Below are 72,089 nucleotides of genomic sequence, written 5' to 3'. Positions count from 1 at the left end.
TCTTTTCTCGTTTGTTTTCGTCCGTAGTCGGACCCTGCTCTTCTTCATGTTATTCTGTGTTGTACTGATGTGACTCTGATGTAGCTTGTGGTGAGTGTAAGCCAATTATATATATATATATATATATCTCTTCTTTTCAGTACATGTACTTGTAACGATATCCATTCTTGCGAAATGACGAGATGCTCTTCTATCCCTGATGAGGCCCTCGTGCCAAATTGAGGATAGGATCGCATCTTGGGCGTGACAAGGGGCATCCACCGTGGCAACTGACATAATCATATAGCTAACAGTGCTATAATACTTAACTGTGGCACTTAAGACACAGTGTCATAAATGTGGCCTTAGGTGGCGACATGGGGTGCGTACCCTGCAGGCTTCTGCCACCTATGAGCTGGCCATGGCTTGAGGTCTTGACATGCCTCTGGACGGGTATCTACGGGTTGTAACCTCTCTTCGGGCGCGGCACCATGTAGCGAGCGAGAGCCACCTAGCCACCCGGGAGCTCGACACCTCCGCGACAAGTGACTATTGTAGCAATGAGGTGGAGCTATGGCAGGTTGGCTCACACCTGCCGGGGAGGCGCCTCGCTGGGTCTTGGTGAGGATGATTATTTCTTTGCCCCCGGCAGGTGCCAGGGGTTCTTGGCACGTCTTGGGCTATTGGTGTTGGTGGTTGCTCTTGAGAGGTGATGCTCTCAATGCTTGTGCACAAGTCAAGGGCACTGGGTACCCCATTTTAGTGCGCCGACATAAACTCTCACACAAATATAAGTTAAGAACGAGAGTGCAAACATTTCTATAAAACCTATACGCCACCGTCCTCAAAAAAGATATAAGTGAAGTACTAGAGCAACTACTAAGCTCGGAAGATATAAGTGAAGCGCATAGAGTATTCTAATAAATTATGATGAAGATGTGTCTCTCTCAAATAGGTGTGTCTAGCAAACAATGGTTGTGGCAAACTAAAAATAAAACAAAAAGCAAACAAAAGCAAATGACGCTCGAAACAAAACTCATATCATGTAATGGACAAAATATAGCTCCAAGTGACATACCAATGCATTGAGACGAAAGAGGGGATGTCTTCCAGGGCATCCCCAAGCTTAGACACTTGACGATCCCTGGAATATTGCCTTGGGGTGCCATGGGCACTCCCAAGCTTAGCCTCATACCACTCCTTATTCCTTCGTCCATCGTAATAACACTCAAAACTTGAAAACTTCAATCACACAAAACTCAAAAAAAAATCACGAGATCAATTATTATAATAAACATATCAAATACTTTAGGTACTCTTATAAATCGATTCTTATTTTATTATTACATAATGTACTTTATTATAACTTTTCCATGGATGATACTCGTGATTTGCATTGGGTTTTCCGTGAAGAGTAACCGGTTATCGCAGCACAAAATGGGTAAGTATTTTCCTCAGTTATGAAACTAAGGTTTATCGAACCAATAGGAATATCAATCACAACCGTCTTCAGCGGTGCACAAAATAACAAACAACTTGCACCCAATGCTGTCAAGAGGGTTGTCAATCCCCTTGGTCTCGTTATGTGCAAGCGAATGAGGTGTGTAGATAATTATAAAATGCAAAATAAAAAAATAAAAAATGGTAGCAAGGTATTGGAGGTTTTCGCAATATGTTATGAATAGATCAGCGTCCATAGCTTTCCTTAATGGCATCTCTTATGAAAATAGCAAACTGTGGGTAAACAAATTACTATTGGACAATTGATGAAAGAGAAGATGGTTATGCGATTTTCACGGCAATGATCATGTAAATATAGGCTTCACATCCATAAAAAAATAGGCCAACTCCTTCCTGCACCTATTACTATTACTTAACTTCAAGAGCGCTTCTATAGTTGCCTCTCTACGTATTAAGTTCATGAAAATGAAGTAAAACTTGGAGTAAGATGACATGTTGTAGACAAAGTAAACTCACCAATATGAATAAACACCATCGTTTTACCCTTAGTAGAAGCGACACAAAGATAAAACTTGTCCCCTTCTATCACTGGGATATAGAAACTCGCCAGGTTGAACCTACTAGAACGCACCTCTCTCACCGAAGAAATATCATTCTAATTGGCCAATCTATTTCAATAGATCGGAGAGAATAATGAAGCTATCATAATCATGCACATAAGAATCATATTATATATTAGAGGAGACTCAAATATTTATCATGAATAATCTGAACATAAACCCACAATTCATGGGATACCAACAAACGCATCATACAAAAGAGTCACATCATATGGATCAAAACGAAGATGTGATGATCATTGTAATCATGGTTTTCAAATAGCAGATAGCGGGCTGTTAGCGTACTGGGTTCCATGTAGCGGAATGCGGATGGCGGATGATATTGAAGGCACTATGTCCATGCAATAGATTTATAAACACTAGATTCTTGTTTATATCACTAGAACATGAAGAAAAACTAATGACATTTAATTTGAGTGATAGTGATGACCCACAAGTATAGGCGATCAATCGTAGTCCTTTCAATAAATAAGAGTGTCGAACCCAACGAGGAGCAGAAGGCTCTGATAAACGGTTTTCAGCAAGGTAAAAATTGCAAGCACTGAAAGTAGCGGTAACAAGTGATGGTGTAGCGAGGTGAAACGTAGCAAGCAAAGAGTAACAAGTAACAAGTAGTAGCAACGGTGCAGCAAGTGGCCCAATCCTTTTTGCAGCAAGGGACAAGCTTGAACAAAGTCTTATAGGAGGAAAAACGCTCCCGAGGACACACGGGAATTTCTGTCATGCTAGTTTCATCATGTTCATATGATTCACGTTCGTTACTTTGATAGTTTGATATGTGGGTGGACCGGCGCTTGGGTACTGCCCTTACTTGGACAAGCATCCCACTTATGATTAACCCCTATCGCAAGCATCCGCAACTATGAAAGAAGAATTATAACAACGTCTAACCATAGCATTAAACTAGTGGATCCAAATCAGTCCCTTACGAAGCAACGCATAGACTGGGGTTTAAGCTTCTGTCACTCCAGCAACCCATCATCTACTTACTACTCCCTAATGCCTTCCTCTAGGCCCAAATATGGTGAAGTGTTATGTAGTCGACATTCACATAACACCACTAGAGGAAAAACAACATACAGCATATCAAAATACTGAACGAATATCAAATTCACATGACTATTATCAGCATGACTTATACCATGTCCTCAGGAACAAAAGCACCTACTCACAAAGCATAATCATAATCATGATCAGAGGTGTAATGAATAGCATCAAGGATCTGAACATAAACTCTTCCACCAAGTAATCCAACTAGCATCAACTACAAAGACTAATCAACACTACTAGCAACCTTACAAGTACCAATCGGAGTCGTGAGACGGAGATTGGTTACAAGAGATGAACTAGGGATTGGATAGGAGATGGTGTTGATGAAGATGTTGATGAAGATGCCTCCCCTCCGACGAGAGGAGTGTTGGTGATGACGATGGCGACGATTTCCCCCTCCGGGAGGGAAGTTTCCCCGGCAGGATCGTCCTACCGGAGCTGTAGATTGGATCTGCTCAAGTTCCGCCTCGTGGCTGCGGCGAAACCACAAAAAAGCTCCCGGTTGATTTTTTCTGGAACGAAACCCTTCATATAGCAAAAGAGGGGGGCTAATGGGACGTTAGGGAGCCCACAAGCTTGCCGTCCACCACCAGGGGGAAGTCGGTGGCCGGGCTTGTGGCGCCCTGGCAGCCCCCCTCTAGTACTTCTTTTGCCCAGTATTTTTTATATAATCCCAAAAAATTCCACGTAACTTTTCAGGGCATTTGGAGATGTGCAGAATATTGGACTAAGATTTGCTCCTTTTCCAGTCCAGAATTCCAGCTGCCTGAATTCTCCCTCTTCAATTAAACCTTGCAAAATAAGAGAGAAAAGGCATAAATATGGTACCACAAAGTAATATAACAGCCCATAAAGCAATAAATATCAACATGAAAGCATGATGCAAAATGGACGTATCAGATAGCGGTTGCTATTGCGCAAGCACTATTGAAGACGCAATCGCGGACACTATTTTTGCTATTTAAAACTATGATTGTATCAAAGATCAAAGAGAGAGCGATAAACATCTTGGTACTGATATGTTCCCGTAGGTTTGTGGTGAACTACTCACACATCATCATGAGGGCAACAAGGTTGGGGAAGAAGCCCTCCGTGATCGGTCCCCCCTTTGGCAAAGTCCCGGAACAGAGCTCCGGAAGGTCTCCCATCAGAACAGAGACTTCAGGCAGCATAAAAAGTTTGTAGGTACCTCCTTTGAAGGTTTTAGGGTAAGTAAGAATTGATAGGCCATAGAACGGGGTAGGGAGAGTCACGACGTGGCCACAAACCATTAGGTCGCGACCCCCCAGGCCGCGCCCTGATGGCTTGTGGGGGCCTCGTATTCCCTACGGCCTTCTTTCGATTCTCCATGGTCTTGTTTTGGTCCAAAAAAATTCACAAAAATTTTCACGTCAATTGGGCTTCGTTTGGTATTGGAACCTAAAAAGTGGAAAAACATACAGAAAACAACAACTCGCACTGGCAATGGATCAATAGGTTAGTGCTCCAAAATAATATAAATTGGTAGATAAGTGCCTAAAAATTATTCTAAAATATTAAAATAAAAAATTATAGATACGTTCGAGACGTGTCAATGTCTTATACCCTCGATACAATCCATAGCATCGTCAAAACAAGCAAACTATGCAAGCAAAAACATAATCTGTCTAAAAAGGGACGATCTATAAAGACATAGTTGAGTAGCATACTTATGTAACTCTATTTTTTTTAATTAGGACGACCTTAGGAATTTAGGTATAAATACATTGTAGAAAAATCATCTTAAAAATTTGTTCTAGTAAAATCACAGAAATTCTTCACTGGACGTCAAAGTTTCTGCTTTACACCATATCAATTCGAATTATCATGCAAATCATCCCAAAGGATTACTTAACACAAAAAATAATTAAAACATAAACACACAATCATTGCAGTAGAAACAATCATGTTATCACAAACGAACACAAAGTAAAAAACAAAAATAAGGATAACCATTGGGTTGCCTCCCAACAAGCGTTATTGTTTTATGCCCCTAACTAGGCATATTTCATATGATCAAGTGTTGTTATCTTTGACATCCAGCCCCTCAATAACACAACCATGGATAATAGGAACAATAAGGCACTTGAAGATAGGATTCTTTATCAAGTTTACAAAGTTCGGATGCACACTAATCATTTCAAGATCTTTGTTTCTTTTGGTAGGAGGTGTACTAATGCGCTTGGGAATATATATGAACTTGAAAGGCGTGAAAGCGGAACTTACTTTATCAATGACCTCCTCAACTTTATCAATTCTATTCAAACCTTGTTCTACCCTCTCATCAATAACCGTATCTTTTTTCCTTTAAAGTTTTCAAAGTCATTCCTACCCATGACCCAAATTGAGTGGTATGGTTATGAAGTTTTTTTATCTAACTCCTCAATTGGTTCACTAGTAATCATTTTATTTTCAATAGCATCAAGCCTTTGCATGGCATGTTCGAAGGTTAAGATAGTTTCACTAACGATAATAGTTGGTGCTCCAATAAGATCTTCAATGGCATTATAAGCATCCAAAGTGTGACTATGAGATCTATAGAAGAGGTGTCTAGAGGGGGATGAATAGACTACTTGCATAAATTAAAATCCTAGCCTTTTCCCAATTTAAGGTTGACAGATTTTAGTGATTCTAACAAGTCTAGTGCACCCCACACATGCTAGTCAACATATATGTCAGCGGAAAGTAAAGACTTTGCACGTGTAGTAAGGAGTAGAGTTTAGGAAGATCAAATGCGAAGAAGTTGACACAGCGATTTTTGGCATGGTCCCGATAGGTGGCGCTATCGTACGGCCATGTTAGTATGGAGACTTCAACCCACGGAGGCTAACGACTGCGAGAGTCCATGGAGGGCTCCACCTAGAAGGGGTTCACGAAGAAGCGGCCTTGTATATTCCACAAAGGCTTCCGTCCACACCGGATTAGCCTCACTCACGATAGATCTTCATGAAGTAGGCAATCTCCTTGCCTTACAAACAACTTGGTTCAACTCCGCAACACGAAGTAGGAGGCTACCATGTGACACCTAAGTAATCTAGGAGGCACCACCCTTCAAAAGGTAATAGATTTGGTAGAATGATGAATTACTTGCACTTGTGCTTCTAAAGATAGTCTCCCAACACTCAATCACTCTCTCTCTCAGATTTGGCAGAGGTAGGAGAGACTGATCTTCTGGAAAGCAACTTGGGGAGGCTAGAAATCAAGGTTCAAATGATTGGAATGGAATCTATTGCCACATGATTATGTGGCTCTCTCTCAGAAAAATGGATCTGGCAATGAAGTGTGTGTTCTGAGTGCTTCCTCTATGAGTGAGAGGTAGGTGGAGAGGTATATATAGGCAAACTCCAAAATCCAATTATTACACCATTATTGACCAACTCAGTGACCCCGAAGTTACAAAATCGGTGGTACCGACTTGCTCAAAAGGTAGCAACTTTGAATCTCGATGGAACCAATATACACAACTCGGTAGAACCAAAAAGGTGACTAACGGTCAGATGACACAAATCGGTGACACCAATAATCAAACATAGAAATTCTTATTTTGTGTGTCGAGGCTACGGAAAGTAGGTCACCTAAATTCGGTAGCACAGATGCAGTTTCGGTTACACCGAAAAGGTAGGGTTTGGCTGGGATCTATCCAAGTCTAAAATCTATAGGGCCGAGTGATAAATGTTGGTGGCACCAATTTTGGATATTTGGCTTGGGACAGATATATTTTATGGAAGAGTGGTTGAGTATTTTTGGTGGCTAACTCTAAGCACTTCAGCAACCAATTCATCATACCACCTCATCCCCTTTTAATAGTATCAGCTTTCCTATGGACTCAAATGTGATTTCTCACAAAGTGCAAAATGAAGAGTCTTCTTGCTTGAAGCTTTAGCCAATCCTATTCCTTCCTTAATCAAGGGGATTCTCCACTCAGTCCTATAGCCAAAGCTCTCCGTGGACTAAACGTGAAATATACTATGTAAACGTGTTAGTCCAAGAGACAATGTATGTTGTCATGAATTATGAAAACCACCAAGGGGGCATATGTTCTTTTAATCTCCCGCTTTTTGGTAATCGATGACAACTTACAATCAAAACTTCAAATAAAGATAGCCATTAGAATATGACAACTTTGAAAGATACATGACTATTACAAGCTCCCCCTAAATGTGCTTAATCCCATATTAAAGGATAGCTGCTTTGGACTGCATGGGCACAAACATGGTACGAGGACAAGACAAGTCATATAAATCTTGGCTCACTCTTGCAAACAATATGTGCAAGAGACAAGAGATCATCATGAACAATGATATGATGCATATACTTACCTTGAGGTTCTTGAGCATCTAAGCAGTAGAAGTACACTTGGGAAAACAAATGTTTGATAACGCAAGAGTACTCTATTGTAAAGATGCAAAGAGCTTCAAAAGTACCAAGATATTGAAGACATTTTGAAAATAAGATTTGATGATAGATATGTCTCCAACAGAACTTAGAACTTTCTCCCCTAAGGATGAATATGTAAGAATTTCCTCTCCCCCTGAATCATGATATGTAGATATTGGGAGTAGGTAGGACAAGACAAGTTCAATCCATTAGAAATGATATCCGAAGAAATTTTATCTCTCTCCCCCTTATTATGTAAGGTTTTATATATCTCCCTTTAGGTAGATCTCCCCTGAGGTAAACTTTCCTTTAGGAATAGATATCTCGCCCTATTGATATCCCCCCTTTTGTGTAAGCTTATTGGTAATATTTCTCCCCTTTATATACATTCATTGGAAGCTTTGATATATTTCTCCCCCTTTGGCATTAATTGCCAAAAAGGTCAGAGGGTAAGGGCTCATTGAGATAAAGGGATCCTCGATACTTCTCTCTTTGATTAGGGTTCCTTGAATTTAACTTTTCTCCCCTTAGATGGTAGATAAGGTTTCATTGAATGTTCTCCCCCTTCAGTATGAATTAGAGTTCCTTGAACTATCTCCCCCTATGTTTGGGATCCTGGATGTTTCTCCCTCTTATATTGTGGGATAATTGAGGATTTCTCCCCCAAGATAAGTTTTCTCCTCGTCAAAGATAATGCCAATATTGTTTCCCAAAATGTTAAATAAGATCTTAGAAGGAAATGAAACATGGGATCATTGATAATCTTTCTCCCCCAAAGGCAAAACTCCAGAAAATATCAGAAAAACAAAAGCAGTGATAATATCGGAGTCACCGAGGCAAAGTGGTTTGGTAGAACCGAGAATGAAAATCAGGCATTTGGGAGAAATTGGTTGGACCAAGTTTCACACATCGGTGAAACCGAGTTGCAAAGAAAATCAACTCCATAAATGAAAATAGGCAGAAAATTTCCACAAACATTGAGAAACAAATATCCAATGATTTAAAGAAAATAAGAGAAAACAATTTTTATTTATTTTTTATTTTTGAAATATACATACATATAGATGAGAGCTGAATGGTTCCAAGAAAGTATGCAATGAAAATGTGAACCATACATGAATCTCCATCCAAATGTGGGGCGGTGACTAGGTCACCTATATTAGAGTATTTGACTTGAGGAGTCAAGAAAGAATGATTGATCATAGGTCAAACTCATCGTTAAGCACAAAATGGGGTTAGCATTTTTGAATTAAGCTTTTTAATATCTTCATATCACTTGAGTTGCTTTACCTCATGACTTGGTGCAAAGTTGTATCAAGGATATGAGTACACACCTTCGAATGGTGTTGATGATGTGCTATGTAGGTGGACTTGTCGCGGATTCTCAAAGTTGATGAAGATCATCTTGAGTTGGGAGCTATCCTTGTCGTTTTGCTTCACTTTTCACCTACAATGGTTAGTCATGCAAGGAGGAACATAATATATCCAAATGACATGAGTGAATTTCATCATCATATAATTGTCAAGGATATGATTTTTTGTCTTCTTCCTCCATCTCCGAAGAAGGGGTTGTTGATACTTGGCCATGATAAGATTGATTTTATGTGAGTTGATGGCAATATTGTGAAGTGTATTTATTCGAAGTACCTACAAAAGGTTAGATGCAATACAAGGGAGCATAGTTTCCAAGATATAAAATAGTGTCAAATCAATAGCATCAAGGAATAGTCAATCAAGCTCATGCCCTTAGATACACCCGTGTGAGTCTAGCTCAAGTTTGAAGCATCAATTATGTTCAACTCACTCCTCATATCACAGTATACTTTCTCATCAAGTGGTTTGGTAAAGATATTAGCTAATTGTTTGTTAGTACGAACATGCTTAAGATCTATATCTCCTTTACCAACATGATCACGAATGAAATGATGTCGCACTTGAATATGTTTTGTTCGAGAATGTTGCACGAGATTATAGGAAATTTTAATAGAACTTTCATTGTCACATAACCTTGGAACATTTCTAACATGAATGCCATAATCCTTAAGAGTTTAAGTCATCCATAGTAATTGCGCACAACATGATCCAGCGGCTATATATTCAGCTTCGGTAGTAGATAAATATACTGAGTTTTGTTTCTTGGATGACCAAGACACAAGAGATCTTCCGAGAAATTGACATGTACCTGAGGTGGATTTTCTATCAACCTTGTCTCTGGCATAGTCTGACTCGGAATAGCCAACAAGATTGAAGGGAGAAACATTGGGATACCATATGCCAAAGTTTGGTGTATGGTTTAGGTATCTCACGATTCTTTTAACAGTCAATAGATGATACTCTTGAATGCCACTTGGTATCAGGCACACATGCAGACACTCAGCATGATGTGAGGACGGGAGACACATAGATATAGCAATGAACCAATCATTGATTGATAAACTCTTTGATCAACCGGTTTGTCATCCTTAGTGAGCTTAATATGTCCACTAGTAGGCATGGAGGTTCTCATACCTTTGCACTCTTGCATATTGAACTTCCTGATTAAGTCCCTGGTGTACTTCTTGATTCTTTGACTTGCAATCCAAGGAAGAATTTCAGCTCGCACATCATTGACATCTCATATTTCTCTGACATCAACTTTCCAAACTTTTCACTAAAATGTGGGTTAGTAGAACCAAATATAATATCATCCACATATATTTGGCATACAAATAGTTCACCATTAACTCTTTTAGTGAATAAGGTAGCATCAATTTTACCAATTCGAAAACCCTTCTGAATAAGAAACTTCCTTAGACATTTGTACAAGGCTCTAGGGGCTTGTTTAAGACCATATAAAGCTTTATGAAGTTTGTAAACATGATTAGCTTTCTTAGGGTTCACAAATCCGGGAGGTTGTTTCACATAAACCTCCTCCTCTATTTCACCATTTAGAAAAGCACTTTTGATATCCATTTGGTAAAGAGTAATATCGTGGTGATTGGGATAAGCGAGAAGAATGTGAATGGCTTCAAGTCCAGCAACAGGGGCATAAGTCTCACCGTAATTCATACCTATGACTTGCGTGTATCCTTGGGCTATGAGACGCGCCTTGTTGTGTACAACTTGTCCATCTTCATCTTGCTTGTTTCAAAACACCCATATTGTAGAAAATATGTTTTGCTCGCCTTCGGGCTTTTCAACAAATGTCCACACTTAATTTCTCTTAAATATGTGTAGCTCTTTGTGCATGGCATTCACCAAATCTGGGTCTTGAAGGGCTTCTTCTACCTTCAAAGGCTCAATTTTAGAGATGAAATAATAATGCTCACACAAGTTAGCTAAACGAGACTTAGAGTGAATGCTTCTCCCGGTTTGTATGTCATCGAAGATTTGATTCAGCGGATGATCTTTTGTCCACTCTTGCTCAAACTCGTGACAGCTTCTTCTTGTTGGATGATGGAGCTTCTTAATCATCATCATCTTGCATGTTGTCGTTGATGGTGTCAACTCCTTGAGGTGGTGGTGAGGATGGTTGAGGTGGATCATCATGATGTACTTCTTCCTATTTCATCATATCGTGTACCGCTTGTGGACGCCTCCATGTCATTTTGTGGTTTACCTTGACGTGAAGTAGGAGCTTCCACTTGAATTGATGAAGTACTTTCCTTCACATCCATGGGACGAATCTTGCCGATAGGTAGGTCTTGAATGGATTCCGTAGGTTCCTTATTTCCTACATCATTTGGCAATTATTCGGCTTGCGAACCATTAGATTCATCAAACTTCACATCTACGGTCTCTTCAACTTTCCTAGTGAAGTTGTTGTAGACATGGTAAGTGTGAGAATTTGATCCGTAATCAAGTTGGAAACCTTCACGAGATTTAGGACCAAATTTGGCGCGACGATGCTTATCAAGAATGTAGCACTTAGAGGCGAATACTCGAAAGTACCCAACTTGGGGTTTGTTACCGGTGAGTATATCTTATGTTGTTTTACCAAGAAGCTTGTGTAAGTAGAGTCAATTTATCGCATGGAAAGTTGTTTCCATGGCTTCTTCCCAAAAGTGTCTTGGAGTCTTGTATTCGTCAAGCATCGTTCTAGACATCTCTATGAGAGTCCGGTTCTTCCTCTCAACAACTCCATTTTGTTGAGGTGTGTACGTTGCCGAGAACTCATGTGAGATACCTTCTTCGCCAAGGAAAGTATCCACATTTGTGTTATTGAACTCCGTTCTGTTGTCGCTTCGAACTTTCTTGATCTTCACTTCAAACTTATTTTGAGCTTTCCGAGCGAAGTTCTTGAAGATTTGTTGTACCTGCACCTTATCATCAAGAAAGAATACCCACATGAATCTGGAAAAATCATCAACAATGACTAAACCATAAGAATTTCCACGCAGGCTCTTGTAAGTATTGGGACCAAAAAGATCCATGTGAAGCAGCTCAAGTGACCTTCTTGTGGTCATGATGTTGTTCATGGGATGACTTCCACGAACTTGCTTTCTTGCTTGACAAGCACTACAAAGTCTATCTTTGTCAAACATAAAATCTCTAACACCAAGAATATGATCACCTTTTGATAAGCTTGTCAAGGTTATGCATACCTACATGTCCTAACCTTCTATGCCATAACCAACCTTTAGAAGATTTTGCTATAAACAATTACGGGGTTTGGATTTTTTAGTGAAATCGACAATGTATAGATCGCCTCTACGGATGCCAGTAAAGACCATGTTATAATTGTCACTACGAAAGACTTGGAAGTTGATGACCCACAAGTATAGGGCATCAATTGTAGTCCTTTCGATAAGTAAGAGTGTCGAACCAAACGAGGAGCAGAAGACTCTGATAAACGGATTTCAGCAAGGTAATAACTGCAAGCACTGAAAGCAGCGGTAACAAGTGATTGTGTAGCAAGGTGAAACGTAGCAAGCAAAAAGTAACAAGTAACAAGTAGTAGCAATGGTGCAGCAAGTGGCCCAATCCCTTTTGTAGCAAGGGACAAGCCTGAACAAAGTCTTATAGGAGGAAAAACGCTCCCGAGGACACACGGGAATTTCTGTCATGCTAGTTCATCATGTTCATATGATTCACGTTCGTTACTTTGAAAGTTTGATATGTGGGTGGACCGGCGCCTGGGTACTGCCCTTACTTGGACAAGAATCCCACTTATGATCAACCTCTCTCGCAAGCATCCGCAACTACAAAAGAAGAATTAAGACAACGTCTAACCATAGCATTAAACTAGTGGATCCAAATCAGCCCCTCACGAAGCAATGCATAGGCTGGGGTTTAAGCTTCTGTCACTCCAGCAACCCATCATCTACTTACTAGTCCCCAATGCCTTCCTCTAGGCCCAAATATGGTGAAGTGTTATGTAGTCGACGTTCACATAACACCACTAGAGGAAAAGACAACATACAGCATACCAAAATACCGAACGAATATCAAATTCACATGACTATTATCAGCATGACTTATCCCATGTCCTAAGGAACAAAAGTAACTACTCACAAAGCATGATCATAATCATGATCAGAGGTGTAATGAATAGCATTAAGGATCTGAACATAAACTCTTCGACCAAATAATCCAACTAGCATCAACTACAAAGAGTAATCAACACTACTAGCAACCTTACAAGTACCAATCGGAGTTGCGAGACGAAGATTGGTTACACGAGATGAACTAGGGATTGGAGAGGAGATGGTGCAGATGAAGATGTTGATGAAGATGCCTCCCCTCCGACGATAGGAGTGTTGGTGATGATGATGGCGATGATTTCCCCCACCGGGAGGGAAGTTTCCCCGCCAGGATCGTCCTGCCGGAGCTCTAGATTGGATCTGCTCAAGTTCCGCCTCGTGGTGGTGGCGAAACCACGAAAAAGCTCCTGATTGATTTTTTTTTCTGGACAAAAACCCTTCTTATACCAAATGGGGGGAGCTAGTGGGCCGTCAGGGAGCCCACAAGCCCCCACTCCGCCATAAGGGGGGTGGCGGTGGCAGGGCTTGTGGTGCCCTGGCAGCCCCCCTCCGGTACTTCTTTCGCCCAGTATTTTTTATAAAATCCCAAAAAAATCCACGTAACTTTTCAGGGCATTTGGAGATGTGCAGAATAGTGGACTAAGATTTGCTCCTTTTCTAGTCCAGAATTCCAGCTGCCTGAATTCTTCCTCTTCAATTAAACCTTGCAAAATAAGAGAGAAAAGGCATAAATATGGTACCACAAAGTAATATAACAGCCCATAAATCAATAAATATAAACATGAAAGCATGATGCAAAATGGACGTATCAACTACCCAAGCTTAGACCTCGCTTGTCCTCAAGCGAAAACCAAGTTCCATAAACATGTCCACATGTTGAGGGACGAAGGTGACGATAAAACATAATACGGACATGAGGGCATCATGATCACACATAAGACAGCAATACATCATAAAGATTCTTATGGGAAAGTAACAATTCCTTCACAAAGCAAAGCATGAAGCAAAAACCTTACCGAGAAGTAACCAACAACAGTCCAAAGTCATTGAAGCAATTGCAATTTATCACAACATCAGAAAGAGTCATATAAGAGCTTGTGAGGCAAACCCACATACTCAATCATCTCTTTGTTTTCCACATTTGATACAACTGACGTGGTACTCATGGTGTCAAAGATTCAGCTGGACACGGAGGAAGATAGGGGCTTATAGTTTTTGCCTCCCAACGATTTACCTCAAGGGTAAAGTCAACAATAATAAAGCATAAGTACTCAACTCCAAGTTGATATATGAATATAGATCTTTCCCAAGCATGTGACGGTAGCCAAGACAAAGGCAAAAATAGGGAATTGGTGAAGATCACCATGACTCTTACAAGGGTAAAAATTAAAGGTACAAGATAGGCCCTTCGCAGAGGGAAGCAGAGGTTGTCATGCGCTTTTGAGGTTTGAATGCGTGTCCTCTTAGTGTGGAGGAACGTCACTTTATATTGCCTCCTGTGATAAAGAACTTTATTATGCATTCTGTTGCTTTTATGTCTTCCTCATCACAGGTTCGTACAAAGCTTATTTTCCACACACTAATAGATCATACATATTAGAGAGCAATTTTTATTGCTTGCACCGATGACAACTTACTTGAAGGATCTTATTCAATCCATAGGTAGGTATGGTGGACTCTCATGGCAAAACTGGGTTGAAGGTTTATGGATGTACAAGTAGTATCTCTACTTGGTGCGGGAGTTTTGGCTAATATGAGGTGGAAGCAATCGTCACATGCTAAGGGATCTCTAATCATATAACATTGTTTGGAACCAAGCAAACACAATTCATTATGTTGTCTTCCTTGTCCAACATCTACTCCTAAGCATGTAATAGTTTGGTGAGTGCTCACAATTGTAAGAAGTGTCTAAGATGATATATTTATATGTGAACCTCTCTTTCCTTAGTACTTCCTATTAATTGCAACAATGACTGAGGTTTGTGTTGATTTATTCTCAACAAGTTTCAATCATCATACGTGTCATATGTGAAGCTATCACTTTCCATAAGATCGTCTCATGATCTTTCATGATATCGTTCTTTTCATACTATTGATCAGGGCACAAAGCAAAGCCCTTGACTAAGATACTCTTTATTATATAGCTCATAAGCTCGAATACATCGGGGGAGAGACAAAAGCAAAAGACTCAAACTAAACACTAAAGACTTATTTCTCTAAGAGAAGAAATAAAAACTGAAAAGGAAAGAACTAAAACAAAGGTAAAAGCAAAAGATATAAAGGTGATATGATACCAGGGCAACTCCCCCAAGCATGGAAGAAGCCAAGGGGATTGCCCATACCAATGCTTAGTTGTCTTCCTTCGATGGTGATGGTGGTGGACTTGTTGAAGCAGTCTTGAGCTTGTCTAATTTCCACTTGAGCAAAAAAGTTTTGCTCCCTTAGATCGTCATTTTCCTCCTCAAGTTTCAACACTCTATGGCAAAGTTCCTTCTTACTCTCGTGCAAGAAACAACAAGGGATAAACAAGGTCTTAGGCTTCTTCCTATGGTCAGGGAGGTTTGACTTCTTGAACTCCACATGGGTGTTTGTAGGTTGAGGTAGAGGAGCCTCCTCTTCATCGGAACTCGTTTGCTCCTTCCCTTTGGGCTCATAGTCCTCTTCCTCATCAGTGGTCCAGCCATATGGTTCCAAGTCCCCATAGACCTTGGGGTTAGCAAGGTAGTCAGCCACATAGCTCTCCCCCTCTGAATCCTGAGAAGACATCTTGACCTAGATCTGCGGCAGAAACAAGCTCGAAACAAAAATAGAGGAAAACTGCGCGATACGGAGATCAAAACCTTCGGGCGAGTATATATTGATTTTTTCTGGACCAGAAGGAGTGCTCCACAAGAAAACAGAGTCCGGGAGGCACACGAGGTGCCCACAAGCTTGCCCTCCGCCACCAGGGGGTAGGGGCGGTGGCAGGGCTTGTGGCCGCCTCGTGCGCTCTCCGGACTGCTTTTTATTTTTCTAATTTTCCAAAAATTCCAAAACGGTGGAAATTTCCTATTGGAAAAGCATCGGAGTCCAATTGCTTTCCGAAACAGACACTGCTTCGTTTTCAGGGTCTAAAACAGGCTGATAAACATCCCTTATGTACTCCTCTGGAGTTATGACATTGATGATATTGGTCTCAACATTTATGGGAGTACCAGAGATGTAATGCTTGATTCTTTGCCCATTTACTACTCTAGGAAAATTTCCTTCCGTGTTATTGATTTTGATGGCACCGGAACGATATACTTCCTCGATAACATAGGGACCTTACCATTTAGAGAGAAGCTTGCCTGCGAAGAATCTTACATTGAACTCTCGTTTCTGTATTCGTTTGGCAGGACATAATCACCTACATTGAACTCTCGTTTCCGTATTCGTTTGTCGTGCCATCTCTTAACCTTTTCCTTGAACAACTTGGCATTCTCATATGCTTGGGCTCTCCATTCATCTAACGAGCTGATATCAAACAACCGCTTCTCACCGGCATGTTTGAAATCAAAGTTGAGCTCTTTGATTGCCCAATAAGCTTTGTGTTCCAGCTCAAGAGGTAAATGACAGGCCTTACCATAAACCATTTTATACGGTGACATGCCCATGGGAATCTTATAAGCAGTCCTATAAGCCCATAGTGCATCGTCAAGTTTGCTAGACCAATTCTTCCGAGATTTATTGATGGACTTCTGTAGGATCAACTTGATCTCCCTATTACTCAACTCCACTTGACCACTAGACTGAGGATGATAAGGAGATGCAACTCTACTATTGACATCATACTTAGCGAGCATCTTGTGGAAAAAACCATGAATGAAGTGTGAACCGCCGTCAGTCATAAAATATCTAGGGACTCCAAATCTTGGGAAAATGACTTCCTTAAGCATCTTAATAGAGGTGTGGTGATCAGCATTTTTAGTGGGGATAGCTTCTACCCACTTAGTGACGTAATCCACAGCAACTAAGATGTGAGTTTACCCATTGGAACTCGGGAAGGGTCCGATATAATCAAAGCCCCAGACATCAAATGGTTCAATGACAAGTGAATAGTTCATAGGCATTTCCTGGCCCTTACTGATATTCCCTATTCTTTGGCATTCGTCGCAAGACAAGACAAACTTACGGGCATCCTTGAAGAGAGTGGGCCAATAGAACCCTGATTGCAACAACTTATGGGCAGTTCTATCTCCAGCGTGGTGTCCTCCGTAGGCTTCGGAATGACACTTCTGCAGGATTTGTCCATGTTCATGTTCAGGTACGCAACTTCTAATAACACCATCTACTCCCTCCTTATAAAGGTGAGGATCATCCCAAAAGTAGTGTCTAAAATCAAAGAAGAATTTCTTCTTTTGCTGATAGGTGAAACTGGGTGGTATGTATTTGGCTACAATATAGTTTGCATAATCGGCATACCACGGTGCACTATGTGAAGTGCGGATGACATTTAATTGCTCATCAAGAAAGCTGTCATCAATAGGTAGTGGGTCATCAAGGACATTCTCTAGCCTGGACAAGTTATCTACTACAGGGTTATCAGCACCCTTTCGGTCAACGACGTGTAAATCAAATTCCTGTAGCAGGAGAACCCATCTGATCAACCTAGGCTTAGCATCCTTCTTCTCCATAAGGTACTTAATAGCAGCATGATTAGAGTGAATAGTGACTTTGGAGTCAACTATATAAGATCTGAACTTTTCACATGCAAACACGACTGCTAAAAATTCCTTCTCCGTAGTGGCATAGTTTCTTTGGGCACTGTCTAGAGTTTTACTAGCGTAGTGAATAACATTCAACTTCTTGTCAACTCTCTGTCCTAGAATAGCACCAACAACATAATCACTAGCGTCACACATGATTTCAAAGGGCAAGTTCCAGTCAGGTGGTTAAACAATAGGTGCGGTTATCAAAGCCTTCTTAAGTATTTCGAAAGCTTCCTCACAATCCTCATCAAAGACAAAAGGAAGATCCTTCTGCATGACGGTTGGTAAGAGGCCTAGAAATCTTAGAGAAGTCTTTAATGAACCTTCTATAGAAACCAGCATGACCTAGGAAACTTCGTATACCTCTGATACCTGTGGGGCAAGGCATTTTCTCAATTGCATCAACCTTAGCCTTATCAACTTCAATGCCTCTTTCAGAAATTTGGTGTCCTAAGAAGATGCCTTCATTAACCATAAAGTGGCACTTCTCCCAGTTCAAGACGAGATTGGTATCTTCGCATCTCTGTAAGACTCGATCAAGGTTGTTAAGGCAATCATCAAAGGAAAACCCGTAAATGGAGAAGTCATCCATGAAAACCTCTACAATCTTTTCACAAAAGTCAGAGAATATAGCCATCATACATCTTTGGAAAGTGGCAGGTGCATTGCATAAGCCGAAGGGCATACATCTATAAGCAAATGTACCGAAAGGGCAGGTGAAAGTGGTTTTCTCCTAATCAGATTGTGCAACAGGTATTTGCGAGAAACCTGAATAACCGTCTAGAAAGCAGAAGTGTGTGTGTTTTGATAGCCTTTATAGCACTTGGTCGATGAACGGCAAAGGATAATGGTCTTTCCTTGTTGCCTTGTTCAGTTTCCGGAAGTCTATCACCATCCTATAGCCAATAATAATCCTTTGTGGGATTAGTTCATCCTTATCATTAGGAACGACGGTGATACCTCCCTTCTTAGGTACGCAATGTACTGGACTTACCCAATCACTATGAGCAACAGGATAAATGATTCCTACCTCGAGAAGCTTTAATATTTCTTTTCTAACGACCTCTTTCATCTTAGGATTTAATCTCCTTTGATGATAAGAAACTGGTTTAAAGTCAGGATCGGTTTTAATCTTGTGCTGACATAGAGTGGGACTAATACCCTTAAGATCATCAAGAGTATATCCAATAGGAGCACGATGCTTCCTCGGAGTTTTTAGTAACTTCTTCTCTTCGTGCTCTAAGAGGAGAGCACTAATAATAACAGGATATATCTCCTTCTCATCAACATAGGCATACTTAAGAGTATCAGGCAACTGTTTAAGCTCGAACACAGGATCACCCTTTGGTGGGGGAGGATCCCCAAGCAGTTCAACAGGCAGATTATTCTTGAGAACAGGATATTGTTCTAAGACATTTTTATCTATCTCATCTCTCTCCTCCATATGCATATCATTTCCATGCTCAAGCAGATATTGCTCTAAAGGATCCGTAGGAGGTACGGTAATAGAGGCAAGAGCAATGATTTCATCCCTACCAGACGACTCTGTTTCGTGGGGTTGTCTTCCAAACTTGGAGAAGTTAAATTCATGAGACACACCCTCGAAACTAAGAGTGACGGTCTGCTTAGTGCAATCAATGTGAGCATTGACAGTGTTGAGAAAGGGTCTACCAAATATGATGGGACAAAAGCTATCTTGTGCAGTACCAAGGACGAGGAAATCAGTAGGATACTTCGTCTTACCACACAGGACTTCTACGTCTCTCACAATTCCCAGAGGGCAGATAGTGTCTCTATTAGCTAGCGTAATAGTGACATCAATGGGTTCTAACACAGCAGGTGCAATCTCATCTTTGATTTCATCATATAGAGAACGGGGTATTGCACTAACACTAGCTCCCATATCACATAAACCATGGTAACAGTGATCTCCTATCTTGACAGAAACAACGGGCAGGCCAACTACATGTCCGTATTTGTCTTTCGCGTGAGGTTTAGCAATTCTAGCGGAGTCCTCACAGAATTTGATAACATGCCCATCTATGTCTTCGGCTAAGAGATCTTTGATAATAGCAACACTAGGTTCAACTCTAATCTCCTCAGGGGGTGCAAGTGGTCTAATGTAACCCCTACGTATCACAGTTGGAGCTTTACAATAATCCTTTATCCTAGCAGGGTATGGTGGTTTCTTAGTGTAAGCACAAGGAACAACAGGATCACTAAAAGCAATGACTTTCTCCTCAACTAGATTGGTTTTGGCTATGTTGCTTTCTACAGGAGGATGATACTTAAACCACTTCTCTTGGGAAGATCAACATGAGCAGCAAAAGATTCACATAGAGAAGCTACTATCTCAGAGTCAAGTCCATACTTAGCGCTAAAATCTCTAAAAGTGTTTGTCTCAACAAAATATTTAACGCAATCAAACTGGAAATTCATACCTGACTCCTTACCTTCCTCCAGCTCCCAATCTTCAGAGTTGCGTTCGATTCTCTCCAATAAATTCCACTTGTGATCAATATCCTTCTTCATAAAAGAACCGGTACAAGAAGTATCAAGCATGGTACGATCTTCATGAGAAAGCCGAGCATAAAAGTTTTGAGTGATGATTTCTCTCAAGAGCTCATGATTGGGGCATGAATATAGCATTGATTTAAGCCTCTCCCAAGCTTGAGCTATGCTTTCCCTGTCACGAGGCCAAAAGTTATAAATAAAGTTCCGATCACGATGTACTAAATGCATAGGATAGAACTTTTGATGAAATTCCAATTTCAACCGATTGTAGCCCCATGATCCAGTATCATCACATAGCCTATACCATGTCAACGCCTTATCATTCAAAGATAAAGGAAAGACTTTCTTCTTTACCTCATCCTCAGGCAAACCTGAAAGCTTAAATAAACCACAAACTTCATCTACATAGATCAGATGCAAGTCTGGATGTGAAGATCCATCTCATGTGAAAGGATTAGCCAGCAGTTTCTCAAGCATACCCGAAGGAATTTCATAAAAGATATTTTCAGTAGGTACCTCAGGTTGAGGAACAACTCCTCGTGCTTCCGTTCTTGGTAAAGATACCCCGAACAAACTTCTCAAAAGAACAATTTCCATAGTGACAATTGACAATAAATTTCAGCACAGTATAAAAATGTTTCCTTACCAATTTCCACTTACCAAAGGCGCTTCACTCCCCGGCAACGGCGCCAGAAAAGAGTCTTCATGACCCACAAGTATAGGGGATCAATCGTAGTCCTTTCGATAAGTAAGAGTGTCGAACCCAACGAGGAGCAGAAGGCTCTGATAAACGGATTTCAGCAAGGTAATAACTACAAGCACTGAAAGTAGCGGTAACAAGTGATTGTGTAGCGAGGTGAAACGTAGCAAGCAAAAAGTAACAAGTTACAAGTAGTAGCAACGGTGCAGCAAGTGGCCCAATCCCTTTTGTAGCAAGGGACAAGCCTGAACAAAGTCTTATAGGAGGGAAAACGCTCCCGAGGACACACGGGAATTTCTGTCATGCTAGTTTCATCATGTTCATATGATTCACGTTTGTTACTTTGATAGTTTGATATGTGGGTGGACCAGCGCTTGGGTACTGCCCTTACTTGGACAAGAAACCCACTTATGATTAACCTCTCTCGCAAGCATCCGCAACTACAAAAGAAGAATTAAGACAACGTCTAACCATAGCATTAAACTAGTGGATCCAAATCAGCCCCTCACGAAGAACGCATAGACTGGGGTTTAAGCTTCTGTCACTCCAGCAACCCATCATCTACTTACTACTCCCCAATGCCTTCCTCTAGGCCCAAATATGGTGAAGTGTTATGTAGTTGAAGTTCACATAACACCACTAGAGGAAAAGAAAACATACAACATATCAAAATACCGAACGAATATCAAATTCACATGACTATTATCAGCATGACTTATCCCATGTCCTCGGGAACAAAAGTAACTACTCACAAAGCATGATCATAATCATGATCAGAGGTGTAATGAATAGCATCAAGGATCTGAACATAAACTCTTCCACCAAGTAATCCAACTAGCATCAACTACAAAGAGTAGTCAACACTACTAGCAACCTTACAAGTACCAATCGGAGTTGCGAGACAAAGATTGGTTACAAGAGATGAACTTAGGATTGGAGAGGAGATGGTGCTGATGAAGATGTTGATGAAGATGCCCCCCCCTCCGACGAGAGGAGTGTTGGTGATGACGATGGGGACGATTTCCCCCTCCGAGAGGGAAGTTTCCCCGGCAGGATCGTCCTACCGGAGCTCTAGATTGGATCTGCTCAACTTCCGCCTCGTGGCGGCGGCGAAACCACGAAAAAGCTCCCGATTGATTTTTTTCTGGACAAAAACCCTTCATATAGCAAAAGGGGGGAGCTAGTGGGCCGTCAGGGAGCCCACAAGCCCCCACTCAGCCACCAGGGGGTGGCGGTGGCAGAGCTTGTGGCGCCCTGGCAGCCCCCCTCCGGTACCTCTTTCGACCAATATTTTTTATATAATCCCAAATAAATCCACGTAACTATTCCCCATCAAGAATAGGCACTCTATAATTAATTTTCCCCACACTAGGCACATTCATCTTCCTCCAATGGTGTTTAAACCTAGGTTGTGGAGACCTTGCTCTGATACCAATTGAGAGATCGATAGAAGAGGTATCTATAGGGGGGTGAATAAACTACTTGCATAAAAGAAAATCCTAGTCTTTTCCCAATTTAATGGTTGGTAAATTTTAGCGATTCTAACAAGTCTAGTGCACCCCACACATTCTAGTCAACAAATATGGCAGCGAAAAGTAAATACTTTGCACATGTAGTAAGGAGTAGAGTTTAGGAAGATCAAACACAAAGAAGTTGACACGACGATTTTTGGCATGGTTCCGATAGGTGGCACTATCATACGTCCATGTTAGTGGAGACTTCAACCCATGGAGGGTAATGGCTACAGGAGTCGACGGAGGGCTCCACCCACAAGGGGTCCACGAAGAATCGGCCTTGTCTATTCCACCATGACTTCTGTTCATAAAGGACTAGCCTCACTCATGATAGAACTTCACGAAGTAGGCGATCTCCTTGCCCTTACAAACATCTTTGTTCAACTCCACAACACGAAGTAGGAGGCTCCCAAGCGACACCTAACCAATCTAGGAGGCACCACCCTCCAAAAGGTAATAGATGTGGTAGAATGATGAACTCCTTGCTGTTGTGCTTCTAAACATAGTCTCCTCAGCACTCAATCACTCTCTCTCAGATTTGGCAGGGGCAGGAGAGATTGATCTTGCGGAAAGAAACTTGCAGAGGCTATAAATCAAGGTTCAAATGGTTGGAATGGAATCTCTTGATCTCAACACATGAGTAAGTGGCTCTCTCTCACAAAATGGGTCTAGCAATGAAGTGTGTGTTCTAAGTGCTTCGTCTACGAGTGAGAGGTAGGTGGAGGGTTATATGCAGGCAACCTCCAAAATCCAACCGTTACATCATAATTGAGCAACTCAGTGACATCGAAGTTACAAACTCGATGGTATCGACTTACTAAAAAGGTAGCACCTTTGAATCTCGGTGGAACCGATATACACAACTCGGTAGAACTAAAAAGGTGACTAACGGCTAGATGACACAACTTGGTGACACCGATACTCAAACTCGGAAATTCCGATTTTGTGTACCTAAACTCGGTAGCACCGATGCAGTTTCAGTTGCACCGAAAAGGTAGGGTTTGGCTTGGATCTGTCAAGTCTAAAATCAGTAGGCCCGAGTGATAAATGTTGCTGGCACCGATTTTGGATATTTGGTTTGGGATAGATATATTTTGTGTAAGAGTGGTTGAGTATTTTTGGTGGCTAACTCTAAGCACTTGAGCAACCAATTCATCATAACACCTCATCCCCTTTTAATAGTATTGGCTTTCCTATGGACTAAAATGTGATTTCGCACAAAGTGTAAAATGAAGAGTCTTCTTGCTTGAAGCTTTAGCCAATCCTATTCCTTCCTTCACCAAGGGGCTTCTCAACTCAATCCTATAGCCAAAGCTCTCTGTGGACTAAACCTGAAATATACTAGGTAAAACTGTTAGTCCAAGAGATAATGTATGTTGTCATGAATTATCAAAACCACCAAGGGAGCATATGTGCTTTCAGTGACACATTAGGAAGTGATAAAAACAGAATTTTGGATGTGACATGCTATGTATGATGTATTCTTATGAAGGTATGCTCATTGAGAAATGATGAATTAACAGATATTAACACGCCAATATTATAAGTATAAGCAGCAAAACAGTTAATTTTTCAAAGTGTACTATCCTCAAAGATTGTTTCAACCCTTTCCATATTTATTATATTAGCAAGGCATGGCTCCATATTCACCACATAACTACAAATGTCAAGCACCACGGTGCCCAAGTCAAGCAATCGGGTCGTACCTTTTCAATATGCATCAACGTTTTATTCTTCACGCAGTACATGAGCGTGAACAATTGGACATATATCATATAAGTGGAATAGAGTAAGGTGATAGGTTTCAAAGGGGTTGAAAGGTGGAGAAGATAGTCTCGTATTAACTAGGCGTACCAACGGGTTATGGAGATGCCCATTGATACATATTGATACAAGGAGTAAGGATTGCCATGCAAATGATGCACAAGAGCTATAAGTGTATGAAAACTCCACTTAAGCATAGTGGGGTGTGCATCCAACTTGCGTGCTCATGAAGACCTCGGGCATTTGAGGAAGCTCGTTATCGGAATATACAAGCAAATTTACAATTTTTTTCATTCCCACTAGCATAAGAATGATATAACATGAGACTCTCTACTTGATGAACATAGTAACACTTTGAGGCACAAGTGTGGTAAAGGATAGTAGCAAAGTCCCTTCTCTCTTTTTCTCTCATTTTATTATTATGGTGGACTCATTTGGCCTCCCCCATCTTTATTTCCTCACTAGGACAATGCTCTAATAATGATGATCATCACACTTTTGTTTACTTACAACTCGTGGATAACTCGATAGGATGAATGAAGCAACATGACTCCAATGTGAATGGTTCTCGCAATGTACCAGGATGTGCAATGGTCTAGCATGACATGTATTCAGCATATGATATTTGGTGTCTTTGTCACAATGCTATTATGAATGGTGGCTTTGCCACAAATACTATGTCAGTTCTATATGATCATGCAAAGCAATATGATGATGAATGAACTAGTCATGTGAAGTGACGATGGAATTTGCATGGCAATATATCTTGGAATGGATATGAAAATGACATAATAGGTAGGTATGGTGGCTGTTTTGAGGAGGATATAATAAGGCTTATGTGCAACAGAACGTATCATGTCACGGGATTTGGATGCACCAGCGAAAGTTGCACCAATCCATGTGTGAGAATAGGCTATGCGCGGTACTAGAGAGGCTAGCAAATATGAGGAGGTGAGATTGTGTATGTCCATCGTGTCACATTAGTCATAAAGAACACATATACTTATTGCAAAGTTTTATTAGTTTTATCACAGATCAAAGTACTACTCGCATGCCCCGAGGGAGAGGGTTGGTAGGAATTAACCATCACGCGACTCCGACCCGAAACAACACTAGGTTTTCAACGAGGAATAGAAATGCTCACACATCATCACCACACCCTTTTAATTTTTCAGATGTTCAATAAGTTTTAACATCTCTTAATATCAACGCCCCTCTGAATTAATGACTATGCACTCACACCTTGTCGGGGATATACCCCATGGTGTAACCCGACTTGAATTATGACCCGGCTAGGACTCAGAGACTCACTCGCGACTCATTAGTGATCTGGAGTGCGACTCATGGATCACCCGATAGGCGACTCTGACAAAGACAGAGACCCAATGGCCTAGAAGGCGACTCTTGGGAGGGCCGACTCACAGAGAAGGTCCAAGAAGAGGAGATACTCCCTCACAAAAGAAACAAGACCAGGATTAGGATTTTAGAGAGAACTAGTCCTAGTCCTACTCCTAGTAGCACTCTACATGTAAACCTACCCCTTTCCACTTATATAAGGAGGGGTAAGGTGCCCCAAGAGGGACATATTCATAAGGTCAAGTCATTAGAGATAGAGAGATTAGTCACCCTCGAGATTAGAGGTAGCGATTCCGCACCCTTGTAATCGAGATCATCATCTTTAGCAATGAAACACAAGCAGGATGTAGGCTTTTACCACCATCGTAGGGGGCAGACGTGGGTAAACTCGCGCCTATTGATTCCGTCCAACCACTCTCAAGATGCCACATGGCCGCGATGGCTCCACACCTAAGTTCTTTCCCGAGGACATATGCCGTGACAAAACCACGACATTTGACACCCACCATGGGGCTAATAGCACGGTGGTATTGTGTCATTGGAGGGAGCTTTCCAAGGGATCGGGAACTTTGCAATTTTCCAAGTGAAGAAGTGTCGGTACAGAAGAATCTATGTCGACTTTAAATTACTCAGTTAAGAAGTGAAAAGTTATAGGGACAACATGAAGAGGGGCATTGATATGAGCCCTCATGCGGAATCCAATGGTTTTGTCGCGGGGACAAGAATTTTTTCAGGCGGCACCAAAATACTTCAGAATACGTCGGATGAAAACTAAAAGTTCGGCGGTCAGATCGCATTGCTACGGCAAGGATAAATCAACTCCAAAGTAGGAGTAGTTCCACTAGTACAAGAGAGAGTCAAATCAGGAGCAACAAGTACTACTATTAGTCTAGATAACACACAGACACAAGAGGTGGATTAAAACAACGGATGGCAAGAAGCATGGCGCACGGACTCGGTCTACACCGCCGTGATTCACCTCGAGCCTACCTGGCCTCACCTCCACCGCGAGCAGGATTCAACTCGCCCCGCTCGCCAAAACGCTGTTATGGCAGTGGCTCCCTCATGCAGCGCCACACCTCCATCCTGAGACAGTCTTAGAGCATCTCTAGTAGAACCTTCAAACCCTTAAAACAAAAACCAGTTTTAAGAGTAGAGAATTGCACATTTTTGACACTTTTAAGGGTTGAAAAACAGGGGCAAAGGCTAGAACCCTCAAACCCAACCCTTATAACGGAATATTCCGTTATAAGGGTTGGGTTTGAGGGTCCTAGTCTTTGCCCCAACCCTAAACCTTAAAACTATCATTCATATATCACACATTTCATCATATGACATATCACAAATTCAATCACATTTGACATAAAACAATAATCATTCTAGTTATTATTACAACACCGAATAAACCAATAATCATTCAAATAATTACAACAATGTTTGAGCAAATAACAACAATTGTTCGAATCAAATAGGACATAGAAAAGTAAAACAAAGATACATCATGGGCCAATACGCCGCCCATCCAACTTCCAGTGGTGCTCTACTAGATCATCCCGGAGACGACCATGAGTGGTTGCATCCTCAATCTCATGATGTGCTTGAAGAAAGGCGTGTATGCGAGAAGGGTTTCTTTCCAGTTGCACACGGGTACCAACATTGTCATAGAAACAAGGGAGGTTTAACCCTCTCTCATCCTCTAGGATCATGTTGTGTAGAATCACACGACATTTCATGATGTTCACCAAGGTTTTTTTGTCCCAAAACCGAGCTGGACCCCGAACTATGGCAAACCTTGCTTGTAAAACACAAAAAGCTCTCTCAATATCTTTGCGGGCTGCCTCTTGTGCCTCTTTTCTTGTTAAGGGCACCCCATTTTTCTCCTTGATGGACTTCACAAGAGTTGCCCATTTGGGATAGATGCCATCGGTGAGATAGTATCCCATTGAATACTCATTGTTCATGATTTTGTAGTTGCAAGCTGGAGCATCCCCAGAAATTAATCTTTTGAACAACGGAGATCTATTGAGGACATTGATATCATTGAGTGTTCCCGGCAACCCAAAGAATGCATGCCAAATCCATGTGTCCTCCGATGCTACGGCCTCAAGCACAATGGTAGCATCACGGCTTTTACCGCAATACATTCCGTGCCATGCCTTTGGGCAATTTTTCCACCTCCAATGCATGCAATCAAGACTACCAAGCATTCCCGGCCATCCCCTTTTTTCATTCATTTCAATTAATCTCTTTGTATCTTCCTCGTTTGGTGCCCGAAGATACTTCTCACCATACAACCGGATGACCAACTTGGCAAACCTACGGACGAACTCCGTGGTTGTATCTTCCCCAATGTGAAGATACTCGTCGGTATAATCCGCAGGTATGCCATAAGCGAGTACCCGCATTGCCGCCGATATCTTTTGATATGCACTAAACCCCATGATACCGGCGGCGGATCTACGACGTTTAAAGTAATAGGAGGCAGCCTCACAATCGTTGACAATCTTCACAAACAAACTACGACGCATTCGGTACCTTCTGCGAAAGAGACGAGGAGGGTATGTAGGTACCTCCGCGAAGTAGTCTTGCATCAAATGCTCGTGTCCGAGAGCACGGTTCCGGTAGATGGTGAGTCGCCCCATCGTCGACCCTCTCCTCTGATCCATAAGCTTCACGCGGTCTTCAAACGCTTGCACGTCGACGAGGAGGCTCATCATCTCAACATCGTCGTCTTGCAACAACTCGTCAATGTCCGAATCGTCGGATGACGACCAATCCGAGGCATCGGACAACGAGTCCATGTCGTCGTTGTTCACCTTCATCTACAATGTGAGTGGCAACAATTGTGAGTGCCAATGAAGCAAAAATGTAAAAATGAAGCAAAAAAGCAAAAATGTAAACCTCAATCTTCGGTGCTGCGGAGGGCCGGCCGGGGCGGCGACGCTGGGAGGGACGGCGGGGGCGGGGCGGCGCTGCGGACGGGGCGGCAGGGGCGACGCTGCGGACGGGGCAGCCGGGGCAGCGGAGACAGAGGGACGGCCGGGGCGGGGCGGCGACGGCGGAGGACGGCCGGGGCGGGGCGGCCGGGGCGGCCGGAGCGGAGCGGCGGCGGCGACGGATCGAGGGGAGGGAGCTGAAACTTCCCTCCCGTGCTGGAGAGGAAGAGGAGTGCAGGTTGGGGGGAGTTTATCCCCCCAACCCTCACTTCTACAGGCTGCGATGACGTTTGCGGGTTGGACTTTTAAAGTTTTTTACGGGTTTAAGGGTTTAAAGATTCTAGTCTACGCTGTTTTTTCGACGAAAACTATAAAAAAAACGGTTATTTTTAAAGGTTTGAGGGTTCTACTAGACTTGCTCGTAGCTAGCAGCGTGCGCGCCCCAACTACGCATCCACACCCACTCCGAGCCTACTTTTGCTACGCCTCGCCTGGACCCGAGCCTGCTGACTCACCGGATCATATCCTGTGGCTCCAACTCGCCTTGCTATACCGGGGCCACCTCGAGCGAGCCGTGTTGCCGGGACGCTCCCACGCGCTTCCCTCCGCTCCGAACCGCCTCTCCTCAGCCGTGTTTCGCCTCAAAGCTGACCCGCCGGCATTGCCCTCTAGCCGTCGCAGCGTTCCGCGAGCCGCCCCGTCACGCGGCCGCTGCTGTTCCAGCCTCCACTGCACTTTGAGCCGCCGCGGCGCCCGCCTCCGCGCGCTGTTTGCGCCGGGTCGCTCGCCTCTGCCGCCTTGAGCTGCCACTCGACCACTAGTGGCTCTTTCCCTTCCCTACCAAGGATGCCGAGGCACTCGTGCTTGCACACTGCCGACCCCCACGCAACCTCGTTCCGAGTCACCAGCCACCGCAGTTGCCTCGATGACCTCGCATCGAGATGCCGTGGCAGGTCTTAAGCCTCGCCCGACCGCGTCTCTGCCGCCGCATGCTGACTCCACCACGCTGCGCCGCTCCCTCTACCGCGGCTTCACCTACTTCGCTCACCTCCGCCGCCTCATTTGCGGCTGGCTCCACCCCCACCACGCGAGCAGCCGTCCGTGCCTGCGTTCGCCCAGCTTATAACACGACCGGGTGAGCAGTTTCTCGTCTGGATAAAGAAAAGCGGAAGGGGGAGGAGTCAGAGACAGGTAAAAGAATGTTTGCATCCTAAGGCTATGCATCAGACTACTGATGTTTGCATCCTATCAGACTAGTCGTAGACCATCAGATTACTAGCAACATAATCGTCTCATTTGCTAGTTAGATCCACGTATTGAGGAGCCTAATTTGGGTATGCATTAATTGTGATTCGTTTCCATAATGCTTCCTTGAACCAGGCCAATCTAATTTTAACCGTACATGCATGGAATTAACCCCCAAATTAAGCTCATCGATTTTGGTCTCCAACTCTCCATACAGGTTTGCTTCCCAAGCAGATATTATTTCCATTATTTTTCAAGTTTGCTTCTGGTTTTAAATGTGTTATTTAAATATTTTGCTTCCACGGTGAAAATTGCTTCCATCGACTATTGAATTAGCTTCCATCGAGAATCAAACTTGCTGTAATTTGATAGAAATTAGTACTTATGTAGTGTTTTACTTTAAGAACATAAAAAATATTGCTTCCATAAAATAGACAATTGTTTCTAACCAATAAGACATTTTTTACGATTATCATTACGACGCATGCTTGAAACATAACACGGATAGTGTTTCTGGGGAATACAGTTACACGTATGTGCTCAGTTTACTTACATGGGCAGAAAATTATGCTTCCATAGTTTTATAGACATAAAATTCAAATTGGATACATGCTCAAATAAACTCGTAATTATTCCTACTAAGCTTCCTACATGATGTTGTCGTATGGGATGTGACAATGTAGCCATCAAGTTGATGCATCTGGTGTAGCTTCCCAACAAGCACTTTATTTTGGCACACGAGCAACCCATCGATCAGCTTTTATCGGCTTGAAGAAGACTCAAGTCCATGCAATGGTGCTCAAACATAAGTAAATATTGCTCCTGACGACTTGGTGATTCCAACACCATCCAAATCATCCTTGAATTGCTTGAAGCAAATCACCATTCCAACCGAAGCAATGAAAGGTTTGATTGAAAGCATATAAGCAAGCTATGTTTGCAGAACAAGTGTGGAAAAACAACAATATGTTTGAAGCATATAATTTTGCCCTTTTGAAGCAATAATAAAATAGAATGGAAGGAAAACAGTTAGATATACTAGCAAATGCCTTGATGATCGTGTCATCCTAATTTTGTTAAGCATGGAAGCATAGTGTTACAAATGATGACGAAGAATCTCCCGAGGAAAGATATAGAACGAAAAAATAAATATACCTCTAGGCATCATCAGTGAAATATATATGCACTACTATTAGATTGGAAAAGGATAATTACACAAACTTAAGGGGGCTTTGCAAGAAAGAGAAATCACACTATAATGAAGCTTGGTTTTAAAAAGATAAATAAAATACTCCACACGCACTTGAAACAAAATATAGTAAAATCAAGACGCATGACTATATAATTCTGTATGTACATGGGAAGCATGGAAGCACCTAGATAGCATGAATTCTAAGACGTAACTTTACATGTGAACTGAAATCACAGATGTTTTGAGGCAACGCTCTGAATAAAAATGCTAATTACACAGATTAATATATGTGCATCACAAACTAGAATGAACTGGCTTAAAGCATCTGTACATATAAAGCTCCTAAGAAGCAAACTCCATTGCTGAGAGAAGCATATACATGACAATGTAGAAGCACAATGGTTAATGAGCATGAACAATATGGTGTGGTAACATATATACTACTAGCTGGAGGCATGTTTTTAGGAGCTCAGTATACATGAACCAATGAAAGGTTATTTACTCAACAATTCTTATCTTCACCAGCAAAAAAGGAAAAGAAAAATACAATTATTATCTTCATTGGAAGCAATGATGCTAGGTACTACCTAAGATTGCATGCCTACATAGTTATGGATGACTGGAAGATCTAAATAATCCAACAAAAACAAAATTTGATGACTAATTACCTAATACATCAACAGAACAATCTTGCAGACTACTCGGCAGATTGTACATTACAATTTCTTTTTGCAATTTGGCAAATAAATATTAGAATAGGGAGGGGTGGTGGGGAGGGTGCAGGAGGCCACTACAGGTTTTCAGGCCGGTCGGTGCCTGCTCTGGCAACTGATCCTAGGGTGAGCTGGAGAAACACCAACTGCACACCTAATCCCGGGACGGCACCAGCGATCTGCAGTTGAAAGGAGCAGGGGCGGATCTACACGATGGGGGTACCTCTGTGTTGGCTTTTCGTCCTCAGAATCGAACACACGATCATCCTGCAGCTCAACTAGTCGTGTACGTGCAACTCGGCTCAACGTATACGAACAGTTGTAGCACTCGATATCTCACCGGCGCTTACGCAAACACCGGGACCAGAACACACGCACGCGAACGCAGCAACACAAAGATGGCCAGAGGCACGTGTCGTACCTCGTAATAATCTCTTTATTGCTTTTATCATTTTTCTGGTGCTACAATAGCTAGCCGTGCCTATGTATATAAAGGCGCACAATCAGAAACGTTGGCTTACAAAGCCGACTCGAACTAGTACTCGTACATGAGCACAACCGGGCACATCACCATGTACAAATCCTATACGGACTACTACATGGAACTAACATGGACTCAACTTTCCTAACATGACCAGCACAAGCCAACGTAGACACCTAACCGGACTCTCCTAATCACCGTCCACCTTAATCACACTTGTACTAACCAAACTAAAATAAACATGTTTGGATTACTTCAACACTATGGTCCTGGTCCTCGACGACGAGGAAACATGGGATGTGCGGCGAGCTCGTGCACGATGCGCCGTTGAAGATGAAGATGTGATGCGGTTGATGGCGAGCGCACGGGCGGTACGTCGGGGTGCAAGGCGAGGGGAGGGGATTCGGGCGAGCAATTAGGGATGGGTAAAGCGCCGCCCATGCGGGCGGTTTGACGGGATTTATTTTAAATACCAAGCAATAGGATAAGCAGTATCTTTACGGTGAGATTCAACTAAATCAATCAACGACAGTCCATCCGTCTGACGATTTTCTTCCAATCAGACTTCTGATTGTAAGTGTTTCCCTAAAAGAATGCAGCACGATATTTCTTGGTGGATGGATAGGATGTACGTGGGACCAATGGTGATATTACAAAACAGGAGTACTACAAAGCCACATGAAATCAGCTAGTAGTCTTTTTTTCACTTGGCTATGGACACAAGAAAAATATACCAGCCATTTTTTCTAGATTAATTTTCGGCTTTTAATATCTTTATACGCAGGGTAATTATTCATTACAAAAGCGGCATGGTACCGTGGAGATGGAGGTGCCAAAATCACTCTGAATCGGCGTTCGTCCGTGTCGCACTGCGCCGACTCTCACGTCCGTGCGACCAAGACGGCTTACAATGATGCGGCCAACTCTCACGTTCGCGCGACCAAGGCGGCTTACAATGATGCAGCCAATTCTCACATACGCGCAACCAAGGCGGCTTACCACGCGGCGACCTATTCTCGAGTCCGTGCCAGATCGCCAGACAACTCTCACATTCAACTCAAACGCCGGTGTAGTGCTCGCGTGTACGAGCCGCCCAACAGACGCATGCAAGACGCCACCCCTCTAGTCCGGTCTACATCAGCATACCGGTGTAGTGCTCGCCTGTACGAGTCGCCCAACAGACGCGTGCAAGCCACCGTCCCCACGGTTTATTCTCCATCAATGTATCATTCTCCATCAATGTATTGGTGTAGTGTTCGCTTATATGAGCCACCCAACGGACGCATGTGAACCGCCCCCATGGCCAATCTCCTCCAACAACATTGGAGAAAAGGAAGAAATGACAATCATGTCTTACACAACATCGTCAAAACACGGACCATCTCCCACTAGCGTCAGGTTGCTCAATGGAGAGACACATTGGCTAATACTATCTACTTCAGCATATCAAAAGTAATAGGAGAGTTTGTCATGAAGGAAACATCCCTAGTGAAGTTACAGATTGAGCCGACCATCATTGAGCCGGTAATTCAAAGAAAGCGACAAGGAAAAAGAAAAATGACTCTGGACGAGCTAGGAGACCGTACCACCTGAGAATAAAGCATGGGCTAAGAAGGATACGCACTCAACTGAGCCACGATATTTGCCAATCACATCTGATGAGTGTAACCAAGAGAATCATCTCACCACGTCATCTCCAATTTGGATAAAGTCCATCATTCAGTCGTGAACCTTACGCCGACTTCTGTCACAATCAAGTATAGAGACTCTCAAGCCGCCTCCTTGAGTCGACTTAAGACTCAGGGGCTACATAGACATGGCTCGGCAGATTCAACCAGGCTAAATAATTCAAGAACCCTGGGTCAATACAGGCATGTTAAGCCGGTTCCAGGGGCTCCTTCCTCATTGGCAAAAGATTTAAAAGTTGCCCAAGAAGATGAGCTGCCATGATGCGACAATTCAAACATGGGTGCCTTGCTTTATTGGTATGCATTTTAAAGTCACCCAAGAGGATGAGCCACCATGATGCGACCGTTCAAACATGGATGCACTGCTTCATTGGTGGGCAAATTAAAGGTCACCAAAGAGGACTAGCTGCCATGATGCGTAGTTGAAACATGGGTGTCCTGCCTTATTGGCAAAAAATCATGGTTAAACCCGCATCTTCGGAGGATGCTACTCTGAACCCCGTGTACTCTCGATAAGTCAACCAACATGGACCCTAAACTTATCCAGGTTAAAACATCGATTGGGTCATGCGGGAGCCAGCTTACACAAAGCGTGGATACTCCATGGGCTATTAAGCCTCCTTCTTTGAAACTTGGTTAAATTTGCCTGTTCGCGAGATGCTACTTCGATCTCATGTACTCTCGATAAGTCATGTCCGAACTTATAGGTTAAAACATCGATTGGGTCATGTGAGGGCCGGCTTACAGAGAGCGAGGATAAACTAGTGGCTATCATGATAGTTTCATTGAAGTAAGTTTTGAGTCTCAGAAACTTGCACTTTATATTCTGTTATCAATACATACATCCTCGTGCATTGCATTACGCATCTTACATACATATCATGCCTATCTTCAAACCGGGTCAAAGCATAAATTTTTGCCGGAGCAAATAAATCATTGATAGCCAATACGGCTAGTTCTTCATCAAGGTTTATCATAACCAGTGTTCAATGATTGGGGTTTTTTAAGCCAGCTCTGAAGAATTGACTATTTTCAAAGAACCGCCTTATCACATATAATGTCGGGTCGTCTAATTGACCAGCTCTTGGATTTCTTCAACTTGTGCTCTGTAGTAAACTACAACACTTATGGATTTCTCAAACTTATATTTGTCGGCTTACTTTGCAACCACGATCAAGGATTTCTTTCATCACAAAGGCGTTATCAGTTTACAGAGTGGATATGATTTTATTCAACAATGGAAGGAATAGTCCCGAGTCGCTGCAGGCACACAACCCGACACTTGGGGGCTACATTATTCGAATCAAGATTACATCAAAGTAGGAAAGTCCCATGTCGCTGCAAGCATGCACCATGACACTTGGGGCTAATAATGCAAAGTGCTCTCTCAAAGCATCACATAATCAACAGACCCGACTATCTCAAGGAGATAAGCCGGCCCTGGGGGTTAATGTCGATCTTTATTCAAGTATGGAGTCAAGGAAGAACCAGTTCATAACTTTTATAATGACCCGACCCTTGGGGGCTACACATCGCTGCTCAAGTTTACAAAATCAGATTTACAAAGTTCCTGCTCATTATTGCATAATGACCCGTCCCTTGGGGGCTACATCATATGATGTTTTATTTTCAAAGGAGAAGAACATGAAAGTCTCGAGTCGCCGCAAGCAATCGATCCAGCACTTGGGGGCTACATTATTCAGATCAAAATTTCTAAAGTCCGAGGTTGCTGCAAGCAAGACAACCCGGCACTTGGGGCTACATCACTCAGTTGTTTCACAAATCATAAGTTCCAAATTGAAGAACTGGCCCATCACACAATGATGAGTCGGCCCTTAGGGGCTACACATGTTGAATCTTTATAAAGAATAAGACATTTACAAGTCCCAGGCTGCTGCAGGCAAGACAACCCTACACTTGGGGGCTACATAGTGAAGATATTGTTGCAACTCTCCAAGTCATCATAAATTGATAAACTTGGAGCTTGGGGGCTACATGTAATACGGATATATCAAAAAATATTAAAGAGCACTTTCAAGATGTCAATTTTGAGCAAGACTTGTCTCATTTCATCATCAAGGTGAAACATTGAGAGACCGGCTCAACATATTTTTTTATCTAGTTGAAGCATTTAAAGACCGGATCAATATTAGATGGATTTTTCATCCCAATAATTTTATTTAGTCGAAGCAAGAGAAGCTAGTTCAACATTTTATGGATTTCTTATTCCCCAAATTTACATCAAGCCAAAGGATTTGAGGTCGACTCAATGGCATATGTATTTTTATTGCAAAGGACACGTACCTGCAAGATGATTGTGAAGGCGGCTTGAAGAAACCAGGATTTTCAAGGAAGCGACTTCATTAAATCAAGCCGGTGAGTGGAGCAAGCTGGTCTCTTAACATATTTGTTATTCTTATTTCAGGAGCTTACCATGAATAAATTCAAGCTAACCTGGGGGCTAATGTCGGGGATATACCCTGTGGTGTAACCCAGCTTGAAGTATGACCCGACTGGGACTGGGAGACTCACTGGCGACTCATGAGTGATCTGGCGGGCAGCTCATACATGACCCGACAGGAGACTCAGACAAACGACAGAGACCCAACAACCCAGAAGGCAGCTCATGGGAGGGCTGGCTCACAAAGAAGGCCCAAGATGAGGAGATACTCCCTCACAAAGGAAACAAGACCCGGATTAGGATTCAAGACAGAACTAGTCCTAGTCCTACTCCTAGTAGGACTCTACATGTAAACCTATCCCTTCCACTTATATAATAGGGGTAAGGCGCCCCAAGAGGGACAGATTCATAAGGTCAAGTCATTAGATATAGACATATTAGACACCCTCGAGATTAGAGGTAGCGATTCCGCACCCTTGTAATCGAGATCATCATCTTCAGAACGAAACACAAGCAGGATGTAGGCTTTTATCTCCACCAGAGGGGCCGAAACTGGGTAAACTCGCGTTTCTCGATTCCAACCAACCCCTCTCAAGCCGCCACATGGCTGCGATGGCTCCACACCTAAGCCCTCCCGCGAGGACATATGCCATGACGAAACTACGACACACCTCTTCATATCACCATATCAATATCATTAACCACAATTTCTCTATATATGCTACATGATTGTTTTAATTATCACTTATGGAACAGTCATTATTTTTTATCTAGTCTTATGACCCATGCAAATTACCATCACTATTTACTACCTCTTAAAAAATATAAGTGAAGAATGAGAGAAAATTATTTCTATGAAATCTACACGCCACCGTGCTCAAAAAGATATAAGTGAAATACTAGGGCAACTGCTAAGCTCAAAAGATATAAGTGAAGCACATATAATATTCTAACAAATCATGATGATGGTATCCCTCTCTCAAATAGGTGTGCCCAACAAACAATGATTTTGGTAAACTTAAAATAAAAGTAAACAAAAGCAAAACACGCTCCAAGCAAAACTCATACCATCTGATGAATAAAAGTGTAGCTCCAAGTAACATACTAATGGATTGAGACGAAAGAGGGGATGCCTTCCTGGGGCATCCCCAAGCTTAGACACTTGAGCCTTCCTAGAATATTACCTTGGGGTGCCTTGGTAATCCCCAATCTTAGGCTCTTGCCGCTTCTCATTCCTTTGTCCATCGAGATGATACCCAAAACTTGAAAACTTCAATCACACAAAACTTAACAAAACTTCGTGAGATCCGTTAGTATAAGCAACATAATAAACACTTTTAGGTACTGTTATAAATTGATTCTTATTTTATTTTAGCCGCAGGTACTATATTCTAACTTCTCCGTAGCTTATACCCCCCCGATATAATCCGTAACATCATCAAAACAAGCAAACTATGAAAACAAAAACAGAATCTGACTAAAACAGAACAATCTGTAATAATATGTAATGAACCTATACTTATGTATCCCCAACAATTCTGAAAATTTAGGAACATCCCAGGAATTTGTATAGAAATATTGTGTCAAACAATCAGCTTAAAAAGATATTCCGGTAAAATCATAGAAGTTCTGTACTGGGATCAAAGTTTATGTTTTGGCACCGTATCTATTCTACTCATCATGCAAATCATCATAAAGGCTTTACTTGGCACAAACACTAACTTAAACAAAAAAACACAATCACTTACACAGGAAATAATAATGTTATCACACACTAACATAAATAAATGATAACTACTGGGTTGTCTCCCAACAAGCTCTTTCTTTATAACCATTAAGATAGGCTTGAAATTTCAATAATGCTCACAAAAAAGATAAGAATTCAATCACAAAGAGAGCATAATAAAACATGTGACAAGAAAATTTAAGTCTAACATACTTCCTATGCGTAGAAATTTTATAAGCAAACAATTTATCAAGACAAGAAGTGTCTAGCATAAGCAAGTAGGAAGAATGAAGCATTAACAATTTGAATATTAAGAGAGGTACGTGAGTAACATGAAAACTTCCATAACCATATTTGCCTCTCCATAATAATTACATGTAGGATAATATTAAAATTCTGCAAAATAGCAATCATGCTTTTCATTCAAGGAAATATCATGAATCGCATTATAAATTTCACAATTTTTGGATTCATGATTTTCAAGCAAGACCTCATAAAGATAATATAGTGCACTATCACTAGCAGTTGTTTCAACATAAACGGGTATTTTTAAAAGATTAGCTAGTGTATGAGGATCCATTTATCTTTATTTTTGCATTTTACTTTCTGTTACTGTGTGACAAACATAGAGATAGCATAGCTAGGCAAGTAAACTAGAGAACAAAGATGCAAACTAGTGACAAGCTAAGCAAGCAAAGATAAATATATTTGTATTTTATTTTTATAAGATAAATACTAAATATACCATAAAATAAAAGGAGGAACAAGTTAATGAAATTTTGTCTGGAATTACTTGGTAGTTGGTGTTGATATTCCCCAGCAACGGCGGCAGAAATCCTTGTTGATACTCGTGATGTGCATTTGGTTTTCCGTGAAGAGGAACTGGTTATCGCAGCACGAAGTGGGTAAGTATTTCCCTATGTTATGAAACAAAGTTTTATCGAATCAATATGAATATCAACCACAACCGTCTTCAGTGGCTGCACAAAACACAACAAACAACTTGCACTAACGCGGGCAAGAAGGTTGTCAATCCCCTTGTTCCCATTATTTTCAAGCGAATGACGTCTGTAGATAATTGTACATTGAAAAATAAAACAAAAGGAAATAAATGCTAGCAAGGTATTGGATGTTTTAGCAATATGTTGTGAATAGACCCGGGGGCCATAGCATTCCCTAATGGCATCTCTCATGAAAATTGCACATGGTGGGTAAACAAATTATTGTAGAAGAGCGGATATTTATGCGATTTCCACGACAATGATCATGTAAATATAGGCATCATATCCATAGAAAAATAGGCCAACTCCTTCCTGCACCTATTACCATTACTTCACTTCAAGAGCGCTTCTATGCTTGCTTCTCTACGTATTAAGTTCATGACAAACGAACTAATGCTTAGAGTAAGATGACATGATGTAGACAAAGTGAACTCAGACAATATGACAAACCCATCGTTTTCCCCTTAGTTGGAGCAACACAAAGACGCAATTCATCCCCTTTTTTCACTGGGATATACAAACTCGCCAGGTTGAACCTACTACAATGCACCTCTCTCACCAAAGAAATGTCATTCTAATTGGCCAAACTATTTCGATATATCGAGGAGAATTACAAAGATATCATAATCATGCACATAAGAATCATATTATATATTGGATGAGACTCCAATAATTATCATGAATAATCTGAACATAAACTCACAATTCATTGGATCCCAACAAACGCATCGTACAAAAGAGTTACATCATATGATCAAAGCAAAGATGCGATGATCATTGTATTGAAGATCAAAGAGAGAGAGATAGCCATCTAGGAGCTGTTATGGACCCATAGGTCTGTGGTGAACTACACACACAAAATCATGAGGGAAGCAAGGTTGATGAATAAGCCCTCTGCGATCGATCGCCCCTCCTACAGATAGCCGAAACAGAGCTCTAGATGGCCTCCCATCAGAATAGAGACTTGCGGCGGCGGAAAGAGTGTTTCGGGACCTCCTTTGAAGGTTTGAGTGTAAATAAGAATTTATAGGCCAGAGAACAGGGTCGGGAGAGCCACGTGGCGGCCACAAGCCATTAGGCCGCCCCAGGCCGCGCCCTGATGGCTTGTGGGGGCCTTCTGTGCCCTCCAACCTTATTCCAACGCTCCACGGTCTTATTTTGGTCCAGAAAAAAATCACAAAAGTTTCACATAAATTGGTCTTCATTTGGTATTGGAACCTGAAAAGTGGAAAAACACGCAGACAACAACAACTCGCACTGGGCACTGGGTCAATAGGTTAGTGCTTAAAAATAATATGAATTGGTAGATAAGTACCTAAAAAGTGTTCTGAAATGATAACATGATAGCATGGAACAATCCAAAATTATAGATTCGTTGGAGACGTATCAATGGGTTATACCCCCGATACAATCCATATCATCATCAAAAGAAGCAAACTATGCAAGCAAAAACAGAATATGTCTAAAAAAGAACAATCTGTAAAGATATAGTTGAGTAGCATACTTATGTAACTCTAAAAATTCTGAAAAATTAGGATGACCTGAGGAATTTGTATATCAATATTGTATAAAAAGTCAACTTAAAAAGTCGTTCCAATAGAGTCACATAAATTCTGCACTGGACGTCAAAGTTTTTGTTTTTGCACCATATCAATTCTACTTATCATGCAAATCATCCCAAAGGTTTTACTTGGCACAAATACTAATTCAAACATAAAAACACAATCATTAGAGTAGCAACAAGCATGTTATCACAACCAAATAGAAAGTATAAAAACAAAAATAAGGATAACTATTGGGTTGCCACCCAACAAGTGCTATTGTTTTATGCCCCTAGCTAGGCATATTGCATATGATCAAGTGTTGTCATATTTGACATCAAGCTCCTCAATAACACAACTATGGATAATAGGAACAATAGGAGACTTGAAGATAGGATCCTTTATCAAGATTACTAAGTTGGGATGCACCCTAATCATTTTAAGATCTTTGTTTCTTTTGGTAGGAGGTGTATTGATGCTCTTGGAATATATATGAACTTGGGACTTTTATTCTGAGAGGTACTAGCATTAGTTTTGGAAGGCATGAAAGCGGAACCTACTTTATCAATTACCTCCTCCATTTTATAAATTCTATTCAAATCTTAATCTACCCTCTCATCAATAACCGTATCTTTCCCCTTTAAAGTTTTCAAAGTCATTCCTACCCGTGACCCAAATTGAGTGATATGCTTATGAAGTTTTCTATACAAAACCTCAATTGGTTCACTAGTAATCATTTTCTTTTCAATAGCATCAAGCCTTTTCATGACGTGTTTCAAGGTTAAGATAGTTTCATTAACGATAATAGGTGGTGCTCCAACAAGATTTTTAATGGCATTATAAGCATCCAAAGTGTGACACATTAAGACATTACCACCGGTAATGGTGTAAAGGTCAAACCTATACCAAGGACAAACCCCCATTGGCCGCGTGTTGTTCGATTGTGCCTCCCTCGTGCTGCCTCCATTTTCTCTTGAAGATTCCAGTTATTCTTTTGGTCTAGAAAATCATAAAAAAGTTTCATGGCATTTGGACTTTGTTTGGTACTATAAACCAGAAAAGAAAAAAAAAGAAAACAACAACTGGCACTGGGCACTTGGTCGATAGGTTAGTGCTGAAAAATAATAAAAATAGTTAAATAATTACCCAAAAAGTATCCTAGAATGATAATATTATAGCATCAAAGCATAAAAAAATATAGATACGTTGGAGACGTATCAATACATGGAATTGAAGTTTGAGAAGCATATTACTCTTGTGTGTTTGGGCACCCTAGAGCTTGTGCCTCTTGGGTTCTTTGGCACCTTAGATGGTTGTTGGTGTGTCGGATCTCAATTATTGTGGTGGAAAGTTTTGGGCAAGCATCACTGTCTCCAATTAGGTTGTGGAGATTGCCTCGAGCAATTTGTATGGGTTCCGTTGACCGCCCAAAGGGTTACCAAAGTGTACGGGTTTGGTGACAGCCCCAAGGGTTTCCATTTGTACGGGTTTGGTGATCACCCCAAGGGTTTCCATTTCTATGGGTTCAATGACCGCACTCAAGGGTGCTTAAGTGGAATCACTATTGGGTAACGTAGCATAAATTCAAAAAAAATTCCTACGCATATCCAGATCTTCCTATGAAGAGACCAACAACGAGAGAGGGGTGAGTGCATCTTCATACCTTTGAAGATTGCTAAGCGGAAGCGTTGCTAGAACGCAGTTGATGGAGTCGTACTCGCGGCGATTCAGATCGCGGTGTGATTCCGATCTAGTGCCGAACTACGGCACCTCCACGTTCAACATATGTGCAGCCCGGTGATGTCTCCCGCACCTTGATCCAGCAAGGAGGAGGGAGAGGTTGGGGAAGATCTCCGGCATCACGACGGCATGGTGTCGATGGAGAGATGAGGTCTCCCGGCAGGGCTTCGCCAAGCACCGGCACAGAGGAGGAGAAAGAAGAGCAGTGCTGTGCCGAGGGAGAGGGAAAACTGTGTCTCCAAAAGCCCAAAAGTGCCCACTATATATAGGTGGAGGGGAGGGGGGGTTCCACCCCTAGGGTTCCCACCCTAGGTGGTGCGGAAGCCCCCCAGATGGGAGGTGCAACGGCCAGGGCAAGGGGGAGGGGTGGCGCACCCCTAGGTGGGCCTTAGGCCCACCAGCGCCTGGGGTTTCCCCCTTTCCCCACCTCTTGCGCCTTGGGCTGAGTGTGGGGGGCGCATCAGCCTAGCTAGGGGCTGGTTCCCTCCCTCACTTGGCCCATCTAGCCTCCCAGGGTCGTTGCCCCCTTCAAGTGGACCCGTGGGGCCACCTCAAGTGGTCCCGGTGGTCCCGGTACGTTACCGGTGATGCCCAAAACACTTCCGGTGTCCGAAACCATCCGTCCTATATATCAATCTTTACCTTCGGACCATCCCGGAGCTCCTCGTGATGTCCGGGATCTCATCCGGGACTCCGAACAACTTTCGATAACCTCGTATAACAATTCCCTATAGCCCTAGCGTCATCGAACCTTAAGTGTGTAGACCCTACGGGTTCGGGAGAGAGGCAGACATGACCGAAACACCTCTCCGTCCAATAACCATCAGCAGGGTCTGGATACCCATGGTGGCTCCCACTTGCTCTACGATGATCTCATCGGATGAACCACGATGTCAAGGATTCAATCAATCCGGTATACAATTCCCTTTGTCTGTCGGTATAGAACTTGCCCGAGATTCAATCGTCGGTATACCTATACCTTGTTCAATCTCGTTACCGGTAAGTCTCTTTACTTGTTCTGTAGCACGTCATCGTGTGACAAACTCCTTTAGTCACATTGAGCACATGATGATGTTCTACCGAGTGGGCCCAGAGATACCTCTCCGTCACACGGAGTGACAAATCCCGATCTCGATTCGTACCAACCCAACAGACACTTTCAGAGGTACCCGTAGTGCACCTTTATAGTCACCCAGTTACGTTGTGATGTTTGATACACCCAAAGCACTCCTACGGTATCCGGGAGTTGCACAATCTCACGGTCGAAGGAAAAGATACTTGACATTGGAAAAGCTTTAGCATACGAACAATACGATCTAGTGCTACGCTTAGGATTGGGTCTTGTCCATCACATCATTCTCCCAATGATGTGATCCCATTATCAATGACATCTAATGCCCATGACCAGGAAACCATGATCAACTATTGACTAACGAGCTAGCCAACTAGAGGCTTGCTAGGGACACATTGTGATCTATTTATTCACACATGTATTACTGTTTCCTGTTAATACAATTATAGCATGAACAATAGACGATTAGCATGAACAAGGAAATATGATAATAACCATTTTATTATTGCCTCTAGGGCATATTTTCAACAGTCTCCCACTTGCACTAGAGTCAATAATCTAGTTACAATGTGATGTATCGAACACCCATAGCATTATGGTGTTGATCATGTTTTGATCGTGGAAGAGGTTTAGTCAACGGGTCTGCAACATTCAGATCCGTGTGTACTTTACAAATCTCTATTACTCCACTCTGGGCAGGGTCCTGGATGGAGTTGTAGCGGCGTTTGATGTGCTTCGTCTTCCGGTGAAACCTGGGCTCCTTGGCTATGGCAATGGCCCCAGTGTTATCACACAAGAGTGTCATTGGACCCGATGCGCTTGGAACCACTCCAAGATCGGTGATGAGCTCCTTCATCCAAATTCCTTCATGAGCCGCTTCTGAAGCAGCTATGTACTCCGTTTCACATGTAGATGCTGCCACGACTTCTTGCTTGCTGCTGCACCAGCTCACTGCCCCACCATTCAAAACATATACGTATCCGGTATGTGACTTAGAGTCATCCGGATCTGTGTCGAAGCTAGCGTCGACGTAACCCTTTACGACGAGCTCTTCGTCACCTCCATAAACGAGAAACATTTCCGTAGTCCTTTTCAGGCACTTAAGGATATTCCTGACCGCTGTCCAGTGTTCCATACCGGCATCACTTTCGTACCTCCCTACCAAACTTATGGCAAGGTTTATATCAGGTCTGGTACACAACATGGCATACATAAGAGAGCCTACGGCTGAAGCATGGGAGACAAAACTCATCTTCTCTCTATCTGCTGCCATGGTCGGCGACTGAGTCTTTCTCAATCTCATACCTTGCAAAACTGGCAAGAACCCTTTCTTTGAGTTTTCCATATCGAACTTCTTCCATATCTTGTCAAGGTATGTACTTTGCTAAAGACCTATGAGGCGTCTCGATCTATCTCTATAGATCTTGATGCCTAATATGTATGCAGCTTCTCCAAGGTCCTTCATTGAAAAACTCTTGTTCAAATAGGCCTTTATGCTCTCCAACATCTCTATATTATTCCCCATCAATAATATGTCATCCACATACAGTATGAGGAAAGCTACAGAGCTCCCACTCACTTTCTTGTACAGACAGGCTTCTCCGTAATCCTGTACGAACCCAAACGCTTTAATTACCTCATTAAAGCGAATGTTCCAACTCCGAGATGCTTGCACCAGCCCATAGTGGAGCGCTGGAGCTTGCACACTTTGTTAGCACCCTTAGGGTCGACAAAACCTTCTGGTTGCATCATATACAACTCTTCCTTAAGGTTTCCGTTAAGGAACGTTGTTTTGACGTCCATTTGCCGAATTTCATAATCATAAAAGGAGGCAACTGCTAACATGATTCGGACTGATTTCAGCTTCGCTACGGGAGAGAAAGTCTCTTCGTAGTCAATTCCTTGAATTTGTCGAAAACCCTTTGCGACAAGTCGAGCTTTATAAACGGTTACATTACCGTTCGCATCAGTCTTCTTCTTGAAGATCCATTTATTTTCTATGGCTCGCCGGTCATCGGGCAAGTCCACAAAGTCCATACTTTGTTCTCATACATGGATCCTATCTCGGATTTCATAGCTTCAAGCCATTTGTTGGAATCCGGGCCCGCCATCGCTTCTTCATAGTTCGAAGGTTCACCGTTGTCTAACAACATGATTTCCATTATAGGGTTGCCGTACCAATCTGGTGCGGAGCGTACCCTTGTGGACCTTCGTGGCTCAGTAGTAACTTGATCCGAAGCTTCATGATCATTATCATTAACTTCCTCTTTAGTTGGTGTAGGCGCTAGAAGAACAATTTCCCGCGCTGCGCTACTATCCTTTTCGAGATGGGGTGTAATTACCTCATCAAGTTCTACCTTCCTCCCACTTACTTCTTTTGAGAGAAACTCTTTCTCTAGAAAGGACCGTTCTTGGCAACAAAGGTTTTACCTTTGGATCTAAGATAGAAGGTATACCCAATAGTTTCCTTAGTGTATCCTATGAATACGCATTTCTCCGCTTTGGGTTCGAGCTTTTCTCGTTGAAGTTTCTTCACATAAGCATCGCATCCCCAAACTTTAAGAAACGACAACTTAGGTTTCTTGCCAAACCATAGTTCATATGGTGTCGTCTCAACGGATTTAGACAGTGCCCTATTTAAAGTGAATGTTGCAGTTTCTAATGCGTATCCCCAAAAATGATAGCGGTAAGTCGGTAAGAGACATCATAGATCGTACCATATCTAATAAAGTGCGATTACGACGTTCAGACACTCCGTTGCGTTGCGGTGTGCCAGGCGGCGTCAGTTGTGAAACGATTCCACACTTCCTTAGGTGTGTGCCAAACTCGTGACTCAAATATTCTCCTACGCGATCAGATCGTAGACATTTAATTTTTCTGTCACGTTGATTCTCAACCTCACTCTGAAATTCCTTGAACTTTTCAAACATCTCAGATTTGTGCTTCATCAAGTAGATATGCCCATACCTACTCAAATCATCGGTGAGAGTGAGAACATAACAATAGCCACCGCAAGCTTCAACGTTCATTGGACCACACACATCAGTATGTATTATTTCCAATAAGTCGGTTGCTCTCTCCATTATTCCTGAGAATGGAGTCTTAGTCATCTTGCCCATGAGGCACAGTTCGCATGTGTCAAATGATTCAAAGTGAAGAGACTCTAATAGTCCATCAGTATGGAGCTTCTTCATGCGCTTAACGCCGATATGACCAAGGCGGCAGTGCCACAAGTATGTGGGACTATCATTATCAACTTTACATCTTTTGGTACTCACACTATGAATATGCGTAACATCACGATCGAGATTCATCAGGAATAAACCATTCACGAGCGGAGCATGACCATAAAACATATCACTCATATAAATAGAACAACCATTATTCTCTGACTTAAATGAGTAGTCGTCTCGCATTAAGCAAGACCCTGATACAATATTCATGCTCAAAGCTAGTACTAAATAACAATTATTAAGGTTTAAAACTAATCCCGACGGTAGATGTAGAAGTAGCGTGCCGACGGCGATCACATCGACCTTGGAGCCATTCCCGACGCACATCGTCACCTTGTCCTTGGCCAGTCTCCGCTTATTCCGCAGTTCCTGCTTTGAGTTGCAAATGTGAGCAACAACACCAGTATCAAATACCCAGGAGCTACTACGAGCGCTGGTAAGGTACACATCAATAACATGTATATCACATATACCTTTAACGTTGCCGGCCTGCTTGTCCGCTAAGTATTTGGGGCAGTTCCGCTTCCAGTGACCCTTTCCCTTGCAATAGAAGCACTCAGTCTCAGGCTTGGGTCCATTCTTTTTCTTCTTCCCGGCATCTGGCTTATCGAGCGCGGCAACGGCTTTGCCGTCTTTCTTGAAGTTCTTCTTACCCTTGCCCTTCTTGAAACTAGTGGTCTTGTTGACCGTCAACACTTGATGCTCTTTCTTGATTTCTACTTATGCAGACTTGAGCATCGAGTACAACTCGGGAATGGTCTTCTCCATCCCTTGCATGTTGTAGTTCAGCAAAAAACCTTTGTAGCTTGGTGGGAGAGACTGGAGGATTCTGTCAATTATAGCATCATCCGGAAGTTCGACTCCAAGTGAAGTTAGACGACCGTGTAACCCAGACATTTTAAGTATGCGCTCACTGACAGAACTGTTCTCCTCCATCTTACAGCTAAAGAACTTGTCGGAGGCTTCATATCTCTCGACACGGGCATGAGCTTGAAAAACTAGCTTCAGCACTTGGAACATCCCATATGCACCGTGTTGCTCAAAACGCCTTTGGAGCCCCGTTTCTAAACTGTGTAGCATGCCACATCTAACCAGAGAGTAGTCATCACTCCGTGTTTGCCAAACGTTCAGAATGTCGTGGGCTGCCGCGGGGCGGGAGGGTCACCTAGTGGCGCATAAAGGACATAAGCCTTTTTAGCTGCTTCAAGGATGATCTTCAAGTTGCGAACCCAGTCCGCATAGTTGCTACCATCATCTTTCAGCTTGTTTTTCTCTAGGAATGCGTTGAAATTGAGGTTTACGTTGGCCATCTACAATATTTATAAAGACAACTTTTAGACTAAGTTCATGACAATTAAGTTCATTCAATTAAATTAAGTATGAACTCCCACTTAAATCGACATCCCTCTAGTCATCTAAGTGATACATGATCCATGTTGACTATCCCGTGTCCGATCATCACGTGAGACGGACTAGTCACCATGGTGAGCAACTTCATGCTGATCGTATTCAACCATACGACTCATGTTCGACCTTTTGGTCTCTTTTATTCGAGGTCATGTTTGTACATGCTAAGCTCGTCGAGTCAACCTAGGTGTTTCACGTGTGTAGATTTGGCTTACGCCCGTTGTATGCGAACGTTAGAATCTATCACACCCGATCATCACGTGGTGCTTCGAGACAACGATCCTTCGCAACGGTGCACACTTAGGGGAATACGTTCTCGAAATTTTAAGAGGGATCATCTTATTATGCTACCATCGTTCTAAGCAATAAGATGAAAAACATGATAAACATCACAATGCAATCATATAGTGACATGATATGGCCATTATCATCTTTGCTCTTTCGATCTCCATCTTCAGACATCGCATGATTATCATCGTCACCGGCTTGACACCATGATCTTCATCATCGTGTCTGAGCATATAACTCCAACATCCTCTCACCCCGAAGTAGTTGTGATAAATCTCCTTTGGATCCATAGGACAAACGCTACCACACTTCATCGTCGTCGTCTGATGCGTCTAGTGTCAGCATACCAAGTGATTTTGCCATCAAGATTGGGCAAGATATATCAAACTTGTTATTTCACATGAAATATTCTTGTTCCCATCGCATTGTTTTGTTTTGTAGTGCCAAAGCAAAGCTGAAAGAAAGGTCGAGTTCTACTTCAGCGGCTACAACTGATGTAGACATGGTGGCTTCAGCGGCCCAGGAAAATACCGTAGAAGACCCGACTTTCAGTGATCCATTTCTCAATAGCCCAAGTCCTCAAGAACCTGTTGTTGAAGAAGAAGATAAGAGGGAACATGCCAAACATGATGATGTGATGTTTCTTTTTGAAAAACAAAAAACAACACCCAACATCTCCAATGTCTTGACCAAGGTTGTAGTTAAACAAAATCCGGCATTGCGTCAAGAGCCGCCTCCTTAGCCTTATATGGAATTTCTTGAGGAGATGGGCTTTGAAGATCTTCACGAAGCATATGAAACCCGTGTTGTTGACAATAGATCACATGAAGGTGCATTGCTGGCACATATGAAGAGAAAACATGAGGTACGTGTCTTTCCTTATATTTATATTACCTGTAACCCCCAAGTTGCGAGTTTGTCACCTAGTGATAACTTGGTGCTTATTACAAAAAAAGGACCATTACCATGTAGCCACCAAGTGTCGGGTTGCACGCTCGCACCAACTTAGAACTTTTCCTCAGTCTTGTTAATTTGTACTTTCAAACTATGTAGCCCCCAAGTGTTGGGTTGCCTTGCCTGCCGCAACTTGGGACATACCAATTGTACTATTATGCTTCAAAGTAGTGTAGCCCCAAAGTACCTAGTCGTATTGCCTAAAACAATCTACGACTAAATATATTTACGTAACTCTTGTCTTAAAATTGACACGATGTCGCCCCCAAGCACCATGATGTATTTATTGGGATGACCCAAGGTTCTATTTTCTGAACTAACTTTCATAGACACAATTGTACAAATATGTAAGGCAAGTAGAGCAAGAATTTGCGAACTTGAAATAGCTGCTTGGCAAAGAAGCCGGAAAATGTGAAAAGGCCAAGAAGCGGGCTCAAGATATCCAAGGATCTACACTCAAGGTTTCTCAAAAGTTGTAGATGCCAAGAAAAAAATTCCCAGGGTAGGAGGAGAATCTAACCCAGCGGGAATTGTAGAGGAAAAACTGAATGTTGTGGACTTGGATTGCACGACCATAAAAACCAACTGAACAAGATCTCCATCGCCACTTTCAGTAAGCCGAAATTTTCTCTTATCTATTATTGAACCGGGTTATTACTTTCCTGCTCATGAATTCCAACTCTAGATTTTCTATTTTTTATCTTCTTTAGATAAAAAATGTGCAATCAATCTCGAGCGGCATGACTTCAAACTGAAGGCTTTGTACATGCTAATTAAGCTGTTGTACATTGGAAGTGCAAAGGTTATAAGAAGTGTGAAAGGTTGGGTCCAGCTACCACAAAATTGATTGATTTGTTGGAAGAACTATTAATTATGCCAGAGTGGTTAAAGATTTGAAGCTTTCTGCTTGTCCTAAGGGAGAAATGCCGGTCATAGCCTTGGCAAAGACATATCTTCCAGAGATGAATCCAGATATGCTGGCTGGGTGGTGGGTTTCCTGAAATAAAATTTGACAATACTACTTTGGTGCAACCCACTTTTCTAGGGTAAATAAGGAGACTTGACATTATGCTTGTATAATTGCACGTGGTTTGGAATTGTCCCAATTTTAGCCTAGATATGATTCTCGCAATAGGCGTATAGAGCCGCTAAATCCCAAGATGTTCGATCTTGTTCCTAAGCACCCAAAACAGACTCCGCTGACTCCCTCTGCACCACCCAGTTCTAGCACACCAGTGATCCCGTTCCTCCTAGAACGGACTCCCAAGATGAGGATAGTTGTGCCATTGAGGGGATATATATTAATACATTGGTTTAACAATGATTTGATGGGAGCTACTTGTGGTGGCGTAGGAGTTGGCTATAAGGATGCTGAGGAAGTCGGCAAGGATGAAGCTCCAAGTCCAAGGATGGAGACCAAGAGAAGCGAGATGAAGATAAGATGGATGACCCGACTCACTCCACCATAGAGAAACCGAAGGACTCGGCTAATCCTGCACAAGAGAAAACTGTGGTCGGGTCTGATACACAAACTACAACAAAGTAGTATTACTCTGCAAAAAACAATGACATTCAACCAAACGGGCTTGTAGTAGTTTAGAAACTTAAGTTTTATCTAGATGGCGTGCGTGTCCACTTGTGAATTTGCTATCTCTAATGAACTCAATAGTTTCATTCAAAATTTTGGCTTTGTTAGCCCTTTTGGTTTGTCTTATCTTGGAAAGCCAGCTTTCTCGTGATATGTTCTTGGTGTGATCAAGTATTAAAAGTTCAGTGTCATCTAAGTCCTCAATTAGCACCAGGGCTGATTGTATTGTCATGTGCACAACCAGTTCACAAATTTGCGATTGGCATCGGACTTTTACTAGTCAGTGTAACAAAGAAAATTGTCGGCATATGTCAGGTTCAAGGGTGATTTTAGCTGAACTCGTTAAGTTACAAGCCCCCAAATAACCAGTGATCAATGATAAGTAATTAAAGACTCAACACACAATGATATGAGGTGAAATGCCAAACTCGAGGTACCATAGATGTGAGCTTATTCCATAGATCATAATGTTTACATAGTGAAGATAATGAGCCTATACATGTAACCATAGACTAAACTATAAAAACAAAAGTATTGTAATGAACATATGTGTAGAATGGGCCTACATGAGCTATATTGCATGGTCTAGGAGTTTACTTCTCGGGTGTACGTGTTTTTTATTCTCACATATGTCAATGAGGTAGTAGGATCCATTGTGTATTTTTACGAAAAAATGTCCTTCCCATGGTGGGGATAGCTTGTGCATCCCAGTCTGCTTGTTTATAAGACGCAGAACTAAGTCACCCTCCTGAATTGTGCAACCGTGAGCTCTATAGCTATGATAACAACGTAGGTCTTGCCAATATATTTCGTCTAAAATGTTGCAAGACCGAGGGCTTCTTCCAAGGCATCAAGGGAGTCTTGACAAGATGCGTAGTTTTGTGTTTCCACATATGCAAGAACCCTTGGTGAGTCATGCTAGATCTCACTTGGCAATACGACTTCTGCGCCATACACAAGGAAAATCGCATATAGGATGTTGACATGTTGGGAGTAGTATGTATGCTCCATAAACAATAGAAAGTTGTTAAACCCAATAGCCCATGGTGCGATCAAGGTGGAGCTGGAGCCTAGGTTTGATACCATGCAACAACTTCTGGTTTGCCCTCTCTGCTTGCCCATTGGACGTGGATGTGCCGCTCATGCCAAATCAAGTCGGATGTGTTACCTTCCACATAATTTCTACATTGCTCCTTCCGGCAGATTGCTACCATTGTCCGTGATGATGTTGTGAGGGTATCCGAATCAATAATGATATTCTTCACAAACTTTATTGCAGTCTATGCGCCACAACTACTAGTCGGTTTGGCCTGCACCCACTTGGTGAATTTATCAACAACAACAAACAGGTGGATCTTCTTACAAGACGATGGCCTGAAGGGTCTAACCATGTCAATCCCCAGACTTCAAACAACGAAGTGATCGAAATCGTCCCGAGGGCGTGAGCTGGTATATGGTCCTGCCCTGCATATCTCTGGCATCCGCCACACGTGCGAACAATCTATTCTGCGTCATCGTGGTTTGTAAGCCAGAAAAATCCATGCCAAAAAGCTTTTGCAACCAAGGACCTGGAACTTGCAAGATGACCACAATCTCCGGAGGGAATCTCACTGAGAATCCTATGTCCTTCTTTTGGACAAATGCATAATTGAAAGAATCTTGTGGCACCTCGTTTGTGAAGCTCTCCATTGATGATAGTGTATTCTTTGAAACATCGTACAATTGGTTGGCTATGATGTCCTTTGCTGGGATCTCAGCCCGCGTTTTATCGGCCATATAAGGTTCTGTCCACTCTAGTTTCGCATGAAGTGGTGCAACCAAAATAGATTCACGGTCCGGATTAGTGATGTCCTCCTCTATTGGTAATTTGACAGACGGGATGTGAAATATGTCCTTGAAAACATTGGGTGGTACTTGTTTTCTCTAGGAACCCAATCGAGGTAAAAGCATCAGTTGCTTCATTGAGTCGGCGGTCTATATGATCAACCTGATATCCTATGAACTGAATTGCCAATGTAGTGACTGCACGCGTGTAGGCAGCCATGATCGAGTCCTTCAAATCCCAAATCCATGTAACTTCCTTAGAGGCAAGATCAAAGTCCTGAAGACATCGGATGTAACTCATATTTATCTCCTTGGCAATGCATAATCCATGAAGCAAATCCCCATATTCTACTGTGTTGATGGTGCAGGTAAGTGGAATTTGCAACACATAGTGGAACTTGTCTCCTCGTGGGGAGGTCAAAATAATTCCAGTCCCATGGCCCTCCAATTGTCTAGACCCTTCAAAGTGCATAGTCCAGTACTTGGTGTCCGACTTTTCTAGTGGGGCTTGCAACTGTGTCTAATCATTGATGAAATTGATTAAGGCATGCAACTTGATGGCACTACGAGGATCATACTTCATGTGATATGGCCCAATATCGACAACCCACTTCATAACTCTCCATGTTGCATCTCTGCTCCGAATAATGACAGCCAAAGGTGCAGAGATGACAACGGTGATGGGGTGCTACTGGAAATAATGCTTCAGTTTACAACTCGCCATGAAAACACCGAAAACCATCTTCTGCCAATGTATGCATCACTGTTTGGACTCCGTACGAACTTCACTGATATAATATACTGGTCACCGGACCAGGTAGTCTTTTCCTTCCTCTTTATGCTGGCGGCTCTATCATTCGCTGTGATGTACAACAACATAGGCTCCTTCTCCATAGGAGACGCAAGGATGGGAGCTTCAGACACTTGTTTCTTGAGATCCTCTAAAGCATCATCAACTTATTTATTCCATAAAAAAGTGTGTGTCTTCTTCAGGAGTCGATAAAGAGGTATGTACTCCTCTCCAAACCGGCTTATGAACCGACTTAGGGCTGCGACACAACCGGTAAGCTTCTAAATATCTTTGAGGTAGGTCGATTTCTTCACGTTGCAAATTTCTTGAATTTTTCCGGGTAAACCTTGATTCCTCTATGAGATATAATGAAACCAAGTTTTCCTGCTGAAACTCCCAAAACACACTTTATTAGGTTCACCTTCATGTGATATGTGTGAACCTTCATGAATGTCTCCTTCAAGTCGTCAATCAAAGTTTTGCTTTTCTGGGATTTGACCACCAAATCTTCGACATAGGTGTGCATACTGTGTCCAATCTTTCGACTTAGACAATCCTGGATAAACCGATAATCGGTTGCACCTATGCTCTTCAAACCAAAGGGCATTGATTTATAACACAATGTTGCAAACGGTGTGATGAACGATGTCTTTTCCTGGTCCTCTTTCTTCATCTTTGTGGCGTCCCCATTTTGATCGTACGCTAATTATACACACAAATGCATACGACCAATATTAGGGGCTCACGGGAAGATACCACAACACAACTCTAGACATAAATTAAAGTCATACAATCCTCATATTACAGGCCAGGTGCCTCGAGGGCTTGAATACATAAGCTTGAATAAAAACGAGACAAGGAAAGCAATTAATATCTCAGGACAGACATAAGTAAACAAGTTTGTCTTAAGAAGGCTAGCACAAATATAAATCATGTATCGAAAAGGAAAGGCCTCCTACCTGGGAGCGTCCTAACTACTCAGCAGCCTCCACGTAGTAGTATGCTCCGTCGAGGTAGTAGTCATCGTCAGCTGAATCAGCTAGCTCCTGGGCTCCGTCATCTGGTTGCGGCAATCGTATCAAGAGGAAAAAAGAGGAGCAAAGCAACGGCGAGCACTCATCCAAAGTACTCACAAGACTGACATCAGACTATGCTAAGTATGCATTGGTTTCAAAGGAATGGGGGTATATCTCTGGACTGAACTGTAGAAATGCCACAATAGAGGAGGAAGACCTAGTCCTATCAAAGACTAGCATCTTCAGTGTCTTGCAGCATTAGAAAAGTGCATATCAGCATAAGTAAAATGTAGCAAGTTTATTAAGTAATTCCGAGAGATCCTTCCCTGACTCCCTGCGAGAAAGAGATCTCGGAGCCAACATTTAAATTTAATCCACACTTCTATTGTATTAGATCGGGATACTACTCTGAGCATCAGTTACCGTGGACACGGCTATTTGAATAGATACACTTCCCTGCAGGGGTGCACAAACTTTCCTAACTCCGATTGGACACACTTTCCTGGGTTATGCCCAGCCTCGGTTGATCAACATGTCGTAGTCCTACCTAGGCTCAATAGAGAGGCCACACGTCGGTCTACATCCTAATCGCAAAGGGGTCATGGGCCAATGTCCCTTCACAATCATGCGTGTTACATGGACAGTTGTTGTCAGTCCGGGCACCTATTTATACAAAGACGATGCTTATGCGGGCCACCCGGATGCGTGCCGCTCAATTGTGACATGTAAAGAGCTTTTGGGCGAATGTACGACATAGAGTACCCATACTTACTCCCGCATGGTGGATAGTGTGAAACATGCGAGAGGCATTCTTAGATCACATATCCAAACCCATTAATGTTTTGTTAACTACGGCGACGATCAATGATCCACGATATGTGGTCATGTCGCCCCGTCTCGACGACTTGTGGCAAGGGCCAAGAATGCCCGGCTGTCTCGTCACTATCATGCAGGCATCCACCCACTCTTTAACTACGTTCATGATTAAGGATCCATGATACGTCTTGAGGACTTGTGGCAAGGGCCAAGAATGTACGACCATGCCTCGTCACTATCACACGGGTATCCACCCGCTCCACACATCTCATCATGTTCAAATAGTAAAGTTAAAGTAACCGTGTGTCTTTAACATCAAAGGAATTCGAGGTATCACCCTCGACGGATTCCAATCGATGTAGCTGTCAAGGTGACCAGGGAGGAATCACCCTCAATTTCACGCTTGAGGGGTTGCACGACAAAGTTGTGATCGGAGGTGGTGAAGGAGGAATCACCCTATGTAATCCACCTCCAGTTAACTACACTACAGAGTTAATATCCGGAGTACATTGCGAGGTATCACCCTCGATACTTGATAGTAGCTTTGCAAAGTCGTACAACTAAGGGTGTGAGGTTGATGGGTCTGGCTCATCGATCAAGATGATCGAGTCTTCGAGTCTTCAAGTCGTCGAGTCTTTGATGATGAAGCAGGGGCATATGGGACATAGTGGGGTCACTGGGGATCACTAATCAACCTATACTAAGAATTTAATATGAAGTAGGTTACATAAATAGTTTAACAAACACAGGCTACACATCATAATAGGAACTATGTACAACACTAGCAAAATCTAATGCAAATAGGAGGGAGAAAGAATGGGTGATATCGGAAAAGGGAGGTTCGCTTGCCTTGTTGCTCTGCTACAAAAAGGCTGGTCGTCACGGGCGTAATCATACTCAGCAACAACGTCAGTCTCGGTTTCTACTGGAGAGAAGAGGGGGAACAAACAATATAATACAAGCAAGTAGATGCAACACAATGCATAACATGGCAATATGCAGTGCTAGGGATGAGCTAACACTATACTACACGTTACAAACGGTGCGACAGAATATCTCACAGTACTTCCCGGGTCTTTGGCTATTACCGGACATATGATCCGAAAGCTAAATGTCCATGTTCATCATCCTAGGGGCATCTGACACATGAACGGACAGTGTATTTGGATTCGTGGTATTTTTCTCAGCAACTTTCATCTACAAAATATTTTCATCTCGCTTATGGATTAATTTCTATGATTTTCGAAGGTTTTAATAATATTTTTGAAATACTTTTATTAGTATATTCGAATTATCCAAAACAGTACAAAACCTTTTACGCCCAGGGTCACCTAGCCCATTAGGATGACACATGGGGTGAGTGATGAGTGAGGAGGCTGACTAAGGAGGACTTATCCAAATGAACGGTAGCTAGGGAGTCCCACTTTTCATACACAAATTACTTAACAATATGTTGAAAACTAATATAATTAGGGTAGGACCCCACATGTCATAGTCTATTGTTGCTTTTTTTAAAGCACTAAACATTAAACAGGTCGGGCCCACCTGTCATTTAGACAGGGCGAGCCTAAACAAAGCCCGCTCTAGAGGTGACCTACACGGGCGGCGGCAGGATGCCGTCGACTGAATCTGGCGCCCATCAGGACGACCGCGGGCACGAAACGAACTGGCGCATCGGGCTGCATCCAACTACATTACTGGCGCGAGCTAAGGGGGACGACAACCGTGGAGGCAATGGCGATCGAACAACAACGACGGTGGGGCACACGAACCGGAGGCTACGGGGGACGGGGTGGAGTACGAGGAGGTCAGAGAGGAAGGGGGCTCACCGCAAGGTCAACACAGGACCCAGGGGGAACCGGTGTGGTCGGAGATGACTAGACTGTCATCGATGGCAACGAAGGATGAGGTGAAGAAACCAGTCGATGGCAATAATGCCGCACGGCTACAATTCGATCGAGTGCACGAGGGAGAGGAGGCAGGCTTCATGGTCCTCAGGGACAGGGCGGTACGGTGAGGAAGCTTTGGTTACCACATCAATGGCAAGAGTGCACCGGCAGAGGCGCTCGTGGGAGCTTGGCAGAGAGGGGGAAGGTGACTGCGGTAGAAGACAGGGTGTGCTAGGATTCCCGGGAAGGGAGAGAGTATCGTGGGGATTCCCTTATCCACGAGGGAGGCCGCGAGATGCTCGACAGCGAGCTCATCTGCACGCGGACGGTGGGGCTTGCTCTGCCTCCCTGCCTCTGGTGAGAGGTTAGGGAAAGGCCAACCATGGTGGGCTGGGCCTCCTTGTCTCCACTTAAGCCCCGACGACACAGTAGGTTTGCTCCCCCCTTCATTTTACTTTTTTGGCATTTCTTTCTTTTTGTTCTATTCTAATTGTAGCACTATTTAGCTGTTGTAAAATATGTGACATAGTCCATTATTCACATTGCAGTATTGAGCACTGCCACAAAAAGTTTGAGAACCATTTGAAAATGTTTGAATTTTTCATAAAGCAAAAGACATTTAAATAATAGTTTTGGCCTCTCTTAACCGTTTTGGGGCCCTTAATTACTTCAAATGATGTTGGTGTCAATTTAACAAATACTATGTGAATATTTGTAACCCAAACATGATTTTAGTTTTTAGGTTTGCGAAAAATATTTAAACCACTTATTAATTAAATATTGAATTTCAAAAGGATTTTGAAATGAGATATGAATCAAATGTGTTCAAACTCTGTTTAGCAAAACGACTTAGCTTTAGAAAAAGAGGTTATTGTTGCTTAATGACACGTATTACAGTAGCGGATAATCAGGGGCGTTACAATTGTCCTCCTCTAAAAGAAATTCTCGTCCTGAGAATTAAGAGGTAGAAGTAAGGGGGGAAGTTTGGTTACGAAATTCTAACGAGTCTTCTCGTTCTTGGTTGTTCTTTTCGAAGAGGTTGATCCCCTCCGTTGATGTTTTCAATGCTCTCCTTCACCTCATCCTAACAAAGTCGTCATCCTTTCTTCAAGATCTTCATCGTCCTACGAATGCTATAGGAAGGAAGACTCTACAAGAAAGTATCGCCACAAAGTTGGGCATCTCACTCTGAACCTAGGGAAGAAGACATGAATTATTCCTCGAGTTGTAACTCAGGGAGTTCATTGAGTGCAAATGCGGTGGTCCAAAAGTTTCAAACGGGCAGACAATCATTCGATGCCTGATCAAAAGGTGACAGGGTTCAGAGCAACAAAAAGAAATATTCCATATGATACTAAAACAGATCATCCCTCGGACGACGGCTCGGGAATATCAAAGATACTTTGGAATCAAATATCTACACGAGAGTCAGGTTTCGATCCTGTGGAACTCTGGGTTATGGGCTGACCATGTGGTTTCAGAGAAGGCAGAGTGGTGACATCTTGCATGGTCTTGGTAGCAAGATATGTAAGAGGATAGCTTATCAGTTATGTTGGCAATAACATTGGTACCAAGGGCGGGGGACGAATAGAACCATTTTCTTGCTCGTTGAAACGAGGCGGACCAACAGGCAAAAGTTCTCATCCACCGGCGGCTACCGGCATGTTATCCCCAATAGTAACAGGGTCTTACTAACAGAGTTATACACCGACGTTTTTACCTAAGCAGGGAATTACCACTATGAGATAAGTTAGATTACAAGAAAGGTTAAACAGACCATTGGAAATGAAAATGTGTTCACACACAAGTATTAGAGTATACTTTCCCAAGGAAAACAAAGCATGGTATACATGATTGGCCACCAAGTACATATACATTTAGATAAAGGGGGCAATGAGAATCATGGCATTTACCCATACAATACTGTATGGATAATGATCAAGATACATTTAGCATTATCCCCCAATGTCCTTGTTGATGACTGGAGTACCACAGTCATGCATCGGGGAAGCATCGACATGGTCCCGAGGCAAAGGCCAGACTTTATATATGCAAGGAATCCATCAAAAACTACTTATACAATAAATCTTACAATTTCCTCATAGAATAATGGCGACCCTTGCTTAACAAGATACTATAACAATAGGTCCTGCGGCCAAGTGTGGTAGCCATAACATCACCTTACCGAGTCACATAGAGATGAATGTTATACCTTTTTGAAAATGTTCCTACCATCCTACCAAACTGTGGTTCAGATATGGTTGGTGTCAGGATTCTTCAGACTTAGCAAGACTGAGAAGGAAAAAGGATGCAACACACATTGACGAGATCACATTGCAAGATTCTAAGTATATGGAATACGGAAGCGAGCATCCAAAATACTGAGCTAGATTACAAGACACATGGGAATACATTGTCCAAGACAACCGTGATCACATGCAAGTCTTACGATGAAATGCAATCGAGTTAAGGTTGGGAACCATCATCGAGGACATCAAAGTACTGGTGTAAGTCTAGATTAGCTCTTACGAAGGAACTTATTTTCCTTGATCAAATCAGTTAGTGGCTTGGGGTGCTAAAAAAAGTTATATGAAGTGATGATAGAAAATATTCAAAACATATAACACTTCACACATGTGTGAATGATTTAAGATGATCCCAGAGGAAGAGAAAGAAAACTTTCTCATATTAACGGCGACAAGAATACACATGAACTTTGGGAAAACACTTCTTCTATCAAACATATTCTTCATGAGCTAGGCACAAAGATAATGCATTCAAGAGCTTCATCCTGAAACATGGAGAAGTTGAGGGTGTGGCCGATGGGCTGAGCAACAATTCCTCAATATTTCTATAGTGATGAATTTCCAAAATAATAAGAACAAGGAGATAGAATTTGTCAGATCCAATGATATAATGATGTATGATTGAGGAAACATAAACTATTAAACATTGATCAAAGGTGCACTCCAAAATACGAACTGAGTAGCAAGACCAACACTAAAATGGTGAGTCAACAACCAACACACTAAGAATGAAACAACCAGTCATTAACTTCAAAACAATAGGGTTGGCAGAAGTATTGGAATCACACATCAGAGTTCACTTGCCGGTATTCCGGTTAGAAACAACATGGGGACCAAGAAATGAATGGTGATGGCGAGAAGTATCACTATATCAAGAATTCTTAAGAGGTGCAAGAATTTTCATAACATTCTTGACATAAAAGATGGTAATACTCCAAGGTAGAACATAACATAAGCTGGATATCAAGGAACTCAAGGGACATCACGAAACATGAACAAGTTTGTGTAGGATGGAAGGCAATAAGGTTGCCGATGATAACACAAATCATCCACAGGCAAGGATGTTATTTCTCATCGTGAATTCAATTGATATCGTGGAAGAGGTCAGAATGCTGATGATGATTACGATACATTTGTCGAGAAGTTTCATGAAGAAGTAATCGTTTAGCGATGACATCAAGCAAAGAAATGGCGAAGCAAAAGTTTGTCGGAACCATAGATTAGAGCGCTAGCTCAGAATCAAAATTACCTTTCAATACAACCAACATTTCGTTGAAATCTCAATGTAAGCTTAGTGCACTGTTTGAATTGTGTTCCGGTGATGAAGCACATAGAAAGCATGGTCAATCTCTAGCATGAAGATGATGATGTAGCCTAACATCTTGCAATGAAATGATCGAGTACAAACTCATAAGCAAAGAACATTACTAAGAGTTGTTGAATCACAATGCATACTCGATTTAGTTATCGGTGTCCTTTAGTATCCAACAACTTAGAACACGAGGAAACTGGAATCAGTGGAATATCATAGTTGATGAGGAGCTGATAAGAAGTTATATAGCTCCCTCATATTCCCGAGATGCCAGGGATAATACTCGGATGTAGATCAGAATAGAAGTTAGACTAGTGTATTGATTTGTGGAAGACAAGCACTTTAACTTATCTAATAATGAAATCAAAGTAGAACAACATGGTCGGAACAACAATTGCGAAGGACAAGATCATATACACCAGATCAAATTATACCAAGGGAATTTTATTGTTACGAGAAAATTCCATGATAAGACATACACCGGGTCCATGGGCATGAACACAAAGCTCAAGGTCGCTTCCCACTTCATCAATGCATCACCTTCCATTTACTCCTTGCCTTTGATGAAGTTGTAGCTTTGAAATATTATCTCGCAGAACACCATAAGAATAAGACTTGTGAAAACTATCGGGTTCACATGGATTAGGGAAGGCATAGATTCAACCCATCGGGGCATCTTAGGAACATATAACACAAACTTCAAGAGTAACTAACACATGCATAAAGAGCATGGTTAACAAAACCATAGCATACAACTTATCAGAGGGAGAAGACACAAATTACCAATGGCATCATGTATCACGGGAAGAGTATCACAAGGATTTTGCACTACTAGAAAAAAGCCTATAGCTAATATGGACATTAATGGCGCACCATGCATGTGGTGCGCCACTTCTATATAGAAGTGGCGCACCACATACTGGTGCGCCATTAGTGTCCATATTACTAATGGCGCACCATGTGTCTGGTGCGCCATTACTATCTTTGTCCTGGCCCCACACCCTTTCCTACACTTATCAGTGGCGCACCGTGGGAAGTGTGTCATTACTAGTTTTAACTAGTAATGGCGCACCACGTCCACGGTGCGCCACTACTAATATTTTTTTAGTTTTTAAACTACTAATGGCGCATTCTTACGAGGTGCGCCATTAGTAACCCTAGTTACTAATGGCGCATTCTTTCTGGGTGCGCCATTGGTAACCTGGGAGGAGTAGATATTTTTGACAGCCCACTTCACACTCACTTTCCCCCCACTTCATTCTCTCCACCACTTCACACTCACTAGTCTTGGCTGCCTCCTCCTCCTCACCTCATTTGCACCATATATTCACGCAAATTAAGTGGTTAAATTTCCTTTTTTTGATAGGTAAGTAAGGGGAAACCTTTCTTTATGTTCTAGATCTACTTTTTTCTCCCTCCAACACATGTACACACTTTTTATGGCCTAGATCTATGTATGTTTGTGGTGTCGCATATGTTTGTGTTTGCAGGTACCGGTATTTGAAATGCGATAATTGCTAATATTTTGCCGGAATGTTGATTCATTTCCGTTTCGGCGAGAATTTGGCACTATGCATTCTTTTTGGTCTTATTTTTAGGCAAAGTCATGCCAAAAAGTTTTTTGGTTCTAACATATCGTTTTGCTCTACCCTGCAGGCAACCATGGTCCGCACGATGACCGAAGCCATTGTGAATAGGTTTTTGAGCTCCGCGAAGGCCTAGATGCTTCAAAAAGAACGAGACGGAGATAAGATGTCCGTGTCTAAGATGCAAGCTGAAGAGCCTTATAGACCCGGATTCCAAACAGGTGCGGGACCACCTGCTCGTGCGCGGTTTCATGGATGGCTATCGGTGGCAAGGTGATGAAGATGATTATGAAGTCGTCCATGGGGGCCGGGCAAGAAAAAGGAAGGGTTGCAAGACAATAGCGGCGAGGGCGGGCGAGAAGACAAAGAATCTCCAGGACATGATCACAAAGTAGGTGCAGGACACAGTCGTCATGTAGAAGATGCCGGACATGATGATGTGGAAGATCAAGAAAAAGGGCATGATCATGAAGATGAAGATGCCGGAGCAGACGACGATGGACCATCGATGGGTTGGGTGCAGGACCCTCATATTCAAGAGCCGCTTCTCAAGCAGACGGGTAACGCAAGAGCTGCCGCCCGAGAGAAAGCCAAGCTGGATCAACTGGAGATAGACGCGGTTACTCCATTGTATGAAGGATGCATGCCTGAGGATACCCTCCTGAAAGTAACGCTCATGGCTCTGGAGACGAAGGTAAAACACAAAATTACCGACACATGCTTCGACGAGAACATGTCATTCTGGCACGAACATCTTCCCATGGGGAACAAGTGCCCGTACAGTTTCGAGGAGGTGAAGAAAATAGTGTGTCCTCTGGATTTACCGCACGTGAAATACCATGTGTGCAAGAACGATTGCATCATTTATCGAGACGAGCACGCGGAGTCTACCATATGTCCGGTGTGCGGCGTCACTCGATACAAGAAGAGGAAGAAAGCTACTCGAAAAGTGTTGTGGTACTTTCCGATCACTCCTTGTCTGCAACGGTATTTCGCGGACCCTAAGCAAGCAGAGCTCCTGCGTTGGCACGCAGATAGGGAGGAGAAGAAGCGAGAAGATGATGGAAATGATCCAGGGATAAATGAAAAAGACAAGATGCTGAGTCACCCTAAGGATGCGAGCCAGTGGCAAGCGTTGAACTTCGAACACCCAGAATTTGGGGACGATCCAAGGAACATCATGTTGGGCGCGAGCACCGATGGAGTGTGCCCGTTTGGCAGCCAGAGAAGCACACATAGCACCTGGCCTGTGTTTGTGTGGATGTACAACCTTCCCCCCTGGATGTGCATGAAGAGGAAGTACATTCACATGAGTATGCTAATTGAAGGGCCGAAACAACTAGGGAACGACATCAATCTGTATCTGGGGCTGCTGAAAGAGGAGCTAGACACACTGTGGAAAACGCCAGCCAATACGTGGGACACCGTAGCGAAACAATATTTCCGTATGAGAGCCGCACTGCTCAGGACGGTGCACGACTATCTCGTTTACGGATATGTCGCGGGGCAGGTGGTCCACGGATTTTGTGCATGCGTCAGGTGCATGGATGACACAACGTGTCGCCAGCCAGATAGAGATCCCGGGTCTTCGAAAACCGTGCTCATGGGACATCGAAGGTGGCTTCGCGACGATGACGCATGGAGAAAACGCAAGGACCTGTTCGATGGTGAAAACAAACCCCGAAGACCCCCACGTACGAGGAGCGGCGAGGAAATAGACGGGTTGTTGAAAAATTGGAAAGAGTGCCCACCGCCGGGAAAGAAGTGAAAGGCGCCAGAGCCGCTTCCGAAGGTATGGAAAATGAGGTCTGTTTTCTGGGACTTGCGTACTGGAAGATCCTCCGTGTGCCTCACAGCCTTGATGCCATGCATATCACGAAGAACGTGTGCGAGAGTGTGCTTGGTACCCTTCTCAACATGCGAGAGAGGACCAAAGATGGGCCGAAAGCAAGGGCAGACTTGCAATCAATGGGCATCAGGGAGGAGCTTCTTGCAAAACGCCCTAATGATGATGAGGCGAAGGACACGGAAAGTCATCGCAAAGGAAAAAAGGCCAAGAAGATCGAATATGACTGCCCTCCCACGTGCTTCACTCTAAGTCAGAAGGAGATCGATCAGTTTTTCACCTGCCTCGTAGGAGTAAAACTTCCTTACGGTTACGCGGGGAAGATAAGCAGATACCTAGACTTAGCGAAGCAGAAGTTCAGTGGGATGAAGTCTCACGACTGTCACGTGCTGATGACGCAGATACTTCCAGCTGCAATCCGTGGGATCATGGATGCGCACGTGCGTGAAACGCTATTTGGCCTATGCAACTTTTTCGACGTCATCTCTCGGAAGTCGGTTGGCGTGAGGCAACTCAAAAGGCTATAGGAAGAGATCGTGGTGATACTATGCAAGCTTGAGATGTACTTCCCGCCCGCATTCTTCGACGTTATGGTGCATCTGCTGGTCCATATCGTGGAGGATATCATCCAACTCGGGCCGACGTTCCTGCACAACATGATGTCGTTCGAAAGGATGAATGGTGTCATCAAAGGATACATTCGCAATAGGGCACGTCCAGATGGAAGCATAGCCCATGGCTTTCTGACCGAAGAGTGCATCTCCTTATGCATGAATTATCTAGGAATCGAGAACCCCGTTGGTCTGCCCGTCAACAGGCACCTCGGCAGGCTCGCTAGATGGGGTCACCGCGAGGGTCCTCGCGAAATGCATGTTGACTTCAAGGCTCGACTCGCCGACTTTGAAAGAGAAAATCTAGTCGCGCTACAACACATAGACGTGGTCAATCCTTGGGTGGTAGAGCACAAAACCTTTATTGAGAAGACATACAATGACCGAGGCCAACAGAGGATGGACTAAGATATAATCAAAGAGCACAACTCATATTTCATGCGTTGGTTCAAGGACAAGCTTCTGTTGTACCCTTTACACGAGGATTCTTCCACGGAAGAAAAACTCATATTCGCCTTGTCACAGGGCGCCGAGCACAACCTGATGACCTATGAGGTGTACGATATCAACGGGTACACATTCTACACCGAGGAAAAGGACATGAAGAGCGATTATCAGAACTCTGGGGTAAAGATGGAATCCTACACCGGTAATGACAAGGACACATACTACGGAAGGATCAAGGAGATCTGGGAGCTGAGCTACGCTAGAGAGAAGGTTCCGATGTTCCGTGTCACATGGGCCAAGAGCGTCCTAAAATAAGACCGGTATTTCACCACCATGGTTATACGCGAAGCCAAATAGATGACCGCGGGCGCAAACGTCACCGTGAAAAATGATCTATGGGTACTGGCTTGCCAAGTGGACCAATGCTTCTTCATTACCGACCCGTCAAAGCCCAGTCATGTTGTCGTGAGGAGAGGCAAAAGGAACATCATCGGAATGGATGGAGTCGCCAATGAGCAAGACTTTGACAAGTACGGCTACCCGAATATGGAAGATGACGACGACGATGAAGTAGCACACAACACAAGAAGAAGCAGGACCACCCTACCTAAAGGACGTCCGTTCAAGAGAAGAATTCAAGGGGTTCTGGGGCTAAATTATTCAATCGCGAGAAAGAAGGGCAAGAAGATCATTGTGAAAATATAGCTAATTAAGATCGAATCACGACGTGTCGGCCGTGTGTGTGTATCAATGGCAAGCTCAATCTTTGATGACTGTTATTTCACATCAGTTGATTTCAACCATGTCATGTAATTCTAAATCTTTGCACAATGTGATATCACCTCATAACATGATTTTTTGTAAGTGTCTCTCTCCGTGAGCTTTATGGATGGGTTAGGTGTAAAACATGCTTTTTCTCGGGCTACTCGTAAAACACATTAGCTTGTTTGGCTAAACAAGTGGAAAAATGAGTGATTGGCTCTTTTCATAGTTCTTAGTAAGAAAATAGATGAAGTAAATACAAAGTATACTAGATAGGTGGCGAAACTATTACATGCATGCAACTAAAAATTAAAAAAAAGTTCGTAATGGCGCAACAGGGGAAGGTGCGCCATTGCTATCCCTCCCCACTTATGGCGCACCACTCGAAGGTGCGCCATTGCTATCCCTCCCCACTTATGGCGCACCACTGATATGCCACTTATGGCGCACCCCTAAATGGTGCGCCATTGCTAACCCCCCCGTACTATCCCTTTATTTCCCTCCCCTCACTCGCCTCTCCCCCGCATCTCCACTCCAGCGAACCGCACCCCTCCCTCCCTCCCATCTCCCCTCATCAGCCACCGCCAACGCCCTCCTCGTCAGCCACCGCCGCCCTCCTCGTCAGCCGCCGCTGCCCTCCTCGTCAGCCACTTCCGCCCTCCTCGTCACTGCCCCCAGGCCCCGACCACCGCCGCGGCCCCCATTCGCCGCTGCACACGTCCCCGCCACCGAATCACGCCCCCGCACACGTCGCTGCCGCCGGACGGGTCATGCGGCTATCACCGCTGTGGAGGTGAGCAGCCCCGCCCATCCCTCTTCCCCATCTCCCCACCGTCTTCCCCTTTTAGTGTGCTTATCTATTTGTGAGGTGGGCTTCAGGTTCGTCTGAAATCTAGTGTGTGATTGTTGAGACCATATTTGAGTTTTGTGACGTTGTATTTGTTGAGGATGTTGAGCTTGCTAGACTAGGTGAGAACGAATAATGTAAATATAAATGAATGATTCAGGGATTCAGGGACATGCATGAATGTCTTGAAAAAATTGTAGGTTGTGCCTTTGACCCTTAAGTGAGGGGATCGATTCCATGAATGAACCCTGCCAAAGCATATGTTCCAGGCTTTGCTATCTTGTTGCTTCCACAAGGACAAGGAAATGCGTTTTTTTCATATACTGCTACTATGCTATGACAGAAGACTATCCACGCTCTACAGTATGTCTATATACATCCATATGTAGTTCTTTAGTAAATCCTTAAAGAAAATTATGTTTAAGAAACAAGAGGAGTATGATAAACAAGCAAAGCAGAACATTGGTGGTTTGGTGCGGGTGACAATGATGCATGAGAGAGAGAGCAGCTAGACAAAGCCGCGTCGCTTTCCAACACGTGCTGGATCTGCTGCTCACGAGTCACCAGCAGCAATTGATTAGAGCTTTTCATTCTTTTTCACCATAGATGATGATCTTGTTAGAGACCACGAGGGAGGTTTACATTTACATGCATAATGTATACTTCCTTCGTTCTTAAATAATTGTAGTTAAAGAGAATTTATCTAAATTTTTTCACCATAGATGATGATCTTGTTAGAGACCACGAGGGAGGTTTACATTTACATGCATAATGACCTCCACCCGCCGTCGCCGCAACCACCAATTGACTAGCCCAACTCTCATGTGCTGATATTTGTTAATCCCCTTTTAGTGTGCCTGAAAAATTATTCTTTGTCCTGTTAAATTTTATGGTATCAACTCGGTATTGTGATATATGACTTGCTAAGAAACAAATGATTGTTCACTGATTACTCATAGATGAAAATGATTTGTTAAATGAACCAAGTTTTGTACTCACTGATTAAATATTGGGTTGCTAAATTTGTATGCACTTCGGAGGCCTGGGTGTGATTAGGATTTGGATTGCCTATAGCTTATATGCTATGTTTGTTTATAACCTGATTGTGACCTAATATATTGGAAATCTGCTAATTTGTCATTTAATTATGTTCAACTCAAGTAGGGTTTTGTTCGTAAGTGGTATTTCTTTTGTGTGTGTGTGTGTATGAGCATTCATGTTGTCATTTAGTTCTTTCATGACTTTGTGTCTCTCCAGCACATTTTAACATATGAGTGGTACACAATTTATAGCTCTATATCATCTACGTAGGTGTTCTGTTTTCTACCACATGCAACATGCCCTGGATCATGGATCTCCATAGGTGTATTTGGTTAGCTTATTGCTTGGTGAAATAATGATATTACTTGGACAATGGGCTTATCTGAAATCTGAAACACATTTACTTACTTACTTACTTACGACGGAGAATGAATTTTATTACTTGGACAATGAATTTTTTATGTTGATCACTCATTTATGCCTTTTGATTGTAGTGGTTATGTTAAATGTATTTCCGAAGTATTTAAATCTTCCATCTTACTATTTTTTGGCATCCTGGTTGTGTAGTAAGGTTGTAATGACTCATATTTGTTACCCCTTTCTCCTGAAAAGTAGTTTAATTTCCGTTTCGGTTGAGAATTAGGCACTCCTAGGTCAAGAAATTTAGCAAAGGTCATGCCCAATTTTCTTGACCTAGAAGGTGCCCAATTCTCAACCGGAACAAAATCCTTATCCTTTCTGGAAAACAGAGCTTATTTCTTTTTAATTCTTATGTTTATTTTTTATGTGAGTGAAATGGGTCCAAAATGATCTATTCAAATGTTAGATTACATGACATTATCAATACTACCACACTACTTGATTAGTGTTATCTTGTTATACTAGCACATTATTTTTGTTTTCTTTTTCTTCACTAAAAGGGCCCTAAAAATGAAACACTGACTATTACTACATTTTGGTATGGATACGTTGGAACTTCTCCTATGTCACGTTTTGCGATCCTATGGAGTAAAATAAAAGTAAAATTGGATATGGTGGAATTATAGTTGGTGATAATTCAACCCCGTGCAATAACTATAGTAGCCGTTTTTCCTATTTAGAGCGAACATGGCCAACAACGATGAGGCCGGCGGTTCGGGCAAGCCATTCTGGGAGCTGTCCCAGGAGCTGGAGGAAGGACCTCACCGCTATGAGGACGCCGTGGAATACACCGATCACGACTACACAACCCCTAGTGGCGTCGGGGATGACACCACTGATGGTGCCGCTGGGAATGCCACCACGGATGATGGCAGCGAACGCATAGATGGCAGCCAATCGAAGAAGCAACGGAAGGACCGACGCCCGAACGTGCTCGACACCGTCAGGGAGGAATTTACTGAAGTGTCCTCCAGTGGGCATCCAACGGCGCCCAAGGAATTAGTCGGTGGGTACGCGGGACAACTCGGGTGCATTCTCCGGAGCACCGTCTCGATCAACACCGAGAACCTAAGGCATCAAGGCCGAGTGAATTTGCGCAACCTCCTCTTCACGAAGTTGCACGAACGATACAAGTTCCCCGGTGACGTCGCAAACACACGCCTCGCAGGGAATAAAGTGAACAGTGCCACCCTCACGAAGATGAGCACGACCCTGGCTACTTGGAGAGCCTCGGTGAAGAGAAGGATTCTAAGAGGTGATAGTTATGAGAAGATCAAGGAAACAAATCCTTCGATCAGCGAAGCTGACTACCAGGAGTTCAAGATCAGGTGCGAGAGCAACGCATCCATGGAATTAAGTTAGTGGGGGTAAAGATATGCGGGACTTGAACTTAGGGGTCCACAAACTCGGTCCCGGTGGTTACAGAGTGGCGGAACCTAAATGGGACAAGGAGGACGCAGAGCGTGCCGAGCAAGGCCTACCGCCCCTCTTCGATAAATACCTTGAAAAGAAGACCAGGAACTATGTCAGGGCCCGGCACAAGGTGGACCCGGTAACAAAGGAGCTTACCACGGATCTGAAGGTGAAGGAGCTTGAGCATGTTCTGGTAAGGAATACACCCCCGCGTAATTAGCTCCATATGGTTGCATTCTAATTAATGAAGCCATATTTATAAATGGTTCACGTTCCTTCCATAGGAAACTGAAAGCAGTAGCGCGTGGTCTCCGAGCTCCCCGTCTGCCCCTTGGGACAACACTTTAAATAGGGTGTTGAACGTAAGGAAACATAAGGATAAGCTCAGTAAGCCGTCATCAGCTGGGCATGTGGCCGGCGAAGGCTTGTCCACGAAATGGTCACAATACTATAAGGCTGGGTGATACGTCTCAAACATATCTATAATTTTTGATGGTTTCACGCTGTTATCTTGTCAACTTTGGATGTTTTGTTTACCTTTTATATCTTTTTTGGGACTAACTTATTAATTCAATGCCAAGTGCCAGTTCCTGTTATTTCTGTATTTTTGACTCTTTTCAGATCTGATTTTGGAACAGAGTCCAAACGGAATATAACCCCTGAATTTTTTTTTCTAGAACCGAAGAAGATCGGGAGGCTTGACGGCCAATGCAGTGGGCCCACAGGGGGCCCACAAGCCCTGTTATCGCGGCCAGGGAGGAGGCCACGGCAACCAAGCTTGTGGCCCCCTGGCACTCCTCTGCCCTAGGTCTTTGGCCTATAAATTCCCTAAAAATCCAGAAAAAATCAGGGCATCCACGAAAACAATTTTCCGCCGCCGCAAGCTTCCGTTTCTGCGAGATCTCATCTGGAGACCCTTCCCGGTGCCCTGCCGGAGGGGACTTTGGAGTTGGAGGGATTCTACATCAACATCATCGCCTCTCCAATGACTCGTGAGTAGTCCACTTCAGACCTACGGGTCCATAGTTAGTAGCTAGATGGCTTCTTCTCTCTCTTGGATCTTCAATACAAAGTTCTCCATGATCTTCATGGAGATCTATCCGATGTAATCCTCTTTGGCGGTGTGTTTGTCGAGATCCGATGAATTGTGGATTTGTGATCAGATTATCTATGAATTATATTTGAGTCTTTGCTGATTTCTTATATGCATGATTTGATATCCTTGTAAGTCTCTCCGAGTCTTGGGTTTTGTTTGGCCAACTAGATCTATGATTCTTGTAATGGGAGAAGTGCTTGGTTTTGGGTTCATACCATGTGGTGACCTTTCCCAGTGACGGAAGGGGAAGCAAGGCATGCATCGTGTTGTTGCCATCAAGGGTAACAAGATGGGCTGTTATCGTAGATATGAGATTGTCCATCTACATCATGTCATCTTGCTTAAGGCGTTACTCTGTTATTTTGGACTTAATACACTAGATGCATGCTGGATAGCGGTCGACGTGTGGAGTAATAGTAGTAGATGCAGAAAGTATCGGTCTACTTGTTTTGGACGTGATGCCTATATATATAAACATTGCCTTAGGTAACGTCACGACTTTGCATGGTTCTATTAATTGCTCGACAGTAATTTTTTCACCCACCGTCTACTTGCTTTCATGAGAGAAGCCACTAGTGAACACTACGGCCCCCGGGTCTATTCACAACTATCGTTTCCACTTTCACTTTTACTTTGCTTGTTTACTTTGTTGCTTTAAGTTCTCACTTTACAAACAATCTATAAGGGATTGACAACCCCTTCATAGCGTTGGGTGCAAGCTCTTTGTGTTTGTGCAGGTACTTGTGACTTGATGAGATCTTCCACTAGTTCGATACCTTGGTTCTCAAAACTAAGGAAAATACTTACCGCCGCTGTGCTACATCACCCTTTCCTCTTCAAGGGAACACCAACGCAAGGCTCCAAGGCCGCGGGGAAATCCTTTGCATATTTGCCAAGGAAGTCCCTAAAGGCGTAGCCGTAGTAGCAGGATTCCTGGCGCCGTACCAGGGAAGGTCTGTTGTCACAGTAGCAGAAGGATTTCTGGTGCCGTTGCCGGGGAGGATCAAGTCAAGAATAGTCTCTCGTCAACGTGCTGGTTTTTGGCGCGGGGAGGAGATCTATCCAAGTAGGTGTCACAAACTCATCTCTTGCATTTACCTTTTTTGCCAGTTGCCTCTCGTTTTCCTCTCCCCCACTTCACATTTGCTGTTTTCATTTGCCTTTCTCCTTTGCCGTTTTCATTTGCCTTTTTGCCGTTTTCCTTTGCCGTTTTCTTTTGCCCTTTGTCGTTTTCCTTTGCCGGTTTTCTTGCTTGCTTGTGTGCTTGTTTGTTGTTGAAGTCATCATGGCTGAAAACTCCAAACTTTGCGACTTCT

General features: G+C 42.9%; 1 long non-coding RNA gene across 3 annotated transcripts; it reads left to right on the top strand.

Annotated features, from left to right (window-relative positions):
• The first annotated feature begins 28,957 nt into the window (after positions 1 to 28,957).
• Positions 28,958 to 50,949, top strand: LOC123409885. Of its 3 annotated transcripts, XR_006612928.1 has the most exons (5): positions 28,958 to 29,672; positions 29,862 to 29,943; positions 38,728 to 38,832; positions 48,651 to 49,776; positions 49,874 to 50,949. It is a non-coding gene; the product is annotated as an uncharacterized LOC123409885 (long non-coding RNA). The 3 variants fall into 3 exon arrangements; XR_006612927.1 differs by lacking the exon at positions 38,728 to 38,832 and having other exon boundaries at positions 49,874 to 50,946; XR_006612929.1 differs by lacking the exons at positions 28,958 to 29,672; positions 29,862 to 29,943 and adding an exon at positions 29,959 to 30,632 and having other exon boundaries at positions 49,874 to 50,948.
• The last annotated feature ends 21,140 nt before the right edge of the window (positions 50,950 to 72,089 follow it).

The sequence above is a fragment of the Hordeum vulgare genome, chromosome 7H (genome assembly GCF_904849725.1).
Source record: "Hordeum vulgare subsp. vulgare chromosome 7H, MorexV3_pseudomolecules_assembly, whole genome shotgun sequence".
NCBI lineage: Eukaryota > Viridiplantae > Streptophyta > Magnoliopsida > Poales > Poaceae > Hordeum > Hordeum vulgare.
This window is presented reverse-complemented; position numbering and strand designations above follow the sequence as displayed.